The 53353-nt window shown below is 35.8% G+C and overlaps 6 protein-coding genes, 1 long non-coding RNA gene and 1 pseudogene across 9 annotated transcripts; 4 read left to right on the plus strand and 4 right to left on the minus strand.

Annotated features, from left to right (window-relative positions):
• The first annotated feature begins 568 nt into the window (after nt 1-568).
• LOC108993780 lies at nt 569-5981 on the plus strand. Its single transcript, XM_018968804.2, has 8 exons — nt 569-940; nt 1285-2475; nt 2611-2701; nt 3158-3315; nt 3393-3444; nt 4348-4427; nt 4525-4618; nt 4806-5981. Exons 2-8 carry the CDS (start codon nt 1309-1311, stop codon nt 5393-5395), a joined length of 2232 nt encoding a protein of 743 aa, XP_018824349.1. The 5' UTR covers nt 569-940; nt 1285-1308; the 3' UTR covers nt 5396-5981.
• A 2773-nt stretch (nt 5982-8754) lies between these two features.
• Nucleotides 8755-10028, plus strand: LOC108993750 (transcription repressor MYB6-like). Its single transcript, XM_018968762.2, has 2 exons — nt 8755-9101; nt 9283-10028. The coding sequence occupies exons 1-2, from the start codon at nt 8969-8971 to the stop codon at nt 9975-9977; spliced, it is 828 nt and encodes a 275-aa protein (XP_018824307.1). The 5' UTR covers nt 8755-8968; the 3' UTR covers nt 9978-10028.
• Nucleotides 10029-14020: 3992 nt separating this feature from the next.
• On the minus strand, nt 14021-16430 carry LOC108993764 (short-chain dehydrogenase TIC 32 B, chloroplastic-like). The gene is made up of 8 exons (XM_018968776.2): nt 16049-16430; nt 15671-15902; nt 15387-15466; nt 15141-15297; nt 14952-15033; nt 14683-14773; nt 14406-14452; nt 14021-14252 (listed from the first exon to the last, which is right to left on the minus strand). The coding sequence occupies exons 1-8, from the start codon at nt 16170-16172 to the stop codon at nt 14028-14030; spliced, it is 1038 nt and encodes a 345-aa protein (XP_018824321.1). The 5' UTR covers nt 16173-16430; the 3' UTR covers nt 14021-14027.
• A 5255-nt stretch (nt 16431-21685) lies between these two features.
• Nucleotides 21686-26852, minus strand: LOC108993762 (probable trehalase). The gene is made up of 11 exons (XM_018968775.2): nt 26112-26852; nt 25544-25663; nt 25066-25181; nt 24860-24960; nt 24647-24756; nt 23951-24023; nt 23706-23870; nt 23532-23619; nt 22533-22632; nt 22194-22407; nt 21686-22050 (listed from the first exon to the last, which is right to left on the minus strand). The coding sequence occupies exons 1-11, from the start codon at nt 26825-26827 to the stop codon at nt 21967-21969; spliced, it is 1887 nt and encodes a 628-aa protein (XP_018824320.1). The 5' UTR covers nt 26828-26852; the 3' UTR covers nt 21686-21966.
• Nucleotides 26853-28215: 1363 nt separating this feature from the next.
• LOC108993765 lies at nt 28216-31374 on the minus strand. 2 transcript variants are annotated; one of them, XR_004802444.1, is made up of 3 exons: nt 31249-31374; nt 28972-29452; nt 28216-28823 (listed from the first exon to the last, which is right to left on the minus strand). It is a non-coding gene; the product is annotated as an uncharacterized LOC108993765 (long non-coding RNA). The 2 variants fall into 2 exon arrangements; XR_001996568.2 differs by having other exon boundaries at nt 28972-31374.
• A 6377-nt stretch (nt 31375-37751) lies between these two features.
• LOC108993744 lies at nt 37752-40170 on the minus strand (annotated as a pseudogene).
• A 640-nt stretch (nt 40171-40810) lies between these two features.
• On the plus strand, nt 40811-45530 carry LOC108993755 (importin subunit beta-1-like). Its single transcript, XM_018968766.2, has 3 exons — nt 40811-40989; nt 42086-44511; nt 44631-45530. Exons 2-3 carry the CDS (start codon nt 42092-42094, stop codon nt 44827-44829), a joined length of 2619 nt encoding a protein of 872 aa, XP_018824311.1. The 5' UTR covers nt 40811-40989; nt 42086-42091; the 3' UTR covers nt 44830-45530.
• A 192-nt stretch (nt 45531-45722) lies between these two features.
• LOC108993756 (beta-amylase 3, chloroplastic-like) lies at nt 45723-50482 on the plus strand. 2 transcript variants are annotated; one of them, XM_018968768.2, is made up of 5 exons: nt 45723-45812; nt 46429-47021; nt 48814-49024; nt 49112-49228; nt 49454-50482. In XM_018968768.2, exons 2-5 carry the CDS (start codon nt 46486-46488, stop codon nt 50237-50239), a joined length of 1650 nt encoding a protein of 549 aa, XP_018824313.1. In that variant the 5' UTR covers nt 45723-45812; nt 46429-46485; the 3' UTR covers nt 50240-50482. The 2 variants fall into 2 exon arrangements, with proteins under 2 accessions (XP_018824313.1, XP_018824312.1); XM_018968767.2 differs by lacking the exon at nt 45723-45812 and having other exon boundaries at nt 46249-47021.
• The last annotated feature ends 2871 nt before the right edge of the window (nt 50483-53353 follow it).

A 53353-nucleotide genomic window follows, 5' to 3' on the forward strand; every position in this document is an offset into this window, starting at 1 on the left:
GCTAGATATCTAAAACTAAATTGAATTGAAAAAAAAAATAATAAAGTTTTTTATAACATTTAGGTCATATCTTGCAAATTTCTTTTTAAACCAATATATTGTGAAACCACTCCAAGAAATAACTCACATTATCCTATTTTTGGTTATAATATTTATTTAGTAGGGAAAAAAAGAAGAAGATAATAAGCGATGAGGTAGGTAGAATTTAGAACGATTGTGACAAAAATGCAAGGTCGCGTACAAGAAAAGCTATTCGCCAATGAGGAAAACCAAGTCGTGTGACGTTTATAGATAACTCCAATTTTATCGAACAGATTCCCATAATCGCTCTGAAAAATGTTAAATATTCTCACCAGATCCACTGTTTTTCTTTAAAAAAAAAAGAAAAAAATAGAAGAAGGTTAATATCATTATTCTCTAAAAAAAAAATGCAAAATAAAAAATAAATGGTGAAGGAATGCAATCTGAACTTGGGCTACTTTTCATTGTTTGCACACAGTTGGTCGAACAAAAGCAACTGTTAATGATATTTAACAGTTAGAGCCGTAATTGCGAAGTCATCGGCACCCAATACAGGAACAAAGAGTGCCAAAGACTCGAAAAAGAAAATTACTAGAGCAAAGACCGACATACAAATAAAACACAGAGAGAGAGAGAGAGAGGAGACCATAGGGTTTTTTTTTTTTTCCGTTAACTCCAGAGCGTTTTCTTCGTACAAACGCTCAAACCGAGGCAAAGTTCACTTCTTTTATTCTTATCATATTTAATTTTATATATTTTATTTGATTTTAGTGGAGTTTGTTGTATTCATTTTCTACTGTTCTTTGCCTCCCCAACTGGGGACGCCCGTGGATGAGACCGAGAGAGAGAGTCTTACAAAGCAAAAGTGAGAATCCCTAGTGGATTTATGGGTTGTGACCGAAATTTCATCATTACCCAGGTGAGCAAAACTTCCCCTCTTTGGTTGCAATTGAAGTTTGTCACGTGATTTCTGTGTTTTCTAGAAACTAATCTATCGCGGGTTTGATTTGAATGCAATGTTTTTGAAGTTAATACCTTTGCAGGAGAGTCAAAAGGGTAGTTGTTATTGTTTATAGCCTCTAGCCTCCATGGTTTGGTGATCTTTTTTTGACTGAATGTATTAGATTGCAAAGATCAATGATGGGGTTTTCTATTCCCTATACAACGGATTTGAGAGTCTTGAGTGTTGTTTGATTTTTTTTTTTTTTTTGTTTTATCTTGAGAAAATCTGTTCCATTTATTTTTGTTTTGGGTGGTAATCAGGATGTAATGGGTTGAAAGCAAGATATGGGGAGTTACTCTGAAGAGGAAGAGGATCAATTTTATGATACATGCGAGGAGTTATCTTCTGTGTCGGATTGTGGATTGGATTGCTCCGAGAACAGTAGCTCCAGTATTGGGAACTTTGATGGCGTTTTGGGTAGTTTTTGTGATGAGATTTGGACTAAGAACCCGGAGAGTGTACAAGAGCGCCGACATAGGTTCTTAAAATTGATGGGGTTAAGTATATATTGGAATTCAGTTATGAGAGAGGATTTGGGAGATGGATCAGAAGAAAAAATTGAAACGGATGTTGATAGAATCATGGAAAATAGCGGGGCTGTGCTGAGAACATCGGGTTTTGAAGAAGTGTTTCCATTGAGTAAGTCTACCATGTCAGATGAAGTGTCACAACCTTTAGAAAATGTTGCTTCGGAAGATAGTTTTGTGTGTAAAACCAAGAATTTGGACGATGGAACTGAGTTCCTTGTGAATGAACTTGATCGGGATGGGATGCTCAGCAGTCTACATGAAGTGGGTTCCAATCGATCGGTGAGTTTTGAAGACTTTCCGAGAATCTTTGGGCCATCTCCTTTGGTTCAGCATCACTTGCATAGAGAAGTTGATGAGGCAAGGTATTTGGTTAACGCGAAGAAGAAAGTGAAGAAGGGTTGGCTTAGGAAATTAGGTGCAGCAGGCTGCATTCTTGATACTGCTGTTTCGAAACCTGGTGATGCGGAACAAACATTAGAGTTGGGGATGCAAAGAGTTCGGGTTCATCCTTATAAAAAGCGGTCCAAGGAACTGTCTTCCCTTTATGCTGGACAGGAATTTCTAGCACATAAGGGGTCAATATTGACGATGAAGTTCAGTCTTGACGGACGGTACTTGGCGAGTGCTGGGAAAGATAGAATTGTTCGCGTGTGGAAGGTAGTCGAAGATGAGAGATCAGTCAACTTCGATGCTCCAGGAATGGATCCTTCTTGTGTATACTTCACAATGAATCATCTTTCTGAATTGGCTCCTCTTGACGTGGATGGAGGGAAATTAGGGAAGATGGAGAAATTGAGGAAATCATCAGATTCGACTTGTGTCATTCTCCCACCAAAGGTCTTCCGGATATTAGAGAAGCCCCTACATGAGTTCCAAGGACATTTCAGTGACGTCTTGGATCTCTCATGGTCTGCAAATGGGGTTAGTATCATTTGGAGTTATGCAAGTCTTCTTGGACTTCTTCACCATCTGTTGATATATTTCTAGCATATTGGTTTCCCAAATCCGATGAATATTAATGCTATTTTTCTTTTCTTTTTTTGGTGTTTGCCACAGTTTCTCCTGTCGTCCTCTGTCGACAAGACTGTTCGTCTATGGCAAGTGGGATGTGACAGATGCCTAAGGATCTTTTCTCATAATAATTATGGTGAGCCTCTTGCCATTTGTTTGCTTGTATCTTTTACGTGTACTCGTTCAATATTTTGTTTTGTGGTAACTTTTTTCTTTAAATGAAAAAAATAACCAAACAGAGATTCTATTAAAATCCCAAAAGGCATAGCCCAAGCACATGAGTAGTATACAAGAGGAACTCTTGATTAGAAACAGGAAAAGAGATGAGAAAATCATGAAAACTCAGCCCATTACAATCTATAGTAGTTAAACAAAGGAGTAAAGTCTCCAGTGTCGCTTGCGAGTCTTAAAATGTCTATAATTCATTTCCCTTCAAATACCACACACTTGCCAAATAGGGACCATTTTTCAAATTGGTGCAATTTGGGGCTGCCATATAACTGGTTTGTAAATGGGTATGATCTCAATCTGTTCTTCCCATATTGGTTTGAGTCATTTCAAAATGATTGTTATACTGCTATGATTGGTGCAGTGACGTGTGTTGATTTTAATCCCGTGGATGATAAGTACTTCATCAGCGGTTCAATTGATGGAAAAGTTCGCATCTGGGAAACTGTTGGCTGTAAGGTTGTTGATTATATTGATACCAGGGAGATAGTCACTGCTGTGTGTTATCAGCCTGATGGAAAGGTCTGGTAAATTTCTTGTTTTTTAGCTTTTCATTTTCAATATTCAACATGAAAGACTCAGATAATCAACTTTTACAGGGAGGAATTGTGGGCACCTTGACCGGGAACTGTCTATTTTATGATATCACAGGTATGCATGAGTTCAGGCCAGATCCATTTTTCCCCTTGTTTGCTGTGCAAAGCTAACTTATATCTCGATAGTGTATAATGGTATGGGTTAAGCTCTGCTCACTGTTTTCAAGTCTTGGACGGGCAAATATTACACATCTGGTAATAGCTTATTGAAGTATTGTTTATCTTCACACACATAGAGTTAAAAGTTAAAAGTTCTAGCTCCACTCTCTAAAATATTGTAGATCTCCCTCATAACAAAACTTCCCATAAGTTTTAAAGTTAAAGCCCAAAATTATGGTTAATCTCATGCAACAAAAACTCGAATTATTGTTTGTCTGATGAGTACAAATTTTATTAATATTAATAGGTGTAGCCAAGTACACTGGATGTATAGAAGAGAAAACTCCTAGCTAGGAAGAAGAAATAGATTCAAGGAAATCAAAAACATTAAGCCCATTAAAATCTAGAGCTATTGCCCTGGAAAGAAAACTCAAAATTATTAGAACCTGAATGTACAAATTTGACTATTTATTCTCGTTAGCCATGCTCTTTGGGAAAACGGTATTGAGCTCATCAACCAAACTCAAAAATATTGGTAGATGAGCAAACTGAGTCAATTCATGACAAGCGTAACAGTCAACAGATTACAGTAGTCCCAATCATCTATGGAATGGGTGAAGATACCTTATTTTAGCCTTACATGTAGTCAAGTCAGTATGAAGTTACGAGTGGCTATCAATGCCTGCCAATCTTTTTCTTCCGTGGCTGCATCAGATTAGAATGGCTGAAAATGCCCGATGCTGTATTTATAACTGCAGAGCATTGAAGCATTATCAAAGGCTTACATTTTGAGAATATATTATCTCGGAAAAGATGCCATCATCTGGTGCTAATGTGTCATGTATTTGTTTGGTTTCAGATGCTCATCTGCAACTGAATGTTCAAATATGCTTACAGGGCAAGAAGAAGTCTCCAGGAAAGAGGATAACTGGCTTTCAGGTTGTTGGATTATTGACATTTTTGTTGTATAATTTCTACAATCCTTACTCCTTTTTTTTACTGATTATAACTAAACTATTATGGCTTGACTTTTTAGTTTTCCCCGAATGAACCGAGCAAAGTAATGGTCACTTCTGCTGATTCAGTGGTCCGTATCCTTTCGGGAGTTGATATCATTTGCAAATTCAAGGGTAGGCTTTCTGTCTTATCATAACTTGCGTTTTTCTTTTATCTTGAAGTCTGGAAAAGGTTCTTTTAGTTGCTTGGAAAGTACTTAATTTCAATAATTTTGTACATGTAATCTCCATTTGTTAAACAATGTGACTGTTTAATGATTGCGATCTTTCATTCTTAACTTTTCTTGTCCTCTATCGTTAGGTCTTCGAAATGCTGGAAGCCAGATGTCTGCCTCTTTTACCTTAGATGGGAAACACATTGTGTCAGCAAGCGATGATTCAAATGTCTACCTCTGGAACGTTACAAGCCAGGACATGAGGACTTCTTCTCGAGTAAAGACTATTTGGTCTACTGAGAGTTTCCAATCCCACGATGCATCCATTGCTATACCTTGGAATGGCATTCAAACAACGTCAGGAGCACTTCCATCCCCATCATTGAGCTTAGATATTTGGGGAAGTAGTACAAAAAATGGGTGGAAACACCGAAACTTGGATGAGAATTCAGGCCAAAACTCAACTTTCTCTTCTCCCGATTGTTTCTCTCGTAGCCGTGGGTTTTTATTGGAGTCTTTGCCAAAGGGATCTGCCACTTGGCCTGAGGAGAAACTTTCCAATTCCAGTCCAATAACTATTTCACCTGCAATATGCAAATCCGAGTACAAAATCTTGAAGAGTGCTTGCCAGGGCATGTTTAGTTCTCCCCACATGTGGGGGTTTGTGGTTGTGACTGCAAGCTGGGATGGGCGGATTAGAACGTATCACAACTATGGGTTACCTGTTCGTCTTTGAAGAACGGGTTTGACAAAATGGTCAGGCCTTACATCCAAGATTCGCAACTTTGTTGTTGCAGATCCTAGGACAAGATTTCAAAGAGTTCTTGCCAGGGTATGTTTTCTTTCCCAAGATGTGGGGCATTTTGGTCGTGACAGCAGGCCCGAGTGGACGGATTAGGATGTAATGTAATTAAATGGGTTCCTCTTTGGTTTCGGAAGACCATCAGATCTTAAAAGTTTCAGTTGTTGGGCACTAGACAGTACTGATTCTTCTTGTTGCAGAACTGCAAGGGGTTTTGGATTCTCAATTGATTCTTGCATGTGCAGTGTAGTATAGAAGACCATAGTATTATTTTTCTACTATTTTTTGTTTGTAAAGGGGTATCTATTGTGGACCCTTCACATATTACAAATGTATTATACTCCAGTCAGAGCATGCCATGTGGCAAAGATTTTCCGATCTGACTGCAGTCCAGCTAGCTACGTGTCAAAAGGAGGAGGCTATGGACTGCTTTTGTATTGGATTCTAATATACAGATCATAAAATTATATGATTCTTTGATTTGTTCAAGGAGCAAGCTCAAAATTATGGAGTTCCATGTGCATATATGTTTATGGACTACTTCTGTTGTCACCAGTTTCTTTGGGTTTCCTTTTTCTAGATGAATGCTGCTGAAAATTTTAAAATGGCTGAAATTTGCAAAAGTATTCTGGAATTGGATCCTTCCATGTAAGGACACCATGCTTTGTTTTGCTAGCTTGTCACAAGAACTCGTCTGAGTCGTCTCTAGCTAGTCCCATTTTTTTGTAGTGCAGGAACCTGTTTTTGACTGAAAACTCATACTATTTTTTAAATCTCCCCATTTAATTTGCTTATGAAAAAAGTGATTTTTGTGTGATGAGAGCAACTACTCTGAGCTTTTTCAGTTTTATTTGTTGTAATAAGTATTCTGAATATATCTGTAGAAGGTATTCACTGCACAGCAAAGAATAAAGTCAAGCTCATTTCTGGTGAGATCCCATAGCCTTTTTTTTTTTTTTTTTTTAAAGAAGAGAACAGTAACTCAATTTTATTGATAACCCTCATTGGTGGTAGAGGAAAACCATGATTACAACAAGAAAACTAGGGGATACATTATCAACAAGATAACCAAACCCAGGTATCAAAATTACTAATTCATCCAATTACATAACAAAATACCAGAACTCCAACCCTAAACAAAACAAAGAAATCCTGCAAACAAAGACATAAGCAAATAAGAATTAGAGAAACAAATAAAACCAGGAAAATGAACTTATCAGGAATCTCATTACCATAATTCGCAAATAAGAAAGACCAATTCTATCCAGTGAAGAAGACCCCTAAGACTACTAGGCGGCAAATGTTCACCAGACCCGTCCATAGCCCTCTTTTTTTTTTCTTTTTTTTTTTTAAATTTTAGCCTTCCTTCCTTGATTAGGAGGAGAGTTAACATGATTTTTCTGTGGGTGTTTAATGAGGTGTGTAGGGCCCCGCAGTAGAGTTAGCATGTCACTTTCTCTCCCTAAATACAAATGCAATTACTTTTACTTTATTTTATTTTTTATAAGTTTTCTTTCCTCAATAATAGAGTGGTGATGGAGACAATAATGGTTGTAAAGGAATGGCATATTTCAGAGATTCTTCTGCGAAGTACAGGATGTACTGAAGTGGCTAGCCAGGGGTCTGCTTTTGAGTTTTGAGTTTCCATGACCAACTCTATCATGGGGATATTCAGAAACTACTTACAACAATTAAGTACCACCATAAACTCCATTGGATCCAAAATCACTGTCATTAATTTTAATTAATAATTTTAAAATTACTCCGCTCATTGTTATAAAGAATCTCCATAGTGAAGAGTTCCTGTGAAGAGCCGTGACAGTACTGCACGAACTGTATGTACTTCGTTTGTTTTTTTTTTTCATCCATTTTCAGTACTGTATCAAGCATTTTCGAAGAACTAAAGAGGGTCTAGTTCCTACCCAGAAACCTTGCATTTATGAATGTGGGAATTAGGAAGAAAAAGGCCTAATAAGTCATCCAAGGCAGATATAAGATGGCCAGAGACAAAGGGTGCAGTTGTTCAGTACCGCCTGCGTTATATATATAAATGTATAATTAAGATCTATACTCAAAAAGGAAAATGCTTTATTCATCGAGCAAGTTACCATGCGAGACGTACCATGGACCTTTGTTCATGAATTTAGATGATGCTTTTCATTAATGATCATCAGCGTTTTGTTGGACTATAATAAAGGCTATCATGCATGCAACTCCCCTGTATAGCACTGCCTTTATGGGTGATGAATTAGAGTACTGAAAAACCAGCAATATAGGTTTTGAATTTTTACCAACTAATCTAGAAGATCAATATATTGCTAGCTGGCGTTGGACTATTGTCCCCAAAAAGCAGTACTGAACCCAGATCTTGATGCACTATTTTTCCCTTTCTTCATGATCATTACTAGATTTCTTTAACCACCGGCCTCTCTTTATCATGATCAGATTGCAGCAGCTAGGGAGTAGGTTTTGCATGCCAACTTGGTGAATGCATGGCTATGCAATTCAATATTGAGGGTCATGCCAAAAAGGAAATGTGGAAGAAAAATGATAAAGTTAGGCTCAATTATCCTACCAAACCTCCAGTATTATTTAATAGATCATGGATAAGAGGAAAGAAAATTAAATAAAAGAAGAAGAAGAAGAAGACAGACTTTAATTACTTGTAATTAAGGGCAAAGCAAACATATGGGCCCGCTCTGATTGTTTGATTGTGAAATATCGACCCATATTCATAACAGCTAATAACTAGTGAAAATGACTCGATTGATCTCATTATGGTAATTAACAAAGAATAGTTCTTATCAAATGCAAGGAAAAACACAAGCCTGGCAGAGTTGCGTGAATTCTAAGCTGAGTCATTTTGGGGAGAGAGAGAGAGAGGTTCTCACCGATTATTGCATCCAATTTTGGAAAGACGTACGTCTGATCTGGTATATACTTAAAATGGATCATGTTTTACAGTCCACCATAGTCGTGTGTACGTAAGTAGCACTTTTGGAACAATCAACGTCTCAAAGGATTAACAGCTCGATCAAGAATACTTCGATTGCCAGATCATGTGATTCTTTATGATCTTTTGGTCGTTGATGTGAAAATTGCATGCACATATATCAGCATATATAAGATCAATACTACATTATTAGTCGAGAAAATCTGCATTACGACATATATACTGGCTAGAGGGGCACACCAGTTTTTTTTTTTTTTTGGCCAAACATGGTCTTACCCCACGCCATATATTACCCACTAAAAGCATGCCCATATCCCCATATCCCAAGTAACAAGAAAAATAAAAGGGAAAACCCCACTTAGTTCTACAATAAAAACTGCATCCTGATCTCCAAGAATATATATTTTTGAACCTTCATCATATCCTCACGATATAGTAGGGAGAAAACTAGGCATGTTTTGACCTCTTTTTATTCTCTCTCTGATCTCTCTCTCCATTTCTCTCAAATAACAAAGCATATGATTTTGTGATATCCCAAGTGCGAAAGGGGAGAAATGGGAAGAGCTCCATGTTGTTCAAAAGTTGGTTTACAAAAAGGACCATGGACTGCCAAAGAAGACACATTGCTCATTAACTATATCCGGGCTCATGGTGAAGGCCATTGGAGATCTTTGCCTAAAAAAGCAGGTATATATTCATTCCTCTCTTTCACGACCTGAATATTCTACAGCAAAGGGCTTCTGTTTCTTACTTTATATGTGTGTTTTGTTACATTCATAATAAAACTTAGCCATCTAAAGCACATTTTCTCAATATAGAAGTTGAACTTTCAATATTGTAATTCTATACTTGGCTTTGTGCTTTGAAGGGCTACTTAGGTGTGGGAAGAGCTGCAGGCTAAGATGGATGAATTATCTCCGTCCCGATATCAAGCGAGGAAACATCACCCCTGATGAGGAGGACCTCATTATCCGGCTTCACTCCCTTCTTGGTAACCGTTGGTCTCTAATTGCTGGAAGACTTCCAGGCCGAACTGACAATGAGATCAAGAACTATTGGAACTCTCATCTAGGCAAAAGGTTCAAGATTAACACGAGAAACGATCAGAACAACCGAAAAGGAGGATCAGAATGTGTTAGAGGTCCAAAGATCAGTACTCAAAAGAATTACAAGAACCAAGATAGTACAGCTTATGGTGAAACAATAATGACGACCAAAGTTCATCTGCCAAAGGCCATGAGGGTTTCACCACTTCCAATTACAAGGAAGAATAGTACTGATGGTATGGCAAGTGGATCATCAACTAGTCTTGGAGATGGAAATAAAGGTGTTCTTGATGATCATGAAGAGGTTTTGAAGTGTTTACCTGATCTCAGAGATTATATTGAAGGTGGAGATAGTACTGACTTTGTTAGTAGCTATGGCGTCTGTGATCCACCATACCAATTTTCTGAACCCACCAAAGATGACATGCTGGACAAGATTTACGAGGAATATCAGCAGCTTCTCAAGGCAGAAAATCAACTCTCTTTGGACTCCTTTGTCGATTCCTTGTTGATTTGATTTGTACTAATTAAAAAAAATGTCATCTCTTCATGTCGAACTTGGTGTTTAATTTCCTAGCTCATAATTGATCTGATTGTAATAGAAAGATATTGTACTGTTAAAAGGTGGTTTAGCCACTTTGTTTTCACAACTCCTCTTAACTCATCTCATCACATTTAATTTAATCACTACAATTTTTTTAAATTCCTACACAAAATAAAATAAATAATTCAATTTTTTTAAATTCTAAAATAAAAATAATATTAAAAAAATATATTATAATAATATTTTATTCGACTTTTAACTTTAATCTCAACTCATCTCATGTGCGAACAAACGAGATTATTAATTTAGATTATATCTTAATTTAGTGATAGAAGCGTTCACGTGCATGCCTTATATATATGCTCTTCCAGTACTTCTCGCTACCCGGCCATGATCTTCTCAACCTGGTCTAAAAACATGAGTTTCATGCTAATACATGTTAAGGAAGTTGCATTTCTCATGCAAGTTACATTATTCTAATGCAACTTGACGAACACATGAGCATGCTCCTATTTCTCATTTGTCAAAGGTGCATGTACTCAACATGTAAAAGTTATATGGGGATTAATATTAAAATGTCTCACCCATCCACCTAGCCACCAGGAAAGATATATATATATATATATATATATATATATATGTCCCTTAATCTAATTGCTCCATTTTGCTAAACGTAATTGCATCAAAAGGCAAGAGAGAATTAGACAAAAGGCAAGAAATTCTGGTCATGTACAGTGTACTGCAAGTCTGCAACTTTATTAGCCACACAAGAAGGTGCACAGAAATATTTTTGAGCAGCCTAGATCATTCATTGATTGGGGTTGCCAGTAGCCAGTTGCCTGTCCTAAAATAATGTGAGAATTACTGAAAGAACGACCCAGCTATTATCGACATTATTATTACTGAGTCAGCTAGCTGAGATGAGTGAACTGCAGATCATCATCGACGTTCCCTGCATGCCGGCCGCTTTTATTTCCATTTACTGCATATACGCATTGTTGGTTAAAGGATCAATTTGAGTAGAATTTGAGACATTTAAGACCCAAACAGATCAGGCAGAGGAAAATCATATATAATTCAGTAGCTTGGTCTTTTATTTATTTGCATTTACTATAGTATACGCGTTTTTGGTTTATACTTTACCGAGTTTTTTTCCAGCTGGTTCATAATTTTGTCAGAAGAGGTCGATTCTCCTTGACTTTGTCACAAAAACTTTGAACCCAGTAGAGGGAAAGGAAAATGAACCAAAATCCTAAGTGTTGTAACGTTGTTCTGTTTAATTTTCTTTGGTTTAGTTGTCGTGGGTCGTAAGCTTAATTGGTTGCATGGTTGAGTGAGATTAATGGCGATGAGAAAGAAGAGCTAGGCCGCGCGCGCGATTGATGCATGGAAGATTATAAATATATATGTGATGTGATGGCCTTGGCCTCTCATGAGTTTCCAACAATATTCTGCGCGAAAGACGAATCAATGCCCATATCCTAATCATCTGAGATGCAGATTTGACACACCCAATTATGGTAATAGTGAGATCAAACTGCCAGGTTTTAGAAAATCTTTATGGCATCAAAACTTGGAAAATCCGATCCAACCACAACAATCTAATAATTCAAGTCAATGCTGCATTTAAGTATGATTTTTTTATTCTTTCGTTACTCATTCTTTCCGACAATAATATCAATGATATAAATGTCATAATTAATGATTTTTTATTTGCTGAAATTAAAAACCTCGAGTTCAATTTAGATCGATGCTCATTTATAAATTAATTAATAAATAAAGTACACAAAATATAAATAAATGAGAGATATACATGGTTCGGCATAAATGCATATTTTCACAAGTCTTTTAAGGACGAAATCCACTAGTACTATATTTCGTGATTTTATAATCTTTCGTGACTTTACGTAGCTCTCAATATAACGAAGAAAATAGACTCGATGAAAGGTTGAAGAATATGCTGTCCTTGCATAAATATGGAGAAAGAGAGGGCCCAAGAGAGTGTAAAGAAGATGATCTATATACGTTTCATGTAGAAGTACCTTCTTCCTTTACCAGCTTATCTTTTCCTTTTATTTCTAACAATAGACTTCTAACGGGTTGTACGTACCTTAGTTCTTTTTACACCCAACAAACATAATAAATATGGGTAATACTATATATAGTCGTAAAATGCGCAAACGTCGTGCAGTTGTTTTGAAAAAGAATAGGGTTTATTATTAAAAAATTAATTTCTTTTCATGTGGATTCTATATTTATTTATTTTTTTCAAAGTGACTGTACGGTACTTGCATACTCATTACTGCAAGTATCATTTCTCAATAAATATTATTAAAAAATTCCATTCAGTAGTCCTATACCACACTAGTTCAAGAATAAAGCTCGCCATTTTTCTTGGTAGGGATGATCAATATTTAGGAGCTTCATACTTCTTGGTGGTGGTCCAAGGAGGAATAACTAATATATATGCAGGTGAGCAGCTTGCTACCAAAACGCATGCGTCTTGGGCTGGAAGATTGCTGTGGATGCTCATGAATAACTAATATGGTGTCCGGGCTTGCTACCAAAAGTACTCAAGCTTTTGGACAGAGAAATTAAATTGAAAAATCTATTGTGGGGCTGGAAACATTAATTCTCCAATGTTTCATAGTATATATTAATGGAAGATCTGTCGAGCATTAATTATGTATGTGTGTGTGTTTTAATGAGTGCAATAAGTAAAATTATAAATATATATAACATTACTTTTAACAAAATAAGAAGTGCGATTCGCTTGTTCACTATTTATGAATAGTAGTTAATTCTTTAGAGTATAAGAAAATTACTTTTGTTAATTATGTTTTTTTTTTACTATTATTATAAATCATTTAATTAATATTTTATATAATAGGTTCCGCACTCGAAACAATCATCGACCGTAAGTTTTTATGTCAAATCACGTAAATTTATTTATTTACATTTACAACTCACATACTTTATTATTTCATGGATCACGAGCATCTAAACAACTAGAATTTGATCTGTTGCTGGCTTCATGTCATTAATGCTCCCGCGCGCGGCATTGATCTTAATTAATGATCTTCTAAAGATGGAAAATGAGTTGAAGACTATAGATCATGAACTAAATAATCGAAAACAAATTATCATAATTATAATCTTAAGAACATATAATATCCTTATACTGACTCTAATTAATTAAAACCCAAATCGCCAAATCCAATCAATATTTAAAAAAAAAAATGTTATAAAATTAGAGAATTAATTCAAGCAGAAGAGAGGAACACATGTCAATGATCATCTTGATTTTCCTTTGATTAATTAAACGCGTGCCTCTTCCCATTCCCTCCTCGAAGCATGCACGTTAGAAGGCCCGGCCCCAAACCAACACCCTCCAAAGATAAGTACTCTTCAAAAATCAACCCCCACACGTTACCACGACCGACCATATATATTGTTCTTATTGACTATTTAGATATTGTTTGAATAAAATGAGATCAGATAAGAAAGTTTTATATAAATTTAATAAAATATTAATTTTTAATATTATTATTATTTTAAAATTTTTTAAAAAATTATTATATTTTATATAAAATTTTAAAAATATTATAATTATAAAATGAGATGAGATAAAATCAATTACTATGTCATTATTCTCTCTTCTTAAAAAAAGGAAAAAAAACATATTTTTCTTCAGAGAAACAAACCATATATAATGTCGATGTGTCCTATAAATTATGTATTATTAATACAAACTCGGGGCGTTACCAACTAAATACCAAGCACTTTCCTTCCCAAACGAAACCTCCCATGGAGTAAACATAGCTGCAATCCCATGGTCATCATATCATTATAGCAATCTAATTAATCTACTTGCCCAAACCCATTTTAAAAACCTAATTAACAAGCTTATAAGACTTATCATGTATATATATACGGTATCTTCTTGATTTAGTGTACGTGTATCTTCTTGATCATGATCTTCTTCTTCTTCTTCTTGATCTTCTGATCTCTGTTTCTTAATGATCATGCATCGTCTCTACTTTTATCTTTTTTTAAACTAAGACGTTGATCAAAAACTGCTTTTGGGTCTTTAGAAACCATGATTTCAGAAGCAGACCATAGCCGTTCAGCTTCGGCTGAGTTGGATCCCAGTTCCGACGTGGAAGCTTCGTTGCAGTCCACAAAGTACTTCCCGGACACGTTTAGTAGCGTCGGATGAGTCCCAACGTAACAAGCAGTAGCAGCAGCCTATAATTATATTCATTATACATCGCAGTCCGCTAGCTAATCATAGATATATGCGTGCATGGTTTTCCCAGAAACCATAGGAAAATAAATGAAAACGATGGAAAATCTATCATCACATCTCCAATTTAGCTAGCCAGCGCTTATAAGACATACCTGAGGAATTGTCTTCAGGAGCTTCGAAGCCAAGAAGAAACTCAAATCTGCATAATATATATAAAAAACATAAAAATTTCAGAACTAATTAAACTTATAATTAGTAGAGGTCCCAACTGGAGCATGCAGTTATTATTTTAGAATTATTTACGTTAATGGTACTGTGATAATTGACTCGTTTTTTTAATCCTGATATGATCATCAGAAGAAAACAGTACATGAGTTCCTTGAGTTAGGATTTAAAAGGATCGAAACTGACTGATCTCTTAATTTTAACCTGTGAAAAGGCTGCCTTCAAGTTCTCTAGTAAGTCTGGTTCTCGCTATTCCAGGATGAACACAATTCACTGTCACGTTGGCCTCCATTTTCTGCAAAGTATTACGTACCATTATTATTATCGAAGAACAGTTCGTTACAGTATGGTCAACAAGAAGAGAATTAAGATAAAAACGAACAGATTCTGATCACTTTTCTTTTTGTTTTCTTTTGTCTTTAATTAATAAAATTGTTCTCGATCGAGTTAGAGTAGGGTCTGTATATATATACCTCCAGTCTCCGAGCAAGTTCCTTGGTGTGCAAAACGTTGGCGAGCTTCGAGAGCGCATAAGCACGTGTCGCGTCGTAACGGCTGAAGAGACCGAGGCAAATTACACATGAGAGAGTCAAAAGCATAGTACTGGATTATCCGATCGATATGTCATTTTTTTTTCTTTCTTTTTCTTTCATGTTCTTCACCTTTTGTTTCGGGTTAGCAGGCCAAGATATCCGATCGTGTCACCGGAAAACCAGCCGTGAATGCCCGAGGACACGTTCACTATCCGGCCTTGAACGCCGGTATTCTTCGCCGTCTCAATCATCCTGTTCAGCAACAGCTTTGTCAACAGAAAATGACCTAATTCATCAAGAAAATTCTCCTTTTGTTAGCTATATATAGTTCATTGCCAGAATCAACAATGTTCATTATATTTTTAAATAGCTTACCTAAATAATTTGTGGCGAATGTAATTTCGATTCCGTCTTCAGAAATTGCGTGCTCGTGAGCAAACTTGCCTGCGTTGTTTCTGAGATCAAATACAAACATGGGTTACGCCATTTCAGCATCGATCCTAATTTACAGGTATGTTTGGCTGAGAAACTTAAAAAAAAAATGTGATGAAGCCCGAAAGAAAAATACAAAGAGAGAGTTGCTTTCCGCTCCTTCTGTTTCCTTGGCAAGCAAACAACAAAGGATAAGAAAAGGAAAAAAGAAGGTTTCTGGGGCTTACACGAGGAGATTGAGAGGCAAATCGAGGGACTCAAACCCCGAGACAAAGTTTCGGACAGAACCAAGAGAGCTAAGATCGAGAGACATGACAACGATCTCGGACTCGGGACATTCCGACACGATACGGGCCTTGACTTCCTCGGCAGCCTCGAGGTTTCGCGCCGGGAGGACCAGCCTCGCCCCTCGCTTGGCCAGAACACGAGCCGTCTCGGCTCCGATCCCAGACGTAGAGCCTGGTGAAAGTTGAAACCCATACAAATCAGAAAAACCCCACGTCAGACGCGCGCGCCCACACACACATGATACGTATATATATGCCCAGTAGAGGTCGTGAAGATTCGTCGTTCATGATAGCGGCATGCAGGAGTACAAGCATTACCTGTGATGATGGCCGTGATGGAGCGCAGATCGGGGCAGCTCTCAGTAACTTGGTCGGCGGTGGACTTGGAGCCGTAGCCGCTCTCTCCGACGGTGCCAATGAGATATTTCACGGTCTCAAGCATCTTAATAATTTCTTTCCCCTAGCTAGTTTCTCAAAATTTCACTTTGGTGGTGCTCTTCTTGGACCTTGCTTGACAGTTCAAGGCCAGAACTCTGAGCATGTGAACTGCAAACAAATCGTTGAACTATGACAAAAACCCAGTACGTGTTGTGCTCATTTTGCAATAGTTTGCAGCAGAGAGAGAGAGTGCCAGAGATGATCAGTTTCACATATTTGTCAGCGATTGGGTGAGTGAAAATTGATGAATGATTAGGTTTATATTTGTTTATTAGTGGGTCTAATCCAGCACTTAATCCAAAGAGTTTAATTTTTAGAAAACCGAGGAATTTACTTTTACCTTTATTTTTTCAAATAATTCTCATTTCGTTGTCATTGAAGTGTGGAAAATGACGGGTCGTGATGAAATATCGGGTCGGCGTTGTCTCTTTGGTGTTTGCGAGGATGCCTCTGCACCACATGAATGTCCGCTAAAAACCACTTCATTTGGGCCATCCCTTTGAGCGACTGTCTGTCTCGATTATGCAGATTCATATCACATATAGTTTAATAATACTTTGCACAATAATCTCGTAGGTTTCAATAGTCAAAACATCGTATGATAACGTAAAATTAAATAATAGATCAATACAAGAAATACGTTAGTAATAAAAGAGATTACATGAAATTAAATTAAAAAAATGACAAGATTTGATATATTATGTCAACTTATAAATTTATTGAGCAGATCTAACATATCACATGAAGTCACGTCATTTTATGAATTTATTTTTATCAAATCTCTTTATATTTGTAACACTTATCATGAAACATTAAGTAAAATTTTAATTAATTCTTTTGGGGCCTTAATGATGTTGAATTTATACCACTCTAAAAGCTATTAGTTCAAGCTAACATATATATATATATATATATTATTTTGGTCTTGTTTGAACATGCTAGATTATTGTACGTACAACTCAAAGTTTTATGTAATCAGCAAGCAAATGGCGGAAGAATTTGATAATATGGACTGTATAAATATGACATGACTTTAATTATTGGGGGTTAATTATCCTTAGAATATCCGAACAAAAGAAAATCCAATATCTTAGATTTCATAGGTGGGTTTCGAATTATATATATATATATATATAAAGATGTTAATTATAAGTTCATAGAGCACATTGGGTGTCGTAATATGTATTAATAGTTTGGAGAAAAGGTGGAAGGGTATTTTATTTATTAGGAGCCAAAAGGTATATAGATATAAAGAGGAAAAATAAAAGGCCACGAAATTTCAGCTTTTTGTAGCACTTCTGCCATGTCCGTACCCTCAAGGGGGACCCTCTAATTAAAGTCTGTGACATCATATTCCTTCTTCCATGATTGTATATTTTATTTTATTTGGACATGTTGGGTCCCATTTTTTATGCATGGTTTCTAGTTCACTCTCTGGTGGTAACACCTGTCCCCACATTGAACACAAACGGGTAAACTCAATACTAAGTTGGGAATTACCATTCTATCACCTATAATTCTTGCTTTCATACTTAAAAAAAAATAAAAATAAAAATAAAAGAGAAATGAATTTATTAAGAGTAATGTCTTGTATCTACTATTATTTATTTTTTATAATTTTTATTTTTATATTTAAAAGTTTAAAAAAAAAAAGAAAAAAAAATAGTGTTACAATAATATTATGCATTAGTCACTATTTATTTTTATATTTTATATTTATAATTTTTTTTATAGGATGTGAAATATAGAATAATGAATAATAATTAATAAAAATTTTTATTTAATATCACAAACTTGTTTTATTAACTCCAATGATAATATCCAGCTAATTATTACAAGGATGATCAATATATAGTAGGATCACGAATCGGAAAAGTAAACAATACAATAGAAAGAAGCAAATCAGAAAAAAAATCAAGAAACAAATCAAAGGCATGTTGACTTTGTTAATTCAGCCGTTGAAAATGTGTGATCATAATAATGATTCCGTTCGTGTTTGGCTGGAAATCAAAACTTTCCACCGCCTAATAAGATCTTCTAGAAAACCATTACATGCAGCTGCCACGTTAGTTGGTGATTGCGTCCTGCATCAATACTTCTTACTGTTTTCACGTACTTCTAGCTTTTTTTTGTATCACCCACATATATAAGTTTTCTTTTTGGGATATTGAACCGTAATTATCATATAAAAAATACATATTAATAAATTCAAACGTACCTATATATCTTAATTAGTTGTTAATTTAAGATCTTAATGACATAGAAAAATGATATAATTTACAAGCTTTTTTAGGTGGACTAATAATTAATATTTTTTCAATAATTTGATGGAGAGATGATCATGATGATGAAGAACGTTGATTACATGGTTTATGAATAATATGTATCATTCCTCGATGACATAGGCTTGTTTCATTTCTATTCAAATTTGATAAATGATCTAGGCCCTCAAACTGACAGGGGTCATGATAAATTCTCATCATGGCAATCACAAGGTTGAGACGTTTGGATTCGAAGATGACTTGAGATGGATTGTGAATAGTAGTGAGATGAGTTATGAATAGTAGTGAGATTTGTGAGTTAAAGTTGCTGAATAGTAATGAATAATAGTGAGATGAGTTGAGATGAATTGAGATGAGTTGAGATGAACTGAGATGAGCTATGAATACAAACTGTGAATATCATGTACTAATAAAAGGTTGGATTAATTAAGGATAAACTGTCTGTGTGTGTATATATAAATAGATAGAACTTCAAGCTTCAGCTAGACAGAACTTGAGAAAGTACTACATATAAATAATAGTTAATGAGTAGAATTTTTTTAGATCCTTATAACCCATAGCAATCTCGGCTCATCATCATATGATCCCTAACGTATATTAAAAAAGAAAAAAGAAAATATTTTACCTGTAAATTTCTGAAACCTTAGCCCTCGGCCAACATTGTCTCATGTCTTTCTTTGGTCTTCTATTTTGTTCTTCAAGGCCGTTTCGATTTGTACGTACACACCCTCACATGAACACTAGTAAATTTACTGTTCACGTGATAGACAGTAAATATTCTCAGTACTCGTGTTCATGTGATAAGCGCCAATCACTTTGCTTCTTCTTAAATTTAGGCTTCGTTTGATTATCAAATCTATCTCAATTCATTATTATAATTTTTTTAAATTTTAACATAAAATATAATAAATAATTTAATTTTTTTAAATTTTAAAATAATAATAATATTAAAAAATTATATTTTAATAATATTTTATCAACTCAACTCAGTTCAATATCCAAACACATTTCATTATTGTAAGGGCCGAAAAGTAGTGCTCTTTATAACCTTCTCACACTGACACCCTTCCCATGCGGCCTTCTGTTTTCATATCTGTCCTAATTTGTTTATCTTGTTGCATGCTTGGGATCGATAAAGATGGAAGAACCCTTTAGTACTCCTTCACTTAGCAGCTTTCATCACTACTTTAATATTCCTTTATATTTTTCATAAAAAAAATAATAAAATAAAATAAAAAATGAACAAGTAGTACTGTGATTGAAAATTATCAACAATTTTTGTCTTTTTATTTGCTCTCAAGGTGGTGGGGAAAGAAGTAAAAGCTACTTTTAGTTTCTGTTAGGGTTTTCAAAGGGTCAAAGAGTATTCAACAAATTTGTAGAACAAAACAAAGAAATGGGAAGATCATTTTCAAAAGAAAATGACCCATTTTCATGATCTCCATTATACTTTTGCCATTGATGCACCTTTGAAATGCTTTTGCTATATATTAAGTATTTGTATAGCCCACTAAAAACAATCATTATCATGTCTTGATCCATATTAGCAAGCTTAGGTCACTCAACATGTGTTACCACCAAGTGGGAAAATTGCTTGATCCATACTACTTAATTTCAGCTTTAATTAACAATGCTAATCGATCGAGTTGGTGTGTGTGTGTGTGTATATATATATATATATATATATATATATATATAAATAGTGGAAGTTAAACCTAGATCAACTCGAATAAGTTGTCCTTAGATACACCTTGTAGCCTAAAGTTCTTTCATTTTAATTTGTCTCCAATATATGATACACACCCCACCATATCAAATCTTGGATTTTGTACGTACACCATTATCTTAAACAAAACACTCTCTTTTGCTCTGATCATTTGGGTGTTTGGCTGGCCAACTCTATTTGACTGATAACAAATTATGAATCAGACTAAATTATGTGCAAATTTGAACAATATCTAGTCATACTTTCCAAAACCCATCTCCAGATCTATTAATTATAAAACCCATTTTGTTAATATATATGGAAAACAAATTAAGTGGGATTGAATACTGGGGTTCTTCAATGATTGCCACTCTTTTCTGTTGGAGCTATATCCGGCCTCAATCTTGCAGGTGGGCACTTTACCTTAAATTAGGGTTTATGGATTCCAATCTTTTATTATAAACTAATATTGGATTGATGAGATTAATCATCTTTCCACCACCTTGATTTGAATATCTCTTCAGTGAATACATAATTAATGGTACCATGGCATTTGTTAATGCTTTTTTCATAGAACAAGGTTGTCAACCTCACGTTATGATCAATACTTTAGCTCCAAAAGACCCAGTTCTCTTTGATATATAGAAAATTTCTATGTGCGCTTGATCTCTTTAGTTTCATAAATTCGCTTATTCAATTGGGCATTTAGATAATGATAATAATGCAAATAATAAATTTCTCATACAAAACAAAGGAGGCATGCCAAACTCGCTGCAAAATAGGCTTTTAAGAGAATGATCTTAATCATCAGAAAGAGGAGGATGATCTGTCAATGGCTTAGAAAAAGAAAGGAATCTATCATGACCCACCACAACGTCCCACTAATTAAGCAGAGCCGAAATCTTTTTGTTAAGTAATATTGAACCCAGAAAGATGCAAATGGATTGGAGGATGCAACTGTGCATGAACAGGGTAATATCTGGTTTGAATTCATAAGGGTTTAGTTTTCTTTCTGTTCATTGGTCAAGATGTTCACATAATCTATTGAGTATTCGGCAACTAATTGTAACTTCCCCATCCCTCGGCATTGACTGTGCAATCACAGCTCGTATCTAATCATCTTGTGAAAAATAAACTTGAACTAAAAACAAGAAGTTATTGAGAAGTATGTTTAAATTGATATTTTTTTTAAAGTTATTCTTAGGCAGTTATATATGATATTTTTTTGGCAGTTCTCGTAATCTTTCGATGCGATTCAACTAAAAGAGAGAAATTTTCAATAATTTTAATTTTGAAGATCTCACCAAAGCTACAAGAGTTTTTTAGAGATCCTGATTATTTTCGATATAAAATATAAAAGAAAGCTGAAAGGGATTTGGGTTGGATTCTGAGAGATGAGATTGAAGTTCTTAGGTGAGGAAATTGTTAATCTCTCAGGCCTGCCATTTGGTTTTTATCCTAACTGGGTCCATTTTGATCTAGTCTCGAGCAAATATAGATATGGTAAAAAAGTACCGTTAACAATGTGAATAGCAATGCTAACACTGGAATCAAATTTGGAAATCATAAACTTGAATTTTCCACTGTCAGTGAAGCTCCGGTGGAATATGGAGTTTCATGAATAAATTTTGTTGAGTTTCCTCTGTAGACTAGCAGATATATATCTTCAGTTTCAAGGTTCACTGGTATTTGTTGCGATGATTTTATCTGCAGGCAACCTCGCTATAACGAAGAGCCTCATTATTTAAAAATAATATGCTAGATGAGGCCATCAGCAATCTACCTCTGGCATTGTGCAAACTCCAATATAATCAGCAATGTATCGTCCGGTCTTGAGGCCATCCAAACTCCTCCAGAAATGCCAAAACAACTCCATTTGACCAGCCAAAACCAGTCTGCAATGCAACATACCCACCAATCATTTATATCAGAAGGAAAAACATATGAATCATCTCCTATGTAAGCAGAAGTATTCAGAGTGATAGATTATCCACATCTATCAAAACAAATATTCTTCTAAAAAAAGTATTAGATATACCTGGGGTACATATTCACCACCACCTCCAAATTCTCCACATTTTTCCACGTCATATTTTTCGTGCATTGTGCCTGTTTTCTTGTAGGCAGCATAGTTGGTTCTTATCCACCTCTCAGCAATGTCTTCGGCCACTGACCTTGCTTCTTTTGATCCAGATCTAGCTAGACCCTCGACTATCATGTGTTGAACTGGGGGCCAACCATTTGGAAAGTCCCTGTTGTACGAGTTTATAAGATCATGCATTAATAAACTTAAGAAAAGGTATGGTATATGCAAATGAGCCTAAATTTTGTCCAGCATAAAGATCCAGTCAAGGTGAGTTTAAAACTAGCTGCTAACCATTGTTCTCCTGAGTTTGTCAAAGAAGTTGCTATCCCAAAAGCATGAAGCAGGCCTGAACTTTGGAAGCTTTTCATGGCTTCATTCACCAGGGGAGTATCTTCATATATTTACACAACAAAAGCATTCTTAGTATTACCAACAAGCAGCACAAACTAGTAGATGTTGCAAACGTAATCTCCAGTTAAAGTTCCAAACACAGTATGTTTTTTTTGTTTATATCCGAGAAATACACTCAGTGAACAGTTTGTAATATTTCCAGTATTGTGTCCAATTATCCTTTCATTTTGCCTTGTCTTTTTTAGCATCTTAGGCCAGCATAACCTCGTTCCAAGGAAATACTATTTTTTGCAAATGGAGGAAAGAGTGCACCTGTTTCCTCTCAATGATTGCACTCACATCAATTCTATTACTTAGGACAAATGTAAGAAATATATTAAGCAATTGAATCTGAATTAGGATGGGCTTGGAATGTCTAACAGAAAAAAAATAAAAAATAAAAATTATTCACTTCATAGTATCCATCACCACAGTCAATGAAAATGGTTCAGAAAAACCAAGCCACTCATGAACAGCTCCAACTAGCACATTCACTAGCATAAGCATTCTGGCCTGAGCTAATGGTGTAATAGTAGCCATCCTATTACCAAGATATAGGCATTCAGAAAAGAACAGAACAACTTTAAATAGCCTGCCAAAACCTGACACTAATAAATTCACCTACCACTTTCCATGTTAGTGGTTTGTTGACGTGGATAATTTTGTGGAAATGGAATCAAGAAATTATAATTGTGACCCGAAATCTAAATGATTTATAATTTTTTTTATTTGTTGGGGGCATTTCTATGGACTGGGACAGCTGATCTTATTTGGAGCCAAGCTTGCATATAAAAGTTCAACCAGGTCCTCAGCCCAAGCCTCATTAGCCATGCTTGAACAGCCAATAACACTATTTGGCCCTTTCCCATAGTAATCTTATCCATGGTAAGAGTCACAAACCTGAGTAGAATGACTCAATCCACAAAGGAAAGAAGTTTGAAGCGTATACATTCTGATTCTGGTTACCAGCTTCCCAAGTTTGAGGTTCCTAACAGTACCAAAGTAAAGAATCAGGACAACTGGTGAAGAACTAGGTAGTGTCAAACACCAGAAGCTTTTGCATCGAGAAATTACCTGGCATGTGTGATCACTGAGCCAGTAATCAAACCATTGTCCCTTCTTTGAATTCCAGAGAACAGATTTTATTGCCTTCACTCTGGCTTGAGAAGCTTTTGAAAACCTCTTTGCAATGCTATCATCTCCTGCAACTTTTGCTAACAAGGCAATGTCTAGTTCCATCTGAACCAACAAGTCATAGACAGTCATGTTAACGGGTTACAAATTTCAAGGACACTATGTGAAAGTGTTTTGAGCCATACCCCAAGTATGAAGGCATTTAAATCGACAGGTAAAATTGATGTTGTGGCCAATGTTGTGAGATCTGAATGATTCCTGCCATGAGAAAATTAATCAATTACAACTCCATCAATCAAGTTGTAAACACCCTAGAGGATGCATTTGACAAGCCCTAAGCATTTCAAAATTTGGGCAGTGGAGCATATGGTTCTGATATTTGAATCATATAAGATGGGGCATTCAACTGAACTTAGGTGATTTTTTTATAAAATCTCATTAGTCATTGCCGTTTCCCTCTCTCGTTTTTTTTCTTCATAGATAAATGCATGTCAGGCTGTCAGCTACAAGTCATAACAATGAACATGAATATGAACCTCTTTTTCTTTGCCCATTGTTTTCACAACCTCCTAATAAGACTTTTTAATTGACAGGGTGCAGCCGCTTGATGGAAATCCCTATCTGCAAATTAGGATGTCCATTGTATTCAGAACCTCCCCTTATCAGATGGTCATTAGGATATGCTGGTACAGACTCTTGTCTACTAATTAATTCGATAGTTGCTTGAATTCAACTGTCTGGGAGGAAAGCATGTGCGCGAAACCAATTTCATACACTTCTCAAAATAGACATAACATAGCTTATGGATATTTTGTAGACAATTAAATATAATCAGGATGGTGAATTATAAGACAGACTGATTCTCAAAGGCAAATTACTACCTCATCCACCTCGTGCTGAAGTCCCAACCAGATTCAGCAGTTGAAGCCAGTTCGCGGTAGAGATTCTGTTTCTCAGAAACATTTGAGATCTTGGAAGCAGTTTGCTTGTCCTGTGAGATAATAGGTCATAGATCAGTTTTCTAATGTTATCTAACATTTTATACATACAATGTATCTTATGCTAAGATGTCTAAGCTGGAGAGGAGGACGCACAATGGTTGAAGATTCAGGCCTGGGTTTGTTCCACTTTGCATAGTACCGATTTAAAGTGTGATTGCAAGATTGAGCATCTTTAATGGTCACCTTATGTATTCCTGCGACAGCAGAAAAAAGAAAGAGTGAAAGAAGTTTAGGCCAAGGAAAGTAAAGCTAATAAGAAATTAAAACACAATTCCATGCTGAACAACATAGAAAGGTACCTGAACTCCAAAAGTGATGCTCTTTGACCAGTGCAGGGAGATATTTTTTAACAAATTGTATATCACCCGTCCTAGTGTATATTGCATGAATCATAGCACTTAGAAGGGGAGGCTGGCTGCAAAAGGTAGCCCCAAGTTTGTAGTCGTGTTTCAATTATATAAACAATTACAAAACTTATGTAAAGACGATTTGCATGAATGAGATTTTTCGTTAATATTGAAGAACACGTTGAGAACTGGAAGAAGAACAGAAGAACAAAACTCGAGCATCAGATAGTTAACCCAGAAATTGTTATATCAACGCTGAAAACATTAATGCCAATGTTACGGAATGAAAATCTATGAGAAAAAAATCAAAATGCTAAGTAAAAGTTGATAAAATGTTATATTTCCAGTGAGGAAAAGAAAATCAGCAATGTGGAATACAGAAGCAACAGAGATACAATAAAACGACAGAAGCATTTAAAAGAACAATTACCTTCTGTTAGTGTAATAAGCCCTTGCACCATTAAGGACATGACCATATTCTTCTATCATGTGAACAAGATTTGTCACAATTGCTTTTGCAGTCTCATACATCTTACTTGCTAGCAATCCCCTGCACCACAGATACAAAGCAATCTTAACCCCTTCAAGGGATGATCGATATAGCGAATTTCTAAAGCAACAATTGAATGGAAGGTGAAAAATTACCAGCTAAAGAAAAGAAGATTGAGTTTCTAAATTGGAAAAAGTCCCAGAAACGAAAAAAAAAAAAACAATTCAGTCAACTTAACTAAACATGTGCCTCAAACAAATGCAGCGAGTTTCTAACACAACAATTGAATGGAAGGTGAAAAAATTACCAGCTAAAGAAAAGAAGATTGGGTTTCTAAATTGGACAGAAGTCCCAGAAACGAAAAAAAAACACTTCGGTCAACTTAACTAAGCATGTGCCTCAAACAAATGCAGAATCTTTCAACCTACCAAAACTCGGGAACATATAGAAATGTGTGTTTGTAAGTAAAACCAAAACCCACACGCACACACACAAAAGGAAAACTAACCTAATTACCCAGTAAGAATCCCAGTAATAGACCTCTCTAAATCGTGAACCCGGAATCATGACCGGCTGAGGCAGAGGGAGCAGAGTATACAACTCTGGCCGCTTCAGGACCCCATCAGAGACTTTCCTACTCAGATTCTTCCACAAAGCATGGACCTCCAGGGCCCAGGCCCTCAGCTCCGGATTCTTCACCTTTGGCAAGAACCCTTCCGGCTCTGGGACAAAATCCACTGGTTCAGAGTAGACCATATCATCCCCTGCACCCTGCAAGTACTTACCTAAGAACCCATTTAGATCCTCAATCGAAACTGATCCATTTGAGGACCTTGGAAGCTTATCAAAAGCGGCCTCAGTCGTCGATAAGTCGAACTTCAGCGACATGTCAACATAAAGCTTAGGGTCAAACTTTGATCCTCCGAAGGTGCTCAGGGCCGTCTCTTGGACACGTTCGAGGAAGATAACCAAAGGGTTTGTAGTGGTCACAGGGCCATCACTGTTGGAATTACAATGCGACAAAGCTTCTGCGACGCTCATGGTTGTTAGAACCACGAAAAAAAATGCAAAAGATATCACGCATAATTTCCTAAAGCTAAGGGCTCGAAAGGCCATCATGGTAGGAGAAGAGACAAGGTGTACGAATCGAGAGCGAGGAAAGACGCTGGGACAGGGCCGATTATAAGAACGAGAAAGCAGTCGAACTTTGGGAAAGGCCGGCATTATTTTCGCGTTCTGGTTTGGAACTGTTGGCTTATATCCGAGGCAGAGCTGGCATGGCATCCGGGTCAATCGTCAACGGTCAATGTTACTAGAATTCATATTATATTATTAGCTTCATTCACATTAAAATCTATACTTTATTGGAAAAAAAAAAAAACACATTAAAAAAAGTAGACTTTAAGAAATAGTCACCAAGGAAAAACGTCCACAACACAGTATCTTGGAGATTCGGGTGCAAACTATTTTTTTTAATTATTTATTTTTGTCTAAAATCCTCATTTTAAATTGTAAAAAGAAAAAAAAAAGGAAAAAATATATTCTTTAACATGTGATGTCTTCGAAACATTGAGTAAAACAATAATATAAATGTGAACGTTTTTTTTTTTTCGTGGAAAAACAGTATTGGATTTAACGTTTTAATAATAAAAAAATGTGCTTGCCCAATTTATCACATTTCTAGGTTTCCTTGTATCCTGAGGAGACATTTCAGCTATTAATTTATACTGGTCGGAAGTCGCGTATCCCTACAGTGTAGGATAAATTATTAATCATATTTTTTGGATTGCGGAGGTTTTTAGCCGTTGCATTATTTGACTACTAATTGTAGAAAAATTGAACATTGATTAAAAAAGAAAAAGGTCGTTATAGAGTAAAGAGAAATATTATAATTATAAAAATATTTCACAAAAACTAAATAATTTTATTTATTTTTATAAAATATATTTTCGGCTAAAATGTTTCACAATAATAATCTCAAGGGGTTGATCCAAGTGGTAAAGGTTTTGATCTTGGGGTATCACTCCCTTCAAGGTTCAAGATTCAACACCTCATAGATGCAAACAATCATTTGAAGTCACACCTCTGGTAAAAAGTCAGAGATTTATAACCAGTTCCATGTAAAAAAACTTTCGATGATGCGGTGCATGGAACTGAGATTTATTTTGCATGGGTGGGTCCGAAGGGCCATGCCTCGTAGAAGTTTCCCGACATAAAAATAAAAAAAAAATATTTCTCAAGAATAAAATATAAGAAGTGGTTTGGATTTTTCAAATTTAAAAATTATATAAAATATCAATTGATATGAGTTTTCAAGTTCATCTCAAAAATTAGTTTACGATTGGATGGCGTGGGTCCTGGCTAAAAACTTATACAGGCAAGGTACTTCGTTTCTTGCATCCAAAGAGACATTACAATTATTAAGTTATGATTTGTTGTCTTTGTTCCATCAGTTGGTTGAAGTGTTACAAAAGCATTGCAGCATGTTATTTAGTTAATACAAGAACCCTTTCAATAACGTGTGGAAATAGATGAAGTCTCATTTGTCCCATCATAGATTTTCCAGCGAGCAACGAATAAACATCATCCACAGCTGATGCGAAGGAAAAAAAGAAACAGAACAAGTTTAGGCAGCCTTCATTACTTAGGAAAATGCAAGAAGTTTCATTGGTCCCATCATAGATTACCCAACAAGCAAGAGTAAAACATCATTTACAGTTCATTCCAAATGTAGGGTGGAAGCAACATGGGAACCCCATTATATTTGACATTGCCTACGTGTAGAGCCCACAATCAGAATGAACCCAGCAACTGTCTCTTTCTCTCTTAATTACACTAGGTAATTTTGGAGGAGAATTACAAGGAACTTGGATCTTCCAATCTCATTATCAGCTTGTTGATGAGTTTAGTCTCAAGTAATGGAAAAGTTCTTAGTGTAGCCCTCGTACCATAAGGGAGCTTGAATCAGCAGTATATAACCAAAAGCAGAAACAAGACAGGCTTCTGGTTTAAAATTTGAGAAAATGCATTCTTGATCTCTTAAATTTCCTCAGTAGGATGTCCTAAGTTATGACATTCAGACACAATCGCTGTTAGTAGTCCTGGTGCTCTACTATCTGCTGGCTTGGTGCCCGCCCGGTCTAGTAGTGAAGGCGTTAGCAATCTATCTTCTGGTCTCAAGGCCTTTCAAAACAACTCCCTTTGAACAGACAGAACCAGTCTGCAATTTAACATTCACCAAACAGATTAGATTAAATGGAATAGGCTTGTCTATTGTGTAGGCGGAATTTTATAGAAGCAAAATATTTATCCCACTAAAGTTTTTAATATTTTAGCAAAAGTTGTGAAGGTATATCCAGGATACATACCAGTATCCACAACTCTGAATTCCCCACACTTTTCCAACATATTTTTTGTCCATTTCCCTTTTTTCTTGTAGACATAGTTGGTTCTGATCCACCTCTCAGCAATGTCTTTGGCCACTGACCTTGTTTCTTTATATTCCAGATCTTGCCATTCCCTCAACTATCACATCTTGAAGTGGCATCCGACCATTGGGAAAGTCACAGTTGTACAAATTCCATTCGGTCATAGATAGCCAAAAAAGGAAAAAAAAAAGAAATGAAGAAAATATTTAGCATTCAAGCATTTCCTCCCCCTTACCCACACAATAAAATGTTTGGAAGATGTAACCATAACCATAACCATAACCATAACCAAACCTTTGTTACTGATGGTTGATACACAGGCTTGACTTGCAACAAAGTCTTCCTTGAAGTGTAAAATGAGTGGTCATATAGATTTGATCATACATTGTTGAGAATGAATAAAGAGCAAATGCTGCTAGAACTGCAAGGCACAATATCTTTAACAAGACACTACATTGTACAGAACTCTAGTGATCAAATAGGAACCTAATCAAGAAGAAAATGTTCAAAACCTACTAACATTTGGTCATAGTAAGCTAAGGTGCGACTATTATGGAGGACAGTGAAGAAGACATCTAAATTAACTTGCTATACAATCACAGTTGTGCCAGATAGTTGAATTTTCACTTTGTCTCTGCTTATTCAAACTCATAGCCAATGTGTCTAACTGAACACCTCTATTGTTTGGTCTTGATTTGTGTAAACCAATCCAATAACATTTGCTTCCCCTAAAATAATAGATAACAAAGGAACATCATGAAAGCCGAAACACTATAATTAGAAACTGACCTCTTATTTTTTTCCTTCCAAAAGAACATGCTTTGGACAAATAAACTGAATAACTGTTTTTGGTTTCCCCCCTTTTAATACACTTTACTGTTCGAAGGGATTAGAAAATAGTTATGTTATTAAGTGGATACATACTTCCATACAAACTTAACAAACAAACTGCAAAATTAGAAGAGGTTTTTAGCAATAAAATAGTTAAATCCCTCATATATGGGTTTCTAGTTTCTACAAGTAGCATAGAAACCAACTAATTAAATTACGAACGATAGGTGCATATCCAGCCATTATGGCCATTCATGAAGCTGGATGCTTTATCTTTGTCCTCCATTCCAAAGCAGTTCATTGAGCATTTTACCACAAGCACTGCTAGTGTTTCCTCATCAATTAAGATACTAGTAAATGGTAGGGTTTTAAAGGAACCTTAAACCTCCTCAGATTTTTACTGGAATCACAAAAAACCAATCATTTTTTCTTTTTTGCAAAATATGATTCAGCAATTTATTAATGAAATGTGGTGTTTATATAGGTTTACAGTAAGACTTCCAGCTAATATAAATACTTAAGGATAAGCTTTAGACTTCTATTAAAATAAAAACAGCTTAATTGATGAGGATGCCTAACTCTATTTACTAACAAAGAAATGATATTTGTCATTGTGAAGTGCATAAGGACCGCACAATCTCTCTAAAAAAATGTGAGTAAATACAGGACCCACATAAAAATACTAAATTTTCAATAGTGAACCCACTCTTTTCAAAAGATCGTGCGGCGCTTGCGTAACTAGCATTACTCATTATAGTTTGAGTTTTGACGTTTCAAACAAGAAACATTCCAAACACGTAACATATATCACAAGAAAAATCATACAACAGGAAAACTTTTCAAACACAATCTGTGTGTGAAACACATCAGAGTGAAACAACTAAAGAGTAAATATGCTCAAAGATTCCGAATTGACGCCACGTTATGAGCCATAAGAGTAAGGTAAAAATCTTCAAGTGGGTTACTTTCTCGGCACCGAGAAAATTATCCAAGAAGTCTTCCACAATAATAATAGTGTCTAATTTTCACGACTAAATTACGAAATCTTAAACCATTACCCTTACTGCCAATCACCATGAACCACAACAACCAAAAAGCTAATTAAATTGAAAAAATTTAGCACGAGACTCTCTCTACAACCACTGAACCACACATAGAGTTAGCAATATATTTTCACAACAATAGAATCATAAATTATGCTAATGTTTATGGTCTTTTAAAGCTCCTCAGTTTTCCCTTCAGTTCCACACGGTAAAGCTTTAACTTTGATATAGCTTTCAGAAATTGGAACGATATAAAGGCATCTGATAAAATCATCACCGGAGCAGTCTCTCATGGTACGCCCAATAACTGTGACAAATAGAACCAGGAAAGAAATAAAATTACCGAAAATAAATCTTTCAAGACCAAGCAGTTCTCAGCTAAGTCTCTGCCGGCGGATCAGTAAATCATACAACCATGAAAGCCAACTTCTTTTCGTTTGACATGGATGGTGAAATGTTTGCTTTTATAGCCAGGGTTTCTCGAGGAGGCCTGCCTCGCAGATTTTATAGCCAGAGAATAAGAGGTTTTTAGATAAAAAATTAAAATTAAAATAAAATATTATTTTTTAATATTATTATTATTTTAAATTTTAAAAAAATTAAATTGTTTATCGTATATTAAACATGAATTTAAAAAAATTATAATAATGATATGAAATAAAATGAAATGAAATCGTTTCTAAATTCAAAAATGACTTTAAAGACAATGTGGATTAGAGGTGAAAACCAACGCCGACCGACAAGAGGAAATAGGGAGGAGCAACTGACCATAACCGGTCATTGAAGAGGAAAAAAATTGGCAATATTGACTCCCGTGATTAACGGTCAGTTCTCAATTTGAGTTAGCGGCGATGGTCGTTTAAAATAGTAGAGAGAGAGAAGATGAGAGAAACTGAAAATGAATCGGAAAAGAATAAGAGAGAGAAAAAGACGATATAATATCGAAACAACGCCTCAAACCAAACGGCATCGTTCCACTTATAATACCAAACAGAGTCGTTTCAGTTGTGTTTAAAACACAATTACAAGCATAAACGACATTGTTCTATTTAAACTATGGCACAACTTGAGTGGAACGACATCATTTCATATATAAGACAGCAATTTGTGTATACCATCGGCCGATTCGACGATTTGATAGTGGTTCAAAACGGGATCGAACCGATCGACGTTAATTTGAGCAAATATCTATTGTATGCCAACTAGTTCAGACTGGTTATTGATTCCGACGGCCGATTCCAGTCTATTGCGGCCAGTTTGATCGGTTTCTATACCCCCTAACGTGGTTTGCTTTAATTTTTTTGGCATAATTTTACTGTAAAATATTAACATCTCAATTATTACCCGTAAAAAAATTTGGTTTCAAATTTTATTATTCTTGTTTATTATCTTCGTAAAATTGTTTCAAACTTTAGACCCACAAATTGTTAGAATTTCTACATAAATTATCCAACTGACACCTTAGAGCATTCTTATTAGATTAGCTAAAAGCTAAATCTAATGAGAATTTAGCTATTAGGTCAGTAAATTGTTCACATTGAATTAGCTATATTCCAAATATAGCTACAGTAATATCCAAACTAATTTTCGAATTTGGAACACACTATTTATTCATCAAATCTTTTTTATATTATTTATTTCTCTCTCATTTTAATATCTATTATTTCTCTCTCTATTTTAAATGACAATTGAAAAAATATAATTAGAATACAATTACTAATTAATATATAATATTATGAATAGTAAAATATGATAAAATAAAATAAATTCATAATTAAAAAAATTAAAAAATTTTCAAAATTATTAATTACTCATTACTATATAATGAATAAATGGATAATCCAATTTGAAGATTTGATGTGAATGGTCAAAGTTAAATTCATCTTATATTATTTTATTGTCATATAATGAAAAAATGACTATTCCAATGTAAAAACTTATGTGAATGTAATAGCTAAATACTAAATTCATCTTATATTCATCAAAAATATAGTTTAATTTAACTAATCCAATGAGAATGCTCTTAGAGCACTTGCATTGGATTATCCAAATGCCAGGATTTGTAAATATTTGCATAACTTATCTTAAAATGTATGCATTGAATTAGGCAAATGTATAATATCATGACTTTGAATTTCCTTTCACCGGTCATATTTGGATTAATATAGACCAAATGAGTATTTTATTAAAAAAAAGTACCGTCCAGACAACTCCCCCTCTCTCCCCCTTACCCTCGTATTCCCAACTCCTAAGCCTCCCTCTTTCCCTCCCTCTTCTCTTCGTTTCTCTCCAATTTCCGCACAAAGTCCCCAACTTCTCTCCAATTTCTGCACATTCATCTCTCAAAGAAGAAATCGACGCACATCCATCCTTCTTTCTCTTCCTCTCGGTTTCTATTCTGAGGACGGCACGTTAAGCCATCATTGCTTGGAGAACCCTCCAATAATTAACTCCAGCTATGGAGCTGGGTCAGTACACAAAATTGGAGGCCACAAGGCTAACGTTAGTGGCCATCGTCATTCCAAGCTTGCAATCCTACTTGTTTCTGTTATGGTAATTACCTGCTTCACTATTTTGTTTCTATTGTGAGTAAGAAGTGCCCATTCAATTAAAGCCTTCCAATTACCCAAACCCAGCAGACCCATACCAACTCATGCTGCAAGAGTCCATCCACTAGCCGATCCACCACTTGAAATTGTTTGGTTCTATTCGTCACTAGCAGTTCACGCGGCCGAGCTCACAGCCCAAGATTATTCCTCAAAACGAGTCACGATAGTTAAAGAATTTCACGGTTCAGATGATAATTTGATTATTAATTAAGACATGAGCTATAGAATTGCAAAATATGATAAAAATAAATTAGGTAAAAAAATAATAAAAATATTAAATTAATAATATTTTATTATTATTTTGACTACTAGATAGATAATTCAATGTGAAAATTAGTTTTAAGTGAAATAGCCAAATGCAAAATAATATCATATTATATAAATTTTACATTTGAATTTACATAATCTAATACTAATGCTCTTACACTTTCATTTAATTCTAGTTGTTAAGATGGATGAAAAAATTAGTAATGTCGGTTAAGTCTTAATAGTAAATATAGAATATCATATTTCGATATTTAGAATTCAATATATCAATTTTAATAATTACAGTATAAAATATAAATTTTTAATAAACTGAAGATGCACCTTTTTAATACATACCTACCATCTCTTGGTTTGTTTTCACATATTGGTTTGTTTTCACATATGAGATGAGATAAGTTGAAATAAAATTTAAAATTTAAATAAAATATTATTATAAAATATTTTTTAATATTATTTTTATTTTAAAATTTGAAAAAATTAAATTATTTATTTTATTTTATGTAAAAATTTTAAAAAATTATAATAATTAAATAAGATTGAGATAAATTAAATTGAAATACTTGTGAAAACAAACGAGTTCTCACATATGCTTGGACAAATGAGAGGCTGTACATATAACTCCCATGAACACGATTCTCATGTTTAAAAAGTACAAAAAATATTAAATTACTAACAAAGTTGTAAAAAAAAAAATCGAAGAGTCTTATGCACGTCAGATTGGTCGTATGTCCTATTTTTTCTTTTCGAAAAATGTTATACAAGCCTCGAATGGTCAAACTCCAGATCCAGAAGCGAAGTGTGATGCATATGAGTAATATAACCCCAACAAAAGAAGATTATGTTTGAATGGATAAAAATTTTGAGGGGATAAAATTAAAATTTTCAAACTGTACTAAGTAGTAACTCCTACAAATGACTGGGTACAGGCAAGACACTCTCCAACAATCAACACATGCGAGCGAGGTCCAAACAAGAAGACAATCAACCAGGCCACGGAATTATATACTGGTAAATTCATGCTGCTTTGTCTCCCAGGGGAAGATGAGACGAAATAAAAGTTGAAAATAGAATAAAAATAGCCCATAACTCAGCACATTTTTACACGATGGACCCACATTTTCACTATCCGAAACAAAGGCAGAAAGAAGCCTCAGCTTCCCAATGTCGTTATTACATTGAAGAGGAATAAGAACATTAGTTTTCCTAGTCTGTTCAGGAAAGAGATGAGATGTGCAACGAGGCCTCATGAATTAAGCCAGCATTCCTCCCCACCTCTGACATCATACAATCATTCTTTCAATTTTCGGTACTTCTCACAACTATTACAATCAACTATATATCGGAATTTTATTCTAATGACTAACCCATCCAAAGAGGAAGAACCAAACCAATCATTGACAAGTAAAAAGACTCTGAGCCAGACAACAAAAAGGCAATTGAATTCCGCTTAGCTTAGCTTAGCAGGAGAGATGGATCACATATCACAATCACCAATTTTTAGAGCTAACAAGTGAAATCATCAAAAAAAAAAAAAACTAGGGTTGTGCAGCTTTTGCTTCTCAAATTATTCAATCAAGCATTAACCATCACCGAATAAAGAATCAAAAAACTAAAAACTTTCAGAAAAAAACAAATCAAACCTTTTTATAAGCAACGATCCGATTATGTCCTTTGGAAATCCACGACAATAGGCTATAATTCACGCACGCAAACACTACAAGACACGTTAGCGACGATTCTCGCGTTGAAGAAAGGGAAAACCCTAATTTTACATCAAAACAGAGGGAATTGGAATACCGAAAAGAGAAAGAGGGGGGATCAGACGGGGAGATCGGCGACGTCATTTTGGGAGTCCTGGTGGTGGAGGGCGAGTGGTCGGTCCATTGGGACGTCGTCTTCGTCGTCGTCGTCGGGGTCGGTGGTGGTGACATTTAGGCAGGAGAAGCGCTCGAGTGAGGAGAAGAAGGCAGAGACCACCGTGGAGCCCACCCAGCTCGCCACCTGGTCCAGCGTCTCTCTCGATACGATGCCGTTGCTATTCTCCTCCATCTTCTCTTTCTTTTTCCTCTTTTGGGTCAACTCCAAACTGCTGCAATCTGAAATCGAGCTCCGTTTAAAAAGATGTAGGTGATCGTGAAATGGGTCAAATTTCGGGTCGAGAGATTCAATTCTCAGTGTCAGTCGGGCGTTTACCATTCAAATACAAAAAAAAAATTAATAAATGGGTAAACTCTATCGTTTTCCTTTTTAAATTTTTATATAAAATAAAATAAAAAATTTAATTTTTTAAAATTTTAAAATAAAAATAATATTAATAAAATATATTCTAATAATATTTTATTTAACTTTTAATTTAAATCTCAACTTATTTTATCTCATCTCATCTCATCTGTAAAAATAAACAAAACCTTAATTAATTAGTTGGTAAGATTAAATTTTATAATTTATTTTTTAAATTAAATTACATCCTATTTAATATGTTTAACTTGATAATATAATTTTTTAAAAATATAAATTAAATAAAAAAATCTAGAGTATTCATCATAATTTTTTCATTCTTAAAAACAGAAGAGTTATAATGTATGTGGAAGTAAATTTCAAAATATATTTATTAAAATATGCTATCATTAAATATAAAACATGAATTTTGACGAGATTGTTTCCCTCATCTTACGTTAGATATCTTTTTTTTCTTTTCACAACCATAATTAATATTAAAGGTTTGAAAATGTTCTATCAAATAATACCGGATATAAATGCTTTATCAGAAGCAATTTTTGAAAATTGAGCTAAAAAAATATTGAAACGGACACTTTTTTCACTTGGATGGCATAGACCACGATATACAAGGTGGTCCAAAATAATGGGTTCGAAGATCGTTCACCGTATGTGCATAAGTAGGGGTTACTCAGTTTGGTGCGATTCGATTTTGAATAAAATTTAGGACTAAATCGGTATGTATCGATTTTATATTTTTAAAAATCGATTACGTATCGGATATCCTCTTAAACCAGTACATCCGATTTTATCGATTCTGGTTCAGTTTTTCAATTTTAATAGTATTAGTATTAGGGCATAAAATTTATTTGATATACTAATATATATTAGTATACTAATGTATATTAATTAATTAAAGTGAAATGTAATTAATATACTAATGTGTATTAGTATTACTAATATATTATATATTTATTAAAATGAATATGTCGATAATTTATTAGGTCATAAAATATTATTAATATATATATTATGTTTAAAACATATGATCAAATAAATTTTTATGTTTAAAATTAAAATTTTATGTTATAAATTATAATAACATTATCTTATATATAATTATAATTTATATTATTATACATATTATATATATTATATAGTATAAAAAATATTATATATAATATTAAAAAATTAATTTAAAATATATAATATAGTGAACTAGTCCAGTCTAGTCCGATTCTAAAAAGTATAGAACCGGTATCGGCTTGTTTTGGAACAGGAACTAGTTCAGGCTGGTTAGATCCGATTTTCCAATTAAATTTTACACATCTATGCACAAAAACCAGCCCTAGATAGTTAGTACGCATCCATGCAAGAATCACAATCAGTAAAGTTAAACATATATGTTCTTGCTCTCTCGCAATACTCAATAAACAAAATGATTTCTAAAGCTCGTCACATGAGTCATAATCTTTTATTAAAGATTCAATTATTGATCTAAAAACTTTAGAATTGTTGGATATTAATTTAGTTAAATCTTTTAATTCTCAGGATCATAACATTCTATCACGTTTCTAAATCTGACGTTCACGGTGGCCCACTCTATCGACACTGACTTGATGGTAGCTATTTCCCTTTTGGCTACTTCACTAATCTATCAATATTTAATAATTTAACATTATACCCATACATAGTATCAAAGCATTTTAAATTTTTAATCTAGCTTATATGTTGCCCATTCCGTGGCTTGAATTCATGACATGGTCTCTGCTGTGATACTAATTGTTAAAAATCCAACCATTGATCCAAAAGTTATAGGATTGTAACACATTTTCTCTTCTGATCCACCACTCGGTGCCCTACTTGACCTATGGTAAATAACAGTGATGATCGGGTTGCAAACCACTTCCACCTCTTTGAGCTTCTCGTTGTAGTCCTCTTTCTCGACACTCTAGTTGTCGTCAAGCCATTCAAGAGCATCTTCTGTTGCAGTTTTGACTTTGTCCTTCTCATCAGATTCGAGTTTGTCAATAAGCTTGTCCTTGTCATTTATATGATTCTTCATGTTATAGATGTAGGTCCCCAGGTTATTACAAGCATCAATCCTCTCTTTCACCTTATTGTCCTCCTCGACGAACTCTTTTTCCTCGAGAACCATTTAGTCAATCTCATCGCGACCCTTATCTTCTACCTTTACGTTGAAAATACCATTTGCATCGACTTCAAATGTAATTTCAATTCGAGGGGTTTCTCTATTGAGTCGAAGAATGAATTAACATCAAGTCTGATCATGCAATTGAAGCAAATCCTATACAAAGTCCGATCATGCTGGAGGAATTCCATTTAGATCAAATTTCCCAAGCTTTCTACAATCTTTTGTTAGACACATTTCATCTTCAAAGACCTAGTGTCATAATAGGGCACACCAACTTAGATACACAATTATTGTTGGATTTGTGGAGCTTGCTTTATTCTTTTGCCGACTTGATTTGAAGACCAAACCTGATAATGATGCGTTACGGTTTTCTGATGACCCAACACAAGCTTTGGCTTATAGGGTTAAAGGCATGCTCATGGGAAAAATTGTGGACCATGTTTGTGACTTGAGAATTGCTAGATATAAAGTTCGCTCGACGTTTGCGTGACAAGTCGCTTGAGCGAAACACTCGCTCGACAGGTCGCTCAAGCAAACAACAGACATAGAGTTTGCTTGAGGCTCGCTTAAGTGAATAACTCATAAATTGTGAAATTAGGGTTTTCGTCGCGCGCATGCGTGTGTTTTTGTTATGAACAGTATGTCCAATTATGAGTATTTGTAATTTCGCCTCACAGTGTATTTTGACTTTCCTAAAGATAATAAAATATTCTATAGTTTCATGGACGTAAGTATGTTGTTGAACTATGTAAATCTTGTGTTGTATGATCGATTTATTGTTTACTTTATTTTCTTGCATCGTTTTCACAATAGTTATAGAAAGCAACACTTGATTGGACTTCAGACAACATAGAAATGCCATACCTGAATGGAAGCAACAGTCTTCTGATCCTGGTAAGTGGTGAGAACCTGAGATCTCTTTGTTGGGATAACAGTGTTCTTGGGATCAACTTGGTTATCTCTCCATCAACAGTTTCAATTCCAAGGGTCAGTGGGAAAAGAATATTTGCATTCAGAATGCCACAAACCCATTGTCAACTGACTCAATTCTGCCCATATTTTCCAGTTAATCTCTCTTCGGCAATGTTAGTACCACCTCATATATAGATAACCTATCTGCAAGCATAATAACAGAAGATGAAAGTAGTACCTTTTGTTTCTCCACCACCCTCTCCACTCAAGATGCTTCCATGTACAGCAACACCATAAGCATGTGCCTCATCTGGGTTCACACCCTTGTTCGGTTCCTTCCCATCAAAGTAGTCCTGTTGAATATTTGGAATCCTGGTGTTTCCACCAACAAGAACAATTTCATCGATCTAGTTCTTCTCCAATCCTGCATCTTCCATAGCCTTTTTCACATATCCCATGGTATTTCTAAACAATCATTGTTCAGCTCCTCAAACCGAGCTCGGATCCATGGTTCAGAAAAGTCAATACCATTAACAATGAACTAGTATAACTATTATAATTACTCGTTATATATATGTATTGAGTGCTTTAACACAACTAGTATTTGAGTAATGAATAATACAAGCATATTTCGATATAATAATTAACACTTACTACTAGGATATTATTGAATATAATTTATCATATGCATGTATGATAATTATATAAAATAATGAATAATTATACATACAATCGTGAAGTGTACAACCTCGCGTAATTGCTTTGAAAAAAAGTGGAGTCTACTATTAAATTATTATTATTATTTTTTTTTATGTAAGTCTCATGTTTTATTCACTTTTTTCAAAACGTTTACGCTATTATTGCATAATTCACGATTGTAAATATATTTTATCTAAAATAATTGTAACATATATTCTATATCTTATATCTAGTAATATAGGAGTCGAAGTTGGAGTCCGTTAGGGAAACACTTCGCTTTTGTCTCTAACTCCTATCAAGTTTTTCATAAACACTCCGACTCCACCATAATGGAATTAGTGTAGAATTGATACCGGAGTCGGAAAGTCGGATTTTTGGGGTCGTGTTTATTGATGTAGTAATTCATCTTCAAACTAAGAGTTTTCGTGACAATGAATCTGACTCTTAAGTCAGATGTTTGTGAAAAAGAAAATGCTAATATAACTTTCAAATGTGCATATTAAATGTATCCATTTATATATTTTTATTTTTTTAATAATTAAGGAAGTGACTATTAATGAATTTTTATTTTTTATTATTTTTCTTAATGATTAAGTATTTTACAAAAAAAGAAAGAAAAAAAAGGCATTTACACTTGTGTACACATTTGAGATGCACATTTAACGTGCATTCTGGCATTCTCCCAGCCCTTGCGAAAAAGGCTGAAATATAGTGGCTGTGGAAAAAACAGAGGAGGGAACGATATTTTAAAATTTGAACTTTGAATCAGTAACATATTCTAAACCGTTGGATATATAATAGCGGTCTAGATTTTGGAATTTCAGGATCCACAATTTGAGAAAAATTGCAGAGGATCTAAATCTGATAATAATGCGCGGACCACAACTCCCTCCCACACCAACGAAACGCGTATTTATCATACAACCAATCATACAATCCCTCTACAGATCGAAGGTCAAAATTAGACATGGCCCCACAACTCTGATCAATCCTACCCCTCACTGACCACCACGCCAATACGCGCCTGAGTTTCGCGTGTCCAAACCAGAAGACCAATTAGGAAATCAGATATAGTTATTTTTTGTAAATCCAAGCTTTACATTGGCGTCTGTGCTTTTCCCAGACTCTCTGCTAGGGTTCCAGAGTCGCCGCTTCATCCTCCTCCTCCTCCTTCCATCGTATTGACCACTCGCTCGCCGAGTCCACTCGCCAACTCGTTAACTCGGTATGAACTTTCTTCAACCTCATCCAATGGTTCGTGTGCTCTGATGAAAGTATGAAATCCCTGATCCGAACAAGTTTGATCTGGGATTTATCTGTGTGGTTTTGCATTGAGTTGTTTTATTTTCGTGATCAGAATCGGTAAATCAGTGCTTCACAGCTTGTTTTGAATCGATTTTTCATGCTGCCGCTCTTGTATATGTCACGTGTAAATGGGCTATGCCCATCTTTCTCATCAGTAAAATTTCTGTTTACCGATCAAAAAGAAAAGTTTGGGGAAAGTACAGAATTTGGAAACTTAGATATCTGATTTCTTGTTATGGGAACTCAGAGAAACAAAATCGATACAAAACTTTGCGGTCTGCCTTTTTGCATTTTTTTTGTTCTTTTGGGCACGCTACCGTGCCCTAGTGCTTGCTTAGCGCAGTGTTTTACTTGTGGAGAAATTGGACAGGTATAATAAGATGTGTTTACTCTGCATCTGATTGTTTACTTAGTAAACAGACGGAATGATGGATCTAGGGTTCGGTTAAATTTTGATCGCGTTGGTTTACTGAAGCGTTCTACCTTTTCGATGACGACTCCGTTGATCGTCACTGGAGGCATATAAAGAGAACTGATCGATGTGATTTTATTTGGGTATCATTTTTCTGTTTATCACACATGTTAGATTACTTATGCAGTAATTTTCTCCAAAACTTATGCATATCGGATGAGTGTTGTTCCGGGGATTAACAATTTTATTAGTGCATGGTTTGGACTTCTACTCTGTTGCCACTTTGTATGGACCGGTTTATAGATCTTGGTTTGCATTTCTTTGGCCATAGGTGTCTTTTTTGTCTTCTTCTTTCTATTCTTCAACAATAGCTTTTTCCTAACATATGTTGTTCTGTTTTGGGTCTTGGTTTTCTCAAATTTTTTTTTTGGCCATAATTATTTTAGCATTTGAAAGTCATATTGGTTAACCAGTTTAGGGTTTAGAATTACTTTGCAAGTCACTTCAAATGTGGGGGTTTTGATGCATATATAAAGCTGGTATTGGATTCTATAACATATATTCCAATGTTGTCTTATAAGCTGATTCAAATTGTTGATCCCAGGTTCAAATGGCAATGGAGGTCACTCAAATTCTTTTAAATGCACAAGCAGTAGATAGCACTGTGCGCAAGCAGGCAGAAGAAAATCTAAAACAATTCCAGGAGCAAAATCTTCCAAGTTTCTTGCTCTCTCTTGCTGGGGAATTATCCAATGATGATAAGCCTGTTGAGAGCCGTAAATTAGCTGGTTTAATTCTCAAGAATGCCTTGGATGCCAAGGAACAGCATAGGAAACTTGAGCTTGTGCAGAGATGGTTGTCATTGGACACCTCTGTGAAGGTCCAGATCAAAGCATGCCTGTTAAAGACCATCTCCTCTCATGCTCCTGATGCTCGATCAACTGCATCTCAAGTTATTGCAAAGGTTGCAGGTATTGAGTTGCCTCATAAACAATGGCCTGAACTTATTGGAACACTCTTGTCTAATATTCACCAGCTTCCGGCTCATACCAGGCAGGCAACACTGGAAACTCTTGGTTATATCTGTGAAGAAGTTTCCCCTGATTTGGTGGATCAGGATCAAGTAAACAAGATACTTACTGCTGTAGTTCAGGGTATGAACTCTTCTGAGAGTAACAATGATGTCAAGTTTGCTGCGACTCGAGCATTGTTCAATGCACTAGGTTTTGCGCAGGCAAACTTTTCTAATGATATGGAACGAGATTACATCATGAGAGTTGTCTGTGAGGCTACTCTTTCTCCAGAGCTGAAGATTCGACAGGCTGCTTTTGAGTGTTTGGTTGCTATATCTTCAACTTACTATGAAAAGTTGGCTCCTTATATTCAAGATATCTTTAACATCACTGCTAAGGCTGTGAAGGAAGATGAGGAACCAGTTGCTCTTCAAGCCATTGAGTTTTGGAGTTCAGTCTGTGACGAGGAGATAGATATTTTAGAGGAATATGGAGGTGAATTTAGTGGGGAATCTGATATTCCCTGCTTTTACTTTGTTAAGCAGGCACTGCCTGTTCTTGTCCCCATGTTGTTAGAGACACTACTTAAGCAGGAGGAGGATCAGGATCAAGATGAAGGGGCTTGGAACATTGCGATGGCTGGAGGCACTTGTTTGGGTCTGGTTGCACGCACCGTTGGAGATGATGTTGTCCCACTTATAATGCCATTCATTGAAGAGAACTTAACAAAACCTGATTGGAGGCAAAGGGAGGCTGCCACTTATGCCTTTGGTTCCATTTTGGAAGGACCTTCCCCCGACAAGCTCATCCCTCTTGTTAACACAGCCTTGAATTTTATGCTTACTGCCCTAATGCAAGATCCAAATAACCATGTGAAGGACACTACTGCCTGGACTCTTGGAAGAATGTTTGAATTTCTTCACGGGTCAGCTTTGGAGACACCCATAATTACCCAAGCAAATATTCAACAGATTATAACTGTTCTCATTCAGAGCATGAAAGATGTACCGAATGTTGCTGAGAAAGCCTGTGGTGCTCTCTATTTCTTGGCTCAGGGTTATGAGGATGCGGGATCTTCATCTTCTCCATTGACTCCCTTCTTCCAGGAAATTGTTCAAGCTCTCCTGACTGTTACCCACCGAGAAGATGCTGGAGAGTCACGCCTCCGCACTGCAGCATATGAGACTTTAAATGAAGTTGTGAGGTGTTCCACTGATGAGACAGCCCCAATGGTACTGCAACTAGTTCCTCTCATTATGATGGAGCTCCACCAGACTCTTGAGGCACAGAAGCTTTCATCCGATGAGAGGGAGAAGCAGAATGAATTGCAAGGGTTGCTATGTGGTTGCTTGCAGGTCATTATACAGAAGCTGGGATCATCGGAGCCAACAAAATATGTCTTCATGCAGTATGCTGACCAGATGATGGCCCTCTTCTTGAGAGTATTTGCTTCCCGAAGTGCCACAGCTCATGAGGAGGCTATGCTTGCCATTGGAGCTCTTGCCTATGCAGCAGGTGCTGATTTTGCAAAATACATGCCAGAATTTTATAGGTATTTGGAAATGGGTCTTCAAAATTTTGAGGATTACCAAGTTTGTGCCATTACAGTTGGTGTAGTTGGGGATATATGTCGGGCACTGGAGGATAAGATATTGCCTTACTGTGATGGAATAATGACTCAGCTCCTAAAGGATTTGTCAAGCAATCAGTTGCATCGATCTGTGAAGCCTCCTATTTTTTCATGCTTTGGTGACATTGCTTTGGCAATTGGGGAAAACTTTGAGAAGTACTTGATGTATGCTATGCCCATGCTTCAGAGTGCAGCAGAACTATCTGCCCATGTATCAGGTGCTGATGACGACATGTTAGAGTACACCAACTCTCTGAGAAATGGAATTCTAGAGGCATACTCGGGGATTCTGCAGGGATTCAAGGGCTCGTCAAAGACCCAGCTATTGATGCCTTATGCACCTCATGTTCTCCAGTTCTTGGATAGTTTGTATATGGAGAAGGACATGTAAGCTATGCTGGAATCTTTACCACCCTGTTTTTTTTATCTTTTTTATCTCTGGATTCCAACCTTTCCATTACCCATAAAAAAAATAAAGTTTCTGACCTTAATTGTTTTCTTTTTAGGGATGATGCGGTGTCTAAGACAGCAATTGGGGTCCTTGGAGATCTAGCTGATACCCTGGGTAGTAATGCAGGTCCCTTGATTCAGCAGTCTGTGTCAAGCAGAGACTTTTTAAATGAATGCTTGTCAACTGATGACCATATGATCAGGGAATCTGCTGAATGGGCCAAGTTGGCCATCAGTCGAGCCATTTCTTTTTGAGGCAACTGCTACTTCATATACTCTACTTCTTTGCATGCAGTTGGGTGTGTTGAGTGCATACATACAATGAGTCAGGTCTACACCATTTTTGGGAGCAGGTCTTTGGGTCGTTCAGGTGGCAGTATCTCTCTCAGCATTGTGGCGTCGGTGTTTTTGTAATTTTTCATTTTAGTTTTGCATCGCCATTGAGGAAGTCAGCAGTGACAACCCCCCATACATTTCTGCTACCTTGGCAGAAAAAACTTGAACCATAATTTACAGAAGTTGAACGTGTTTTAATGGTATGGGAGGAATGTGATACGAGAGACCCAATCTCACCCTGCCTCATCGAATGGGTTAGTGATAGTAGTTCCATTTGTTTGGAGTCTATGGTGCTGAAGAGTTGGTCAGGAGTTGGGGTTGGAGCACTTCAGCAGCAATGTAGAAGCCTGCATTCATTTTTTTAAAATCATTTGGCCTTTTTTTCCTTCTTCCCTCACCAAAAATTCGGTGTCTTAAAAGTATTGCATTGTTACAATTTTCATAGAGTTGGGCATCTTGCCTGTTGTACTCGTGTATACACTTGGTCATTATGTGGGATTGGCGAGAACAGCATGATATTAGGTTCATATCATGAGTTGGTCATTTTTCATCATCATTATATTTACTGTGGTTGTTTATTTAGTGGGTGTTGTTCAATAGCATGCTGTTTATTTTGCTCCTTTTTTCTGCCTTATTATGTCCATTCTTCTTGTATAGCTCTTTTTCAGTTGCATTTTGCTTGGTTACAGAGTGCGTATAAAGATTTTTTTTTTCTTTTTTCTTTTATAAATTTGGAGTTCCAGTTATGTATTCCTGAACATTAATCATGTAATGTCTCTTCACGAAGATTTTTTTCCCTTTGGATATTATTCCTTGAATGGTAAAGATATACACTTCCCAGCGTCTGTCAAATTCGACTATTTCCCAGTGGGGGGTGTTGTTTCTTCCTTTGTTTTGTTGAGGTGCGTTCATTCCTCTGTTCTAAAGGAAAAGAAAAAGATCTATTGCAGTGAATGAATGATCTGATACACTATAGCTGGGCCGGGCATCATGCATGTCTGCAGTCATGCTTGGCTTTGAAATTATCTGCTTATTGCTTATGGTTTTATTTATTTTTTCTTTTCAATTCCTAAATATTTTTCGTTAATTAAAATAACAGCAGTAAATATTTTTTAAGGTTTTTACATTAGTTCTTTCTTTCTTTCCAAAATCTAGGTTTAAAATTAATGCTGAAATTCTTGGAAATGTAAGTATAATGATATTAAATTACTTCTAATTAAATTTTAAATTTTATTCGAGTTACGGTAGATTTAGTTGCAGAGTGCGTATGAATCGCCTAATCTTTTTATAAAATTATAAATTTTATTATTAGAAAATTAATTTTTTCATATAAATTTATCCTTTTCAAAAGATAAGGTAAGATAACATTTACAGTGACCAACTCACGCGCCACCTACAATAGCGTCTGGCGATTAAATTGATAAATTCTACCTCGAACGACGAAGATCATTCTCCAAAGCGATAACAGACTTTGGTGTAGATACACCCGACTAACTTCATTTCGTCTCTCTCTCACAGACACGTTTCTGCGAGAAGTACCAGTATTTCTTGAAGCCCTAACTGTAAAATCTTTCAATGGCGATGGCATCTCCGTCTACACCAAGTTTTTCGGCCTCCTGCTGCTGCTCTCGGACCAATTCGCCTCCTTTTGCTCGTTTCCCTTTTGTTTCATTCAATCACCGGGTGGTCCTACCCCACCCTTTAACTCGTCGACTTGCCGTCTCGTCCCGGCTCAACTCGTCCAATGCCTCCGGCCCCGGTGGGTCCGTCTCACCTGACAACGGGGACTACGAACTCTACCACAAGTTCTCCAGGCAGCGTCGAAGGGGAGGGCCGCCGGTGTTCGTCATGCTACCAGTAGACGCGGTGGGCCCCTCCGGGAATTTACGAAGGCTCAAGGCCATGCCGCAGTCGTTGAGGGCGCTCGCGGCCGCCGGAGTCGAGGGCGTTGTCATGGAGGTCTGGTGGGGCCTGGTGGAAAGCAAAGTGCCTGGGGTTTACGATTGGCAAGGGTACTTGGAGCTAGTGTCGCTCGCGGGGCGGTTCGGTCTGAAGGTTCGGGCTGTCATGGCTTTTCACGAGTGCGGCACTGGCCCCGGCGATCCTCACTGGTCAGTCTCATTCTGATTAATAATTATCTTTGGTTGACTTCAGGCATGTTCTTGAATTTATTTTCTTTTTCAATTACCAATCCATTTATTAATTAATTGATAAATCTGTTGAAGGTAGTGTTTTCTTTGTGTGGATTAGATTATAAAATTTTAAGTGCATCTTTTTGAGATTGGGTAATATAGTTTTTAGCTTTAGGGTTTATAGTTGTACTTAATAGAGCTTAAGTTAAAAGAAGCTCTACTATTAAAAAGTTATTTATATTTTGCTAACCATATGTCTAAATCACTTTCAAATATGTTACATTACATACTTATAAAAAAAAAAAATTTTGTTTAGAAACAATATAAAAAATTTCTTTTTGAGGAAATGACATAAAATGTCATTTGAAAGTTGTAGTGTCATGCTCGTGATAATATCAAAGGGAAAATCTGCATTTATCTGAAAGTTGTATACATATTTTCATCTATTGACAATCTTTTTAAAATTGAAATTACTTTTCGCATTATCCGGAAAAACACGTATGAGAAAAAATATCAAAATGATTGAAAAAGTACATTTTAGCTTCTTTTGAGATTGAAAAATACTTTAATATGTAATACCCATACAACCTAATTTTATCATTATAGAGCTTTTAAGGCTATTTAAATACTTTTTTAGAGCCATAACGCAACCCCAAACATGCTTAAGCGGATTAGGATCTACATTTTCTTGAATCAAGTTCTTGAAATTCTAAACATAATTTATAGAAATGCCACTCTTCACACTAAGTCACACCGATTGATGTGGTGCTTCTTAGGTCAATCATGACTTGAAAGATGCCATATCAGCCATAGTGACTCTTTTATGCCTTATTTAGTGTAAAGTAACGTTTCTTTGATTTTTAATAAATAGATTCAGATTTGTGACCTCAGCAAGTGATTTGAAGACTTTATATGTTCATCCCCTTGCTTGCGTATGCATCAAGAGGCCTTCAATGGTGCATTTGTTGCTGAACACAAAGTAGAGAACTTCTTGTTTGATGTCTAACAGTATTTCAGTGTGGCACATATTGTCATATACCAGAAGTATATATCATCCCAAGATTACTTGTATAAAAAATATATATATCATCCCAAGCTTACTTGTATAAAAAAACTATATATCATTCCAAGATTCAAATTTTTTTTTAATAGATACAGCTCTCGATGCAAAACATGCATTTCATAGCCTAACACCCTTGATCCATACTATCTTCTCCTCATTCTTGTTGATGGCTGTGATACAAGGAATAAATATTTTGGTATCTCTAGCATGTAAAACTATAGTAGCTAGAATGGTGCCTTGTGATTTTAACATGGTCAAATGAGGAATACAGGGCATTGGTTGCTCTGCGAATTGGAGTCTTTTGAGGCATTGCATGAACTTAAGGACCTAAAAGGCATTGATCTAGTAATCAATACAGGGGATGTATACCCTATCTTCTTTCTTACCAGCATAACACTGGTTCTGTTTTGGCTCATGTTATGTGAATCGCGTTTTAAATTTGAGATCTACGTATTTTTTTCATCAGTCTTTCATACTGAGAGGAAGTCCTTGAGGCGTGAGTTGTTGATTGTTTCATCAGCTTTTATTCAATAGTAGATGCTAATACGATGATTTCTAGTTGTCATTTTCCCATTTGTATTCATTGTCTGCTCTTTATTTGATGTTTGGTTGATATTCTTTAAATTTTTGGTTGCGTCTTTATTGAGTTTTTCCCTCAAATGCTGTTGTATATGGCTACTGACTCTTAAACTTGTCCTTTTATCAAAGGATTCCTCTTCCTCTATGGGTAATTGAAGAGATTTATAAAGATCCCAATTTAGCATATGCTGACAGATTTGGAAGAAGAAACATGGAGTGTATTTCCCTTGGGTGTGACAATCTTCCTGTTCTGCTAGGGCGATCACCAATACAAGCATATTCAGATTTTATGAGGAACTTCAGAGAAACATTTAGACCGTTTCTTGGGGTTATCATTACTGTAAGATGATAGCATGGAAGTTTGACATAGTCATAGATTTACCTCAATAGACAAAGATGATCAACGTATTGACTGTTCACTTGGCAGGGAATTCAAGTTGGGATGGGTCCTGCTGGTGAACTAAGATACCCTTCGTGCCCTTCCTCGAAGCTAGTGTCAGCTTGGCGCTCACGTGAACTTGGAGAATTTCAGTGCTATGATAAGGTAGGCAGAAAGTTCAGTTTTTTTCTTTTCTTTTTAATAAGTTCCACTTTAGTTAAAAGCTTGTTCTTGAAACCTCTAGCCGTAACTGGAGAATCTTGGACAGATGACCAATATATAATGTTGTAATATTTTATCATTATGAATTAAAAAAATTATATTGTATAATCAGCTGTTGGATTGATTTCATTCCATTTTCCTTTTTTTTCCCCAAATTGCTCTTGCCAGTATATGCTTGCATCTCTAAAAGCTTGTGCACGAGAGACTGGGATGAATGCATGGGGAAATGGGGGGCCCAGCGGTGCAGGCAACCTAATGCAGAATCCTGACCACACTGAGTTTTTCAGAAGCGATGATGGCTCTGGGAACACAACATATGGTAAGTTTTTTCTTGAATGGTACTCAGGAATGCTACTGCTGCATGGAGAGAGGATGTGTAGAGAAGCCGAAACCATTTTCAGGGGTACTGGAGTTAATACCTCAGCAAAAGTGGCTGGTATCCACTGGCATCATGGGACCCAATCCCATCCATCAGAGTTAACAGCTGGCTATTACAAGACTTTGACCAGAGACGGATATCTACCAATTGCTCGCATGTTTGGTAGGTATGAATTTAGCATGTGTTGCGCATGTTTTGAAATGCAATATGTGCAAGAGAAACAGATGAACCCAAACAGTAGCCCGGAAGGTTTTCTAAGAAAGCTTCTCTTGGCCACTAGGGATTGTGATATACCCTTAGAAGGTGAAAACTTTGGAGTCAGTTGGGATGATGATTCGTTTCAACAGATGCTAAAGACATTGAAGTTTTTTCCAAATGGTATAGAAAAGCCCTCCTCATTTACCTTCATGAGGATGGACAAAAACATGTTTGAATATGGGAACTGGGTTCGTTTCACTCGTTTTGTGAGACAAATGTCTGATGCCAATATTTTTCAAGCCAAGCTAGGTTCGGGAGGTGATACAAATCAGTCTTCCATGTCGTATAAACCTGGATTGACACTAGCATATTCTTAAACTAGCTTCATCCACTTGCACCGTCAAGGCGTAAAAAAGAATATACTTCTACCCATATTTGATGTGAGTACCTTATACATGATGTTGTGAAATGTGTAGTGATGCCTGATTTTTCTAATTGATTATTTTCCTTGTTTTCTCTGAAAGGGCTGTTTTGCTGTATCATAATACAATTCTGCCTTCCCAGTATTTTTGAAATGGTGGGCTTATTGTCAACTAATGCTTCTTTCTACTTGACTGTGACACCCAGATGGTTATTTTTGTTGCTTTCAATAATATTATGCTTTGAACAGTTAATCAAATTTTACTAATTTGATAGTATGGGAAATTACTTAGATGACAAGATTTTGTGTTCTCCAAAGTAATCAATTATGTTTCAGCTCATTTCATGTAGAAAGTCATTAGGAACCAATCAATTGATCTCTGCTGTCTATGATGGTTTCCTGCACCTCCGACTACTTGGGCAATGGTGGGATCCTAATCCCATAATTTATTTATTTTTCTATCTCTGCATTTTTTTTTCTTAAAAAATTGAAAATACTGCCAACAGTTTGTAATGTTTTAAATACCTATAGCTATCTGAGATGATATTATTGCTCATTATCAACACTGCTTCATTGTGAGGTTGCCCACGCTAGCATGTAATTCTACCTCATAAATACCCCACCATATCCTGCATGTGTTTTAGAGACTCCAACCTTCTTTGTAGGCCCAGACAGAAATGATACTGCTTGCCCTTTGGATCCAAATATCCTTTTGGATTACAGTCACAAACACACACATGGTTTGTACTTATTATGCTTTTTGTCCATATTTTAGGTGAAGATAAGCTCAGAGCTCATAAAGCAAGCCATACATACAGATAAAAGCAAGTTGATCTCATTATCTTAATGGATGTATGAACGTAATAAAATTCAGCTACAATCAATGAAAGAGATCATCTTTATCCCAAACAAAACCACTGAAGTGACATTTTAAGGGATAAAGCAAATTGAGCATATCCCTTCCATGTTTGAAGTGTACACAATTAAGATATTCTTTCTTTACTTGGGATGATCTCATTGTCTAGAAGCTGATCTCATACAATATTGTTAAAACGTAAACACCTAAAATGAACAGCAGACAACATGATGCAGTTAGTTCTCTGGTGATTTGACTATGGGTTAGTAAGCCTTTCTTTCCACCATGTTTTATCCAACATACCCTATTCAAGAGACAGCCTAACTAGTGAGCTTCAATCCTGATATTCTGCATGCATGTTTATGAGAAACACGTGCCTTCTTTAATTGTTTGATGGTTGAATTTGTATATTTTTCTTAATTAAATGTCCGCCAACAATATAATTATATATATATATATATATATATAAAAGGTGGAAATAGCAAGGGAAGCAAAATTATGATAGAAAGCTCATGGTTGAATTTCAGTAGATAGTGGCAACAAGGTTATTCTGCCACTTACCCGGGTGGTGAATTGGTGCTAAACATCTAGTATTATTCAGGAAGATGCATGATCATCTGCATTTAAGTGATGTAACAGCTCGGACTACGAGTGAGAAAACATGTAATGAAAGGTGGATTAGAAATTGTAAAGTGCCATGGCTCATATCAAATGATTACTTTGCCTATGTACTGTGGGAGAAGCTAAGATTCGTTGAGTTAATTAATGGGCATGTGGACAGAAGAGTGATTAAAAGATGGCTGAATTCTGAGACACGCAAGTAAAAACTTCAAAACCAAAGCAGAATACGAAAGCTCATGAGATCATTGCAAGCATTGACAGCTATTTCCGTCCAAATCAAGAGTTGCTTTCGATGGATTAAAAGTCAATTTTAGGTTCAATATCACAAAAGTTTGTCTGGTTGATTTTGTTTGGTGATCGTAGGAATCTGATCTAAAATCCATACCTCCCCCACCCTCTCAATCGACGACAGCACATCCACTACCATGATTCCTAAGATCAGAACTTTCGTTCTTATCCTCCCCAATATTCTTCATTGACATGTCTCAAGGTCAGCACTTTCTCGTTATGTGTTAATCAAATATGTGAAGATTCAGCTTAAACTAACTATCTCCAATGTATTTTCTTCTGTAGGCAGAGTAAAAAGGTCAGTATGATACATTAGGGAGGGAAACAGATGAGCTGATATTTACAGTATGTATGATTTTAGAATAAATATTTTAGACCCAATAGTGCAACCACCACCATTACAGTGCATCTCAATTCTGTCTACAAACATAGTGAGAGGGGAAAACATTTTAAATGAATTCTTTGAAATCCTAGGCTCAAAACCAGACACTTATATCTGAAAGTAAGGAAAAATTCTTTTTATCAGTCACTATTCACCACTCCACACTTCACACTTTATGAAAAATACCCCCACACCCTATGAAAAAACTATAGATGTGGGGTGTGTGAGTGAATAGTGACTGATGCATAATAAATTCCGAAAACATGTAAACGAAAACTGATAGGAATAGCAACAGACTATGAATATACACATCATTAGTCCTCTTAGTCATAATGAAGACAACCTTATCGTTCCTAATCTTATATCAGATAAACGAATGTGAACTAAAAAAGAACTCTCGGTCTGTTTCTCAAGAACTATGGGCGAGTGCCTTGGTTATTCCTCTGACAGCCTTTATGTCGTATAGAGTGAGTAGGCCTTAGCCATTATGTCTGCCGACAACCTCATGTTGCACAACCATGGGAAGGGAATCTTCATCATTTAGAGTAGTCTTCATCTTTCTCCCCCCCCCTGCTGCACAACACTAATACCATCCACAAGCAATTAGCCAGCTGGAAGTGAGTTAATTAACATGTCTCATATATATAAATATATATATATTCTATAACTAGAATCCACTTCTTTTTTCTTTTTTATTGTTTGCCTTCCATGTTGTTTTCCAATGTGTTTTACACTGTATTTGGGTGATCAAGGTGAGTGCATAACCTATAAATGGAATAGTACCTAACAAGATAAACTAGCCCCATGGAAATTGCAAGGAGATCATTGAAAAAAGACATCAAAGTGCCATTGCTTTTGGTATTTGAATTCCGTAAGTGTGAACAGAATTGTCTGGCGTTCACATTGCTTAATGCTATTGCTTC

The sequence above is a fragment of the Juglans regia genome, chromosome 9, assembly GCF_001411555.2.
Source record: "Juglans regia cultivar Chandler chromosome 9, Walnut 2.0, whole genome shotgun sequence".
Taxonomy (NCBI): Eukaryota; Viridiplantae; Streptophyta; class Magnoliopsida; order Fagales; family Juglandaceae; genus Juglans; species Juglans regia.

Bases quoted from the DNA above. Each gene is read 5' to 3' on its own strand.
- LOC108993750 (XM_018968762.2), top strand. From the start codon at position 8,969: ATGGGAAGAGCTCCATGTTGTTCAAAAGTTGGTTTACAAAAAGGACCA. The intron at 9,102-9,282 runs GTATATATTCAT...TGTGCTTTGAAG, and splicing joins ATCTTTGCCTAAAAAAGCAG to GGCTACTTAGGTGTGGGAAG.
- LOC108993756 (XM_018968768.2), top strand. From the start codon at position 46,486: ATGGCGATGGCATCTCCGTCTACACCAAGTTTTTCGGCCTCCTGCTGC. The intron at 49,025-49,111 runs GTAAGATGATAG...TTCACTTGGCAG, and splicing joins TTCTTGGGGTTATCATTACT to GGAATTCAAGTTGGGATGGG. The intron at 49,229-49,453 runs GTAGGCAGAAAG...TGCTCTTGCCAG, and splicing joins AATTTCAGTGCTATGATAAG to TATATGCTTGCATCTCTAAA.
- LOC108993762 (XM_018968775.2), bottom strand. From the start codon at position 26,827: ATGCCGGCCTTTCCCAAAGTTCGACTGCTTTCTCGTTCTTATAATCGG. The intron at 24,961-25,065 runs GTACCTTTCTAT...CTGCTGTCGCAG, and splicing joins GCATCACTTTTGGAGTTCAG to GAATACATAAGGTGACCATT. The intron at 22,633-23,531 runs GTTTGTGACTCT...AAATATATGAAG, and splicing joins GATTGAGTCATTCTACTCAG to ATACTCCCCTGGTGAATGAA.
- LOC108993755 (XM_018968766.2), top strand. From the start codon at position 42,092: ATGGCAATGGAGGTCACTCAAATTCTTTTAAATGCACAAGCAGTAGAT. The intron at 44,512-44,630 runs GTAAGCTATGCT...TTTTCTTTTTAG, and splicing joins TTGTATATGGAGAAGGACAT to GGATGATGCGGTGTCTAAGA.
- LOC108993764 (XM_018968776.2), bottom strand. From the start codon at position 16,172: ATGCTTGAGACCGTGAAATATCTCATTGGCACCGTCGGAGAGAGCGGC. The intron at 15,903-16,048 runs GTAATGCTTGTA...AACTTTCACCAG, and splicing joins CATCACGGCCATCATCACAG to GCTCTACGTCTGGGATCGGA. The intron at 14,774-14,951 runs GTATATATATAC...AATACTTTGCAG, and splicing joins AACTTGCTCGGAGACTGGAG to AAAATGGAGGCCAACGTGAC.
- LOC108993780 (XM_018968804.2), top strand. From the start codon at position 1,309: ATGGGGAGTTACTCTGAAGAGGAAGAGGATCAATTTTATGATACATGC. The intron at 2,476-2,610 runs GTTAGTATCATT...TGTTTGCCACAG, and splicing joins TCTCATGGTCTGCAAATGGG to TTTCTCCTGTCGTCCTCTGT. The intron at 4,428-4,524 runs GTTGTTGGATTA...TTGACTTTTTAG, and splicing joins AGAGGATAACTGGCTTTCAG to TTTTCCCCGAATGAACCGAG.